Source organism: Peromyscus leucopus, chromosome 8b (assembly GCF_004664715.2).
Source record: "Peromyscus leucopus breed LL Stock chromosome 8b, UCI_PerLeu_2.1, whole genome shotgun sequence".
Lineage (NCBI taxonomy): Eukaryota > Metazoa > Chordata > Mammalia > Rodentia > Cricetidae > Peromyscus > Peromyscus leucopus.
The window spans coordinates 40998756-41070844 of NC_051086.1; the positions used below are offsets into that span (position 1 = coordinate 40998756).

General features: G+C 44.5%; 4 protein-coding genes across 4 annotated transcripts; all 4 read right to left on the minus strand.

Annotated features, from left to right (window-relative positions):
* Nucleotides 1–15369: 15369 nt before the first annotated feature.
* LOC114686472 (olfactory receptor 2T27-like) lies at nt 15370–16425 on the minus strand. The gene has a single exon (XM_028861148.1). It carries the CDS (start codon nt 16396–16398, stop codon nt 15451–15453), a length of 948 nt encoding a protein of 315 aa, XP_028716981.1. The 5' UTR covers nt 16399–16425; the 3' UTR covers nt 15370–15450.
* A 14557-nt stretch (nt 16426–30982) lies between these two features.
* LOC114686452 (olfactory receptor 2T2-like) lies at nt 30983–31921 on the minus strand. The gene has a single exon (XM_028861128.1). The coding sequence runs from the start codon at nt 31916–31918 to the stop codon at nt 30983–30985; it is 936 nt and encodes a 311-aa protein (XP_028716961.1). The 5' UTR covers nt 31919–31921.
* An 8936-nt stretch (nt 31922–40857) lies between these two features.
* Nucleotides 40858–41811, minus strand: LOC114686453 (olfactory receptor 2T27-like). The gene has a single exon (XM_028861129.1). It carries the CDS (start codon nt 41809–41811, stop codon nt 40858–40860), a length of 954 nt encoding a protein of 317 aa, XP_028716962.1.
* A 21274-nt stretch (nt 41812–63085) lies between these two features.
* Nucleotides 63086–64048, minus strand: LOC114686471 (olfactory receptor 2T29-like). Its single transcript, XM_028861147.1, has one exon. It carries the CDS (start codon nt 64046–64048, stop codon nt 63086–63088), a length of 963 nt encoding a protein of 320 aa, XP_028716980.1.
* Nucleotides 64049–72089: the final 8041 nt, after the last annotated feature.

Sequence of the window (72089 nt, forward strand, 5' to 3'; positions counted from 1 at the left end):
TGTCCGTTTACTTTAGTCCTCTGGCATAACATCCTATCTACACAGCTTCAGTTCTGTTCTCGTGCCTAGCTCCTCTTTTGCCTGATTTCTCTCTACATTTATCTACTGTTCCCTCTAAGTTCTATCTTAATTCTGCCTCATCTAGGTCCTTTTCATCTCGTTCTTACCCAGCTAGTACTTCCCCATCTGGCTCTTCCTCATCTTCCCTCTCATTCACACGTTCTCTCTGATCAAAATCCTCCTTCTCCCTCTTAGTTCTCTGTCCTCAAGTTCTCCTCTCCTCTCTTCCTCTCTGTCTCCTTATACCTCTAAGTTCTATCCTCCTTCTCTGAAAATACAACTACCTTTTTTATCCCTTTGACCCTTATCTGTCCAAGCTATCTGTCGTTTTTCTGCAGGGTGGGGGAAAGTGTGCTCAGTCACTAGGCAACCTGTGTACAGCTAGATGTCTCTGGTGATAGTTAAAGGGAGATCTGGAATTAGAGGTAAGATTTGGGAAAGAAGAAAGTTAAGCTTAATTGGCACATCTGCCAGGCCTTCTCAAACAGGTAGTCTGGATGCCTAAGTCTGTTCTTAGAGAGTACAGAGGTATCTCTGATAAGGTACTTGCCTCCATCTGGGGAATGAACCTTGCCGGATGCTGCCAAAGATGATAATTACAGGGAGGCTTGAACTGGGGTTCTGGCTGTGCATAGCTGTTAGCGCAGAAGGTTATCTGAATATTCCTAGAAGTGGTTAGGTAAGGAGTTAGGGGTCTATAAAGTTAGTAAGGCTGTAAGAAAAGGAGGGTCCGAGCTAAATTGTGTGAAGTTATCACTTAAGGTCCACCTGACCTAGGCAGTGTCTCCCTGTGGAGTTAAGCTTAATCTCAGGAGACTTAATATGCGGTTGTTTGGACTATTATTCCTGCCAGCCCTTGAATGTGGCTAAGGGAGATATCTGATTCCAGAGATAAAAGAAGAAGAAACAGATGGGCCTGAGGGAAAGAAGTCTTTCCTGGTTGTTCTCCAAATACCTCGAATGTATATGTACAAATACTGATCTGTCTACACTGTTAGCAATTCTTAGGAAAAAAATCAATAGGGAAAGCTGTGAAGGCAAACATGATTTTCATAACAGAAGACAGCATTTTCCTTCTTTCCTTTGAGGACCCTTGTAGCTGACCCATGTAATACAGGGAATGTTCCCATCTCAGGAGCCTTATTTACATCTGCAAAATCTCTTCCACCGTATAAGAACGACACAAACATTGTTGGGGGGTGGTGGTTAGGATGTGTGCTTATTTATAGGATACTCTTCAGCAGATTAGGAAAAAACTCAACACTTTGTAAGGTTTTCATAAATGAGAATAATTGGAGCTCAGCACTGGGCTAGAAGGAACCCTGGAAGGCTTTTGTTGCACCAGTAAGGTCTGTGACTGTCACTGAGGCAGAACTCAACTCCCAGAGGGTGTTGTGTTACCACGAGAAGCAACTCTGAGTTATTGCAGGGGTCAGACATGACACATGGTATCCTATAAGAAATGTGGCAAGGATGTGTACTTCTTTTGCTCCTTGAAAAAAAAAAAACAAAACAGAACCCAAACCCCCCAAACCCAAAAATAACAGGGCATGACATGAAGCTGCTGTGACAGTGTGCTTTGGGGGCTGAGTCAGTCAGAGAAGGGGGTTCTCTCTCTGTCTGCCTCAGTTTCTGTGACTTCCACATCGCTAGCTCAGTCTGCTGTGCGTTTCCCCCCTACTATCATCTCAGGGGAAAAGGTGCAATGAGCTGCCTTGTCCCTTCAATCTACAGAAGCCGGGCAAAGAAAGCCCTGACCCCATGGAGCACCTTTCCAAGATGTCAACACCCCTCTTTTCTCCTCTCCCCACAAAGCACAACATGTTTCTTTATTAAGAACTTGCTCACTGGCCTCTGTCAAATCCAGGTGTACTCATGACTTTTCTCATTGCTGCGGCCAAATACCCGACCAGAAGCAACTGATGGCAGAAGGCTTTATTCTGGCTTACAGTTCAAGGGGATCATTCCGTCATGGCAGGGCTTCAAGCTGGCTGGTTACGTGGCATTCATGGTGGCAGGGACTCAAGGAGGCTGGTCATGTGGCATCCACAGGAGGGAAGTAGAGACAGATGGACTGATGCTTGGCTTGGCTTCTCCCTTTTATTCAGTCCTGGACCCCAGCTCATGAAGGGATGTTGCTTACATCTAGTCATCCCACCTCAATGGACACGCTGTAGAAAATCTTTCACAGATAAACCCAGAGATTTTTGTCTCCAGGGTGATTCATGTTGACAATCAGTGTAAACCATCATCACAAGAAATAGCCCAGGGAATATAACAGGGAAGAACATGCCAGAATTCCAGAGAGGCCACTGGCAGGGTTAAGTTAAAATGTTACCTTGCATTCTATTTGTCACTTGGCCTTCTGTGGCGGCTTGGATGAGAATGGCCACTATAGGCTCATATGTTTGAATACCCGGTCTCCAGTTGGAGAACTGTTTGGGAGGGACTAGGAAGTGTAATATTGTTGGAGGAGGTGGGGGCCTTTCAGGTTTCAAAGCCCATGCCATTCCTTGTTAGCTGTCTTTCTCTCTGCCTCATGCTTGTTGTTTCAAGATGTGAGCTCTCAGCTTCTGCTCCAGCACCACGTCTGCCTACTGGCTGCCATGCTCCCTGGCATAATAATCATGGACTCACCTCTGAAACTGTAAGCCTCAAATAAACTCTTTCTTTTAGAAGTCTCCTTGGTCATGGTGTCTTCACAGCAATAGAAAAGTGACTCAGACATCATCCATGGAAATGTAGTAGAGTCAAAATCTCCCCCCCCCTTTTTTTTTTTAACAAGAATAGCAAGGATCAGAAACTTCCAAAATGCTCTCATTTTAATTTAATCATTTCTGTAAAGATCTTTTCTTGTCAACTTGACACAAACCAGAGTCACATGGGAAGAGAGAACTCACCTGAGAAAAATGTCTCTATCAGATTGTCTTGTAAACAAATTTGTGGAGCACTTTCTTGATCAATGATTGATGTGGAGCTGTAGGCAGTACCATCCTTGGACAAGTGATCCTGGAGGGTGTAAGAAAGGAAGAGAAATGCATGCCTGAGGAGTGAGCCAGTAGGCAGTGCTGCTGTATGGTACGGCTTTAGTTCTTGTCTCCACATTCCTGCCTTGAGTTCCTGCCCCGGCTTCCCTTCACCATGTAACCTATAAGATGAAATACAAACTTTCCTTCCCAAGTTGCTTTGGGTCATGGTGTTTATCACAGCAGTAGAAAGCAAACTACTACAACTCTTACTACAGCATTCTCAGATAATAATCATTCTCGAATTTGGGGGATTTCACTGAGCCCACAATAAATGATTGTAGTGAACACATATTTACAGAAGGTAAGTTCCAGCTGTTGCTCCAGCATGGAACATTTGGCACAACCCAGATGATCAAAATACACTTGACGGTATAAGTTATTTTCCTTTTCTTTTCCCCCCTCTTGATCCACAGTCTTCTCTCTCTCTGTCTCTGTCTCTGTCTCTCTCTCATTTCTTTTTATCCCCCACTGTAGTCTTCCGGTCTCACTGATCTTCCTCTGTATCTTGTTCTCCTCTGTGATAAGCAACATCAGGTTCTTTGAAGTGGACAGATGACAGACACCTCAGGAGTCAGAGAGAAAGCATCACAGCAGGATGGGTCAAGGCAGCCACTCCCACACCGTGAAAGCAGGAGTGATATGTGTGTGTGTTTGTGTTTGTGTGTGTGTGTGTGTGTGTGTGTGTGTGCGCGCGCGCATGCATGCGCACTAATAAAGGACTGAGCGTATTTGATGGCAACTGGTTTCTAATGGTTCTGGAGAAGGAAGAGGACTGGTTTCCCCTCCTTTCCTTCCTCCCTTCCTTCCTTATTTTTTTTGGATGAATTTGAAGGTCTACTCCCCCCACCCAGGCCTCTGGGGTTACAGGCATGGATGGCCATACCCAGTTTTTTGTTTTTGTCCCCCCCCCCCCGTATGTGCTGGGGATTTGAACTCAGCTCCTCAGGCTTGCACAGCAAGTGCTCTTACCCACTGAGCCATCTTCATGGGCTTGACTGTCACACAGCATCAAGCCAGCCAAAATCCCAGCCATGAAGTCCCACCCCTGCCTGAGGAGCTACTGGCAGTTGAAAGGCTGCTGGGGAGGGAGAGTGAGTTTCCTTCAGGGATATGGCCTCTGAGAGGCTACCCATGCTCTCGCAGACAGCCCTACATCCATGCATATATGGCATTACTAAGACTCAGAGGGTTTCACAAACTAGAGCACATGAGGAGGGAAAAGTGGCGGGAATAGGAGAGGAACTGGTGGGGACGGAATGGGGGGAGGCGCGGATTTGATCAAAACCTGTTATATGCATGCATGAAATCCTCTATAAAATGTGTTCAAATTCACAAGAAATGACACAAAACACAAAAAGGAAGAAACACACACACACACACACACACACACACACACACACACACACACACACACGACCAGAGGAAAACCACCTTAGAGAGAGAGACACAACGTCTGGGGAGAGGTATATCAAGACAAAGGAGAGGGGGTCATGGTGGCCCACAGAGCAGAGACAGGCAGATCACTATGAGTTCGAGGCCAGCCTGGTCTACATAGGGAGACCTTATATCAACAAAACAAAACCAAAGACCAAGGGAGAAAATGGGTACAAAATTTTATTGAGGAACACCTCCATCTAGTGGCCATTTATGGCATAACTGCTAATTTAGCTAATTTTGGTTTCCATTTTTCCTCTCTATTCGCTCTAAACATGCCACCTTTGGGCTCCCTGGTTCCCTTCACTCTGTCACTTGAGGACGGTATGGATGATACCTAGAGGACCCTTGAGGCTCTGTGTGGATGTCCACAGTGGCGACAGGCCTTCTGAACTCTTCAGGGGTGATAGCTAATAAGATCCTCCCAACTCCCTATCCTCTAACAGGAAGTTATGGCTGCAGGTGGGCCTCAGAGGCCAGGCTGACTCTGAAACCCGAAACACAGGTTTGTGGGGACGGACGACAGCAATAGGGTCTGCAGATAGTGCTGGGTTTCAGGAGCTCCTGAGGTGTGGGGCTTGAGCAGCAGCAGAGAGCCAAGCATGGGGCATAGACCTGCACGGTCTGGGGTCACTGGGAAAGAACCTGGGGGTGCAGCCTAGCCCCCCTGCAGCGACTCAGCTCCCATCTGAGTGCTGCAGCTCGGATCTGGCACCACTTACCCCTGCGCCAGAGACTTCAGTACAAAGTGGCCTGCTGTGGGCATAGATGCAGTGTCTGGGAGGGTCCTGGGAAAAGTGCAGCCTCAGCACTTACCTCTAGGCTGCTGCCACATTGTAGGGTGGTGACAGCTCCCTTTGTGACATGGTTTAGCAGCAACTGCTTCTTGGGGTGTGTGGCCTGGGGACCCATGGAGTGTTTAGCCACATGGGCTCTGTGGGTTCTGACAGGAATGGCTGCTGGCTGGCTATCCAGTGGCAGAAGATGATGTGTCTTCTGGTGGAGGTCACCTGAGGACCTTAGTGGTTCCCTCCAGGTGGTCTACACTGACAGTGGCAGCATGCTGCATCCTGCTGGCTGTCAGGAGTGGAGGCATGGGGGTGATAGAGGTGGAGGCATGGGGGTGATAGGGGTGGAGGCAGGGGGATGATAAGGGTGGAGGCATGGGGGGTTGAGGGAGACTCATGTAATCTGATCTAGTCAGGGAATCGTCCGTTTTCTCCACGGAATTACTGCAGATCCGTTACTGGGTCTTGGGGTGTCTGAGAGCTATTCTGATTGTGGATCACTATGCTTGTGCTGTTGTGGGTAGACAAAGCTCGTGTCTCCTCTGCTACCGTGGCGATGCCGCTTTGCTGATGTGACTGAATCGGAAGTGTATCAGTTTCAAAGCTGATTGATCCAGTTAACTCCACCGACTCCTGTGTTCACCGGGTACCTCTCATAAGCAGCAGTGTTAGGTAAAGTACGGTACTGGAGAGGCGGCTTCGCCATGGAAAGCACTTGCTGCTCTTGCTGAGGACACAAATTTGGCTCATTATCACCCGTAACTCCAGCTGTGCGGATTCAACACCCTCTTGTGGCCCCTTAGGGCATGACACTCACACAATTTTTAGAAAAGTGTGTGAAATCATTATCATTGATTTGTCTTATGGAAAGCTTCATCTGCAATAAAAATTCTCATTATTTAACAAGATTATATGAGATGAAAATAATTATCCACTTTTCTTCCAAGACAGGTCTCTTTACATAGACATAGCTGTCCTGGAACTGACTATGTGGACTAGGCTGGCTTTGAACTCATAGAGTCACCCACCTTTGCCTCCTGAGTGCTGCGACTAAATGAATGTCCCACTATGCCTGGTCTTTTAAGGCTGGAATTTAGCTTATGTTTGCAGTGGGAGTTCTGGGAGAAACAAATTATTACACGAGACAGAACCAATCACACTTAGCCAGCTGCTTTTTTCTTTGACGGAGCGAACAGATTGAATAGGATTTAGCCTGTGAGTTGGATTGTTCAGGGTCATGAATTGACATTATTCACAAACCGTGGAAGTCCCGAGAGAAAGCACTATCACCTGTGCAGTGTGCCTGATTCATCTGAGGCTGAAGACCAAGTCCCAGTTTACATTTCTGTTGCTGATAGAACACTGACCAAAAGAATCCTGGGGTCTGTTTGAGCTCACAGCTTACTGTCCTACCGAGGACAGTCAGGGCAGAAACTCAAGGCAGGATCCTGGGGGCAGGAGCTGAAGCAGACCCATGGAGGAGTGCTGCTTCCTGGCTTGCCCCCCAATGGCTGACTCAGCCTGTTTTTTGTTTTGTTTTGTTTTGTTTTTTATGCCATCCAGGACCACCAGCCTAGGGGTGCAATCACCTACACCGGGCCAGGTCATCTCATTATTAACCATGAATCAAGAAAATGCCCCACAGGCTTGCCCACGGGCCAGTGTCACAGAGGCAAGTCCTCAGCTGAGGTTTCCTCTTCCCAGGTGACTCTAGTTTGTGTTGACAAAATCTAGGCAGCACAGCCAGAGCCTGGAAGTTTCCAAGTCGGTGCCATTAGAAACTCCCCACACACTTCAGCTACTTTTTAACACAACTGACAATCACCTCGGTTGGGGTCGGTGTGGCTGAAACCACAAGCAGGAACCAAAACCAGAGGTGGGGGTGGTGGCAGAGTCAGGCTCAGCTCAGAGCAATCCATCCTGGGTTTCTGGCAGTTGACAAGGGATGAGCCGTCCAGCCTCAGGTTCCCTGGCTAGCCTAAGGGTCAGGGGAGGGGACCCGGAGAGACACCATTATCCAGAGGCTTCTCTGTCGGGCTCGTCCTCCAGTGAACCTGAGAGAGAGCAGCTAACTGCACTCCAGCACACGTCAGCACTGTGCCCAGCTCACTGAGTCCACTGTGCCCACTGCTGGGCGGCACCTCCAGGTGCATTAAACACCAAACACGTGTTTCTTTGGAATCTCAGACACTGTGTTGTAGTCTCTCCCTCTGTGGGTCCAGCCATTCCCACATGACATAGCACAGACCTCACACTTCAGCCACACACTTAACCTTTCCCGTGTCACAACACAGTCTTCTTCTGCCTCATGTCTAAGCTAGACCCAGGGCCGGTGGGCAGAGCCCCGTTCATTCACACTTTTTACACCGATTTATAATCATGCCGTGGTGCTCAGAAACCTTAAAGACATTGACCTAGCTTTGGCCCTGCTGTGGTTATTTTCTCTAAAGCAGTGGCTCTCAACCTGCGGGCTGCAAACCACCAGAAAACACCTATTTCTGATGGTCTTAGGAACCCACAACCGAAGGTTTATTTTGTTGCTATTTCATAACTGTAGTTTTGCTACTGAGCAGTGTCTCAGTTCCTAAGACCACAGGAAACATGTGTGTTCTGATGGTCTCGACCCCAGGCTGAGCACCACTGCTCTAAAGCATTCCCCCAGGAAGGGCGGGAGGACGGTCATTAGGATTAGGAAAACTCAGAAAGTTACAAGGTCCACAAGGCTCCTCAAGGTTCTACACTGCTGGGGAGGAGTAGTCTGGTGACTGTAAGCGGGTTGTGCAGGGAGCTCTTGGGATGCAGCGTTCCCGAGCTGTCACCCATCCTGGAGGTGGGCTGTTGGTGATGCCGCCCGCTAACATCGCTGGTGACCCACCCGCCATGCTCCTGTAAATAACACCCCCAAACTCACTGATCCACTAAACTAGTCTTGGGTGGAATCATTCCACTGGTTTGTCATTGGTGCCCTATTTAGGGTGAATGAATAGATGTTTGCTCATCCCTCCCCAGGAGGTCACCTAACAGGCTCTGGTCCATTCCCTGTGTGGCTGGGTATACACTAAACTTTGCCGAACCCGCAGGTGGATAATTGTGTATATACTTGTGGTGAGACAGACGATCAATACGACCAATAAACAAAAACTACAACTTTAATTCTTCAGTGGTGGTGGCTGGGCCTCTGCAGCTGCTCAGTGAAACAGTTTCTTCAGGAAGAGAACGAAGAAGAAGATGGGGGCCGGGGGTCCGGCTCTGGCTCTGGCTCCGTTTCTGACGGCTGATTTACAACTTACACTTTTGTTAGTGACCGGGAAGCCCATGTAGGAAGTCACCGTGTCTCTGCATAGGTCTATGGTTATGCATTTCTTCAGTTCGATGGCTATGTCGCTGACACCTGTGGGAAAACACACGTGAGACTTCCCTGCCTGGCTTTAAATCCCACTTGGACCCACACAGACTGGTCTACAGAAGGAGGTTGACCAGCTGCATTTTCACGGGACTCACACACACACTGCTCTCTCCATCTAGCATGGGCAGTGGGCTGGGATGCTTTTCTTCAAGCACAGGGTCTTCCAATCCCTAAATTACCCCCAACCCAGGCCAATCAAGTATTGGTGCATCTTCTCAACATCAGTGAACTGAACCCTTTCTAACCCACAGTAACCCGCTAGGGCTGCGGTGTTAGCAGAGTTTTGATTGACAGCATGTCGATGGTGGTATGACATGTGTGCTGTGCTGGGCGCATTCAGTGTGGGGCTGCTTGCTTGGAGCTGTGTGGACCTGTGCTGCCGTCAGGCACGTGGTTTAGCATCATGAGGACATGAACCACTCTTTCTTGGCTTGAGTTGTCTATTGTAAGAACAGCAACAGTCACCAATGTTATCATTTGTGACTATGCTCTAGACCTTTCAAAGTGCTTTGGGTCTGTTCTCTCAGGTGTGGGGCACTACATGCTTTAAAAGGTCTCATCTGGCCATGTCTGGATACTAACAGCAACCTTTTACTGCTGTTTGAAAGCCAAGAATCTGAGTGTGGTACAAACTGCAGAATGCAGAGGTGTACGAGTCCAGGAAACCAACCCACGTGGCTCATGTGATGACCTCAGGAGGTGCTGAGCTCCCTAGAGCCATCAGGAGAAAAGTGAGAAGGTAGAGAGTGGCTATGCAAATGACCCAGCCCTCGTGGAACCCAGCTGGCTGCGCTTCAGGTTAAAATATACTATGATTACTAATTCATGTCTAACCCATCTTTTAATTAATTTAGGGTTTTGCATTGCATTTTTCTCTCTTTGGTATAAGGTCTTGCTACAGAGCCCAGGCTGGCCCAGAGCCTGGAATCTTCTTGCCTACACCTCCTGAGTTCTGGGAGTGCAGGTGTGTAATCTGCAACCACACCTGGATCCACTGGATTTTATTAAAGCATATTAAATTAACACTCATTACGTTTTATAATTCCTTTGAAGAAGGGTTAAATTTAGTCATTGCCTTTCTCCAGACTTTGAAAGTGTGTGTGTGTGTGTGTGTGTGTGTGTGTGTGTGTGTGTGTCTTGTCACAAAATCACCCTGTGCTTCGAAAAAAAAACTAATCAGATTTTTTAGGGGGTAAGGTTTCATCTGCTATGTGGAACAACATCTGAGCAGCCAGGGAGACTGGCAATAAACGCACGTACAAATTCACGAGTGTACAGGAGACGGTGAATTGGACTTATCCACTTATTCTGGAGATCCAGAACACTGCTGTGTGCTCCTCAGGACAGGAGCGGCTTTCTCAGCTCTCACAGTGAGGCACACACCCCTCACGCTTCTGAGAGAGCACTTTTCATCCGGCTCCACAGTGTCTCAGCCAAGGAAAGCACCTGTATTGATGATGCCGGAGAACTCCACGCACTTTATCTTGTCCGTCGGGCACCACTTGAGCTCTGGGCTACACTTCCTCCCCTTCACTGCGAAGCATGTGGGACACTTGAGGCCGCTGGAGCTGAATTCATTCACGTTCTTCTCCTCTAGGTCACTCATTGTAATTTCCCAGGAGACTGGGGGGTGGGTGGGGGTAGGGCAAGACAAGACAGAAAATTGGGAGGCTATTGGTCACAGGCAAGAGAAATACAGATGTCCAAAGAGCTGGTCCCCTTGGCCTGGTCCTTCCCAGTTAGCCATCCCGACCCCCCATCCTCAGCTCCGCTCTTGCAATCCTCAAGTGACACTTCCTAATTCCTCCAGGTCACACTAGAGCTAGCACAGCACTCCCAGCCTTCGAGGAGCATGCTCTCCGATGGGGAGGACACACCATCTGCAAGGAATGCTTCAGAGCGAAGGGACTGTGTCATGGAGTTCAGGGTGGGGTTGCCGTGCACGGGGGGGCGGAGGGGGTGTGGAGAAACCCTCGATGAAAAGGTGTTATTTTGAGTGGAGGCCCAGGGGAGGTTTAGTTCCAAACACTTGCAGAGGAGGATTTGGCCTTGGAATCACAGGGTGCCCTCAGAATGGCCCAAATCAACGAAGTGGAGCCTGTTTTCCCTGCATCCTCTGCCTCCGGGGATCCATAACATCCTCTCAGATGTAAGGCAACAGATCCGTGTCTCTATCTGTGTGTCCCCATGGCTGTCACTGGTTAGAGTGACGGGAGCTATGAATGGAGAGGCTAGAGGCTGCGCTAGGAAGGAGGAAGAGGAAGGAGGAAGAGGAAGGAGGAAGAGAGAGCCCGTGCTCTCCGCAGAACTGCTCCAGGCCATCTCCCTCTAACTCTCCTTGACCCTGTCACCCCAAGGGCTGAGGCACGAGGACCATGAGGAGGTGCCCACTGGAGCCCCGCATCCTCTCCTGACCTTTCTTAGGTTACCAACAGTCCTGCATCAAAACGTTTGCTTTTTGCTGTTTTGTTCCTCTAATTGGAGCTCTGGGGCAGGTGGCTGAGCCCACTGGGGCAGCTGGAGATGTAGGCTTTGCCCTGAATCTCTGCGAACAAAACTATGCTTGTCTTTTGTTTACAGGAGCGTCCTAAATTGGCTCCTTGCAAGCCCTTCCGGTGACTGTTTTTACTGTGTGGATGGATCTGTTAGTGTGAGTGCAAAGGGGTGGGTGCCTTGTGCATGGCCAGTCAGTCATCCCTTTCCCTGCCAAAGAGATGAGAACTTACAGACTCGGGGGGGGGGGATGAAAATTATGAGGTGCACATGAGCAGGCCCTGACTGTTGAATTGGTGGGCTGAGTGTTTGTGCGGTTGGCGTGGGAGGATCTGTCATTAAGGGGGAAATGAATAATCACATGATTAGGGGGGTAGAGTTAGGGTGTCTGTCTCACATGACTTGATGCCTTGACCTGACTAGAGGCAAAGGAATGAGGAGAGGACAGACACACAGACACACACACAGAAAAGCTGGGGTCAGGTGGGCTGTGTGCACTCTGATGGAGCCACAGCAACCCAGAAGCTCAACATGTTTATTATTTACAGCATGGAAGGGAGCAGCTAGCTAACCTCTGTGGGGAGAGGATGCTAACATCTGGAAGGAGGAAGCTGCGGTTGCTAGTTTTTTTTTTTTTTTTTTAACATACTGCCAATATGTTGCACTTTGCACTGGGACCAGTAGAAGGCTTTGCCATCCTTCTGAGCCTGACCTGGGTAGTAGGGGGTGGGGAAGGCTTTGCCAATTTCCCATGGGTTGGATGCATTGGTCCTTGACATGGCCATACCCATGTCAACTTCATCTGCTCTTTACACATCCACTCAAGGCTTCCTCTGCTCCTTACAAGGAGGTGGGGTGGCTCAGTGGTAGAGTGATTAGTGTATTAGTGATACATGAGGCCCTAGGTTCCACACATACATGTGCATGTAGATATAAAACTAGCTTTAAAAATAAATATGGCTCGTATCTGTGATTGCAACATGTGGGAGGAGGCAAGGGGATTTCTCTGGGATTGAGACCAGCCTGGATTACGGGAGACCCTGTCTCAACAATAACAACAACAAAACAGCACATAAATGACCATACTGCACTAACCACATGACCAGGTCTCAAAGCCGAATCCAGAACCCCTTGTTCTCCCCCGGTAGTGGGTGCCTACACAGTGCACCCAGTTCTCAGGGAAAACAGGAAAGAAGCAGGGATATTTAAACAGAAGCCTTACACCACAGCACACTTTACCTTCTCTCAACAAGACGTCACTTCTAGGAAACCAGTGAAAAGCTCTGAGAACTTAGTGAGGCGCTGGCATTGTGTTAGTCTGAGCTCACATGCCAAGGGGCTGAAATCACATTCCTAACTCTCTAGAAGGGACAAAGGATGCAGGTAGGCTCAGCTGTTCCCCCAAGCCAGGTAGTCAGGAAGGGACACTCAGGATTCTGTCCAGAGCACTGCCCAGTAGATCACACCCGATCTGCGGGCAGAAACCATGAGTCCTAGTTCATGGCAGGTGCCAGGCAGGGCACAGTGCAGGAGAAGGTGGCGCCGAAGGGGCAAGGCATTGGGATTGTGAGGACACGGCTGTTGGGAATGGCGTAGGAGTTGGAGATGGGGGATATAAGTTGGAGTGGGATAGGGAACGCAAAAGAGAACTCAGCGGGAGGGATGTGGAAAATACAGAAATGCAAGCTGGGGTGGGCTGGGGGTACAGGATGGCTCCGTCTCACCCTCACCTGTAGAGAAGGGCATGAAGGCGAGGCTACAGGCCAAGAGAAGCCTGCTCGGGGCAGCTAGGTGCATGGCCCAGGCTGTTAGGCTCCGTCTCTGTGGAGAGAGCAGGGTCAGGTGGAGTACATGTAAAGCAACCTGGCCCGGCCACCCCGGTTCACCCCTTCCTCCATGTGGGCAGCACTGGTTCCCAGTCCAAAGTCGCTTACAACTGGAAACAGGGCTTTACGCGTCCTAAACTGAGCCCATGGGCTCAGCAGCTGGGTGGGCCGTGCTGACAGCTGGGCCCTGGGGCACCTGGACTCAGAGACATGACTTAGACTTGTACTGCCTGAAGGGAACTCTGGCCCATTCTCCTCCTTTTCCCATGGCTAAACTGTAGTGGGAGGGTGGGGGTAGCTCAAGAGGTGCCCATGTCCTCTGGATGAACTAGGAAGGTTGGGTGGCTAGTGTAAAGCCAAGAACCAGTACCGGGTGTTGGGATGCCCAAGCGCAGCTCTTCCTTAAGACGGCCAAACTGCATTGCGCATGCGTGCGGAGGGCCTCCAGCTTGTCTGCCTGCTCTCATTGGTCTGTATCTTAAACTCTTCCCGCCTTCTTGGAGCCTTGGCCAATGAGATTCCAGGGCCTCAAGTTCCCAAGTGACCCAAGAAATCTTGGCAGGGGATTTCAGCAGTTCTGAGAAATAGTGAAAGCCATGGATAATTGGGGCTTCTGTTCCCTCCACCTCACTCTATCCATTAAAGATGTCTTCTTGTGGCTGGCTGCCTTCCCTACTGTCTGGAAGACCCTCTGATGAGAAGTACCTATGCACTTTTAACTGACACCATTCCTCACCCCCTCCAGTGGGCGATTCGTGGAGAGCAAGCAATTCCTCATTTCAGGGTATTTTCTAACATCAGCCTGTCTGACATTAAACATTTTGTGGGAGGTGTTTTGTGCAGGTACGTGATCGCCAGACCCTAACACTGTACCTTGGCTATGAGCATGCTGTTAGTGTGTGTTAACTGGATGACAGATGTTAGAGGTACCGGAACTCTTGCTCACCCACCGACCCCATCCTTGAAGCATTGATTTCCCATCAGTTGCAGAAAATCCAAGTAGTTTCTTGAAGCAACCATCCACAGATGAACAGATAAAGAAAAGGTGTCATATGTAGGCAATGAGACATTATTCAGCCAAAACAAAAGGGGAAGTCTTGTAGTCTGCTATGGCCTGGGGTGGCTAAAATAATGAAACTATCAGAAACTGCAGAATGTCCAGGAGTTAACCAATCACAGTGGAGAAGCAGCTTCCCTGATAGACTTCTGCTAACAGGAAGCAGTGGGGAGGAGAGTGGGGAGGGGGTGGGGAGAGCATGGGGTGTCAGATGAGGCCAAGCAGCTGGACTTCACAGGGCTTCACAGAAGGATGAGTTTGAAATGCTTCTGAAATATTCTGTGGGTGTGCAGAGGTAGGGGGTGTATGCTGAGGGGGGAGAGGAGAAAGTGAGGGGGGTCTGGCTGACTGTCAATATGTATGGCTAACTTTGGAGCCAGGTGATGACGGAAACCATGGCATTAGAGGCGGGTGGGGGTGTTGAGAAGAGAAGGGTCTAGCCCCAGGCTTTAAAGACCTTCATCATTTAATAGGAAAGACTAGCCCATAAGGAGAAGATTCAGGGACATGGAGTCATTGCCAAGGCAGGAACAAGTTCCAAAAAGCTGGAAACAGGACGAGCACTACTGAGGTCTGGTAAGGAAATGTTATTTTTTGCAGTTATTTATCAATCCAGTATTTATTATTGATCATATGTTCCAGGCTCCCTCCTAGAAGCTGACAGCGTGACATTAAAGAGCAAATCCCTGACTTCTGGGTTTGCAAAATCTAATGGGGAGGGGACCTTAAATCCACAAATGGGATGAGGAGAAGATGATGGGATGAGGCCAGAAAGCGGATGCTTTAAGCAGTTTTTAAGCAAGAGACAGAGAAGCTATCTGGAAATGTCAGGTGCTGTTCTGACCACGAAGGACTCTGCTGAGGGTCTGTGCTGAGGGTGAACAGCCAGGACAGCATGGCTTGAAGACAGGGTGCCTATGGAGAAGGTTAGGAAATAACCAGGGATGAGGGGATTTGTGGGTCTTTGACTTTTGCTGGGGCTGGAGGGGGAAGCTCTCAGATGCTCAGCGATACAGTGAGGATGGGTTACCACTGTGGTCCACAAAGAAGCCTGGGGTTTGCTGAGGCGGAGGGGATACAGTGTAGATGACTCTCTGCAGAAAGAAAACTGTAGTTACGGTGTGTGTGTGTGTGTGTGTGTGTGTGTGTGTGTGTGTGTGTGTGTGTGTGTGTAATGGCTTCTCCTTCACTCCTCTGCATATGAGTTTGGGAGTTGACTTCCTGGACCACGGAGGAGTCCCAGAATAGGATCCTGAAGTTACAGATATGAAGGCCCTTCTCAAGTAGATATGCCTTAGCAGTCAGTGCAGAGGATGATGATGAGCTGAGGTGCTTGCCTCCAGGCCTCTCTCAGGTCTCATGAGTCCCTACTGACTCCACACCTTCCCATCGCCTTCTTCATTGCCCCTGTTACTTCCTTGTTCCTGAGGCTGTAGATGACAGGGTTAAGCATGGGTGTGAGAACGGTGTAAAAGACAGATACAACATCATCTTGGCCCGGGGAGTGATAGGAAGCAGGTAGCATGTAGGTATAGACAAGGGGCCCATAGAAGAGATTGACGACTGTCAGGTGGGAAGAGCATGTGGCGAGGGCCTTCTGACGCCCCTCCACAGAACGCATCCGGAGCACAGCAGCCAGGATGAGGGCATAGGAGGTGGTGATGAAGGTAATGGGTACCAGGAGGACCACCACGCCTGTCACGAAGAGTACCTGTTCATAGGCTTCTGTGTCTGCACAGGCTAGCATCAGCAGCGAGGGCACCTCACAGAAGAAGTGGGAGATCTTCCGAGAGCCACAGTAGGGGAACTGAAGGGTCAGAGAGGTCTGAATGGAGGCGTTGAGGGATCCTCCCAGCCAGGAGGCCACAACCATGAGCAGGCACACCCGGCGGCTCATGAGAACGGGGTAGCGCAAAGGGTTGCAGATGGCCACATAGCGGTCATAAGCCATGAGGGCCAGCAGGAGGCACTCTGCAGCCCCCAGGAACATAAAGAAAAACATCTGTGCCCCACAGCCCCCGAAGGAGATGCTTGTCCAACCAAAGAGAAAGCCCACTATCATCTTGGGGACAGTGACTGACGTAAAGAAGACGTCCAGAAAAGACAGCTGGCTGAGGAGGAAGTACATGGGTGTGTGGAGTCGGGTATCCATCCAAATCAGAAGGACCATGGCCGTGTTGCCGGCCATGGCAAGGATGTAGACCAACACCACCATGCTGAACAGAAACAGGTGTAGCTGGCTGTTGTTAAAAAGGCTCGTGAGGACAAAGCCAGTGGTGGAGTAATTCCAGTGCTTGCTGCCCATCTCCTGCTGAGCTGCCCTGTGGGGAGAGAGAACCAGTTCTTCACCAGAGAGAGGGAGAAGGGTTGAGGTAAGAAGAGAACAGCCGGAGAGCCCAAGGGACCACCCAGGGAGCCGGAGGGGCAGCAGACATACTTTGTCGTTAATGCTCTTGCCAGGATTTGTAGGGTCATTATTTCATAGGGAAACCGTTATTGAAAGCATGGCCTGGAGTGAAAACAGTGTTCAGGGGGAAACACACCACTCCAGACATGTGCTGTGAAAGAAGAAAGACTACAGACTAACAGTTTAACTTCCCATCCCACAGAGAAAACAAGGATGCTTGGGGAAAAACCAGCACATCACAACATGCCCCCCTCCATTCATGAGATACGCATAGCTATTGATATTTTCAGTTCTAAGCAAACAGATATACACAGGAAACTATTTTACAGACTTATGGCCGACCCGAGGGCTAGGTCCACACATGTGTGAATTACATGGTTCGACACTCTTGTTGATATGAGGGTTCGTGTGACTCTTTTCTTACAAACGAGAGCTGTGGGTATTGCTGAAAAGGGGCATTTTGTCATCTGCCAAAGCTGCCCAGCCCCACACTTCCCTTGTGGTCCTAGCCACCAGGAAACTCACATTTGGGTTTTTGTGCTCTGATGCAGTGATTGCTTTCTATGGGTTTTAACACTAAATAGTGGTCATCTTCATACTGTTGTTTTCTGATCTTCAACAGTTTTATAAATAAGTCTTGTCTCAGTACTCAGAGCCCCTGTAACATTCTGATGCCCACTGGGCTCTGTAAATATAAACACATGGGCTCCCTTGCAAGGAATAGGAAAAGCAGCTGTAGTAATGTCTCTTGGGAGCACCAGAGACACCGGATCCTCCACCCTCAGACTGCATTCACTCAGGTGAGCTCCAGTCTCAAGGAACAGCTCAGGGAAGTTATGATGGGAAACAAGTCACCCAAAGGCAGTTTGTGGAGGCCAGGGAAGGGATATGATCATGTTAATTTCTGATGCTAGGATGAGGTTATTGGCCTGTTCCCCTTCAGGCAAATTCCTCTGTTCACCATGGCAGGCTGGAACACTGTTCCCAGCATCCTGTATCCCAAGGAATGCCTTGACTAGCTGCTGGAGTCTGGCAGCAAATGACTTGAGTGGGATGACTGAAGGAAAATAAAGAACCACCCAGAGTCCCCTGAAGGAGCTGTGGGTGCAGGAGACCACTGCTGTTGGCAGGTGGGTCTCTGGGACACAGCAGAGCCTAAGTTCAACACTCCTGTGAGGATCACTACCAGGGCAGAGCAAGCTGAGTGAATGTATCTTGTCCCTGAATCTAGTCTCCAAGACTGACTGTTTGCTGGTTTTTAAAATTTAATTAATTAATTAATCAATCAATCAATCGTTTTGAGACAAGCTGTCATGCAACCAGACTGGCCTCAAACTCACTATATAGCCAAGGATGACTTTGAACCTTTCTGATTCTTCTGCCTTCACATCCCGGGTGAAATTCTAGGCACGTGCCCTGATGTTTGCTTTTATGAGATGCAAGGGATGGAACCCAGGCTTCTTGCATACTAGGCAAGCACTCTACCCACTGAGATATAGCACCATCCTTGTCACAGACTGCTGTGATGGGTGATCTGGGTTGAGGGCCACTAACTAGACCCCAGCCCGATTGTACTGCTGATGGGGAAGCCAGGACTGTTCCACAGTAAGACAGCCAAGAGCAGGAAGCAGGAAGCAGCTCTGCATGGTGCTTTTCTTGGCTCTTAGAGCTCTGCAAAGGAGCCCTGTTTACAGCTTCAGCCGCAGCACCGTTCTTAGGCTAGCTCTGCTAGGCACAAAGATCTCAGATCCGAGTCAAACAAGTTCCGAGCTCGACTGCCCCAGGATCCCAGAGTCTACTCTAAAGCCTGTTTCAGAAGTAGAGCACAGAAGAGCACTGTTAGAACCAACCATTACAGACAGCACTAAGTCAAAATGAATGATGCCTCTCAGGGCTAATTCCTAACAATATGCCTGCCAGCATGCCTTTTATTTGCAAACCTTCCATTCTCGAGTCTACAGCCCATAGTTTTCTGGTATCAGGGGTCACAGTCTGGGACACCTATCATCTTAGCTTAGCTGATCCCAGGAAAAGATTCTGGGCAATTAGAAAAGATGCCTATACCCAGAGCCAGCCCAAATCATTTGAATCACACCCATACCACTGCTTACCTACCTTGCTCATTCATTCTTAGAGAAAACAAACCAACAACAATCAGACAAAACTGAGGAAGAGTCAACGGGGCTGTAGTGCAGTTGGTAGAGTGCTTGCCTAGCACGCACAAGTCCTGGGTTTGATCTTCAGCACTACACAAACCAGACATAGTGGCACATACCAGTAATACCAACAGTGGGGGTGGGGTGGGTAGAGACAGGGGGATCAAAAGTTCAAGGTTATCTTTGTCTAAACAGTGAATTTGAGGCCAGCCTGGGATACACAAGAATTTGCCTCAAACTAAAAATAACAACAAACCAGGAAGAGTTTGTCTATACTTATGCTCCCTCCTGCTGACTCCTGACCAACCATATAGTGCTTTCCTGTGTGGCCTTGGGTAGTAAGGTATGTTCCCTCCTCTTGGGAACTGTATCAAACTGTCTTGTCCATTTTTGTAAGCACAACTTGCCTTAATGTCTCAAACAGCTCAGCTTTTACATCTGCAAGGAATCTGGTCTACCATCTTCATCTTATTGCTGAGCGACATGAAACATGGCCCACAAACTTGACCTTTCAGCCACAGCTGGAATCTTCACAGCTGTTCTGCATGTGCTTTCTCAGCCCCACCATGGGCATCCACAGCTGGGTAATCCTTTGCAGTCAGTGATGCCCTGTGTACTGTAGAACACTTAGCGCCATCTGTACCCTCTAGATGCCAGTGGCAATCCTGCTACATCGTGACTGCCCAAAGACTCTCAAGACAGCACGGAATGCCTCCTGCAGCTGTAATCACCCCTGGGGAATCTCTGCAGGAAATCTTTTCCCTCCCCTCCTCTCCACTGAGGCAAATTAGCAAGCCTAGGAGCTCACACACTGTAATGTTTTTATTCTGATCTAGCCGAATGTCCTTTTCAGGTTTTACTCAGTTTAAAGCTTGTGGTTAAGATGTTAGCAAGTTGCTTGGGCTCCTGACCAAGGTCCACTGATTCTCAGCTATGTGACTTGGGCAGGTTACTCAGCCCCAGGTTCCTGTCTCAAAGAATGAGAGCATTAAGTGGTGCACACCTGGGAATGTCTGCAGGAGGACCCATCCCCCTGAGCACTGGCTGCTGCTGGCATCCATGTTGTTGCCACTGCGTAGCTCACACGGACTTCTTTGTAACATGGGTCCTAGCACTCGCTTCCCAGGGTTATTGTGAGCGTAGACTAGGGATATGAGGATGGCTGTCTTTTTTCCAGAGTAGATACAATGTGGACTCTTTTCACACAAGCAACTTCATTTTCGTCCTAACCACATACTTCTCTGTAAAGTGCTTGTAGTCTCTCCCATGTGTAGACTCCCTGTCTCCATGTTTTGACTCCTGAAACAGGGTGTAGTGTGATGGGGATAGCCCCATGCAGACTGCAGACTATCTGAGGTGAAGGACTATGCATTTCTTTCTCTTATGTTATCCCATAGAATTTGGATTGTGCTGTTTCAAGAGCAGTGCTGGAGGTGCATGGAAGATGTGTGGAGTAGATTGGAAAGCATGTTTGCTCACAGAGGCTCCACCACCTCTATTTCACTCCGTGCCATGGTCATGTGAAGTCAACACCCCCTTTAGGAGCTGGGCACTCCTGCCTGACTCAGCAATGCTTCCTTCTTTGTTCCAACATGGGTTTTCTTCCTTTGGTGGGTTCTTATAGTCATGTACACATGTGCCCTTCAATGTATGTGACAGGTGCCTGCCTGTGTGTACATGCTTATCTGTATGAGTGTGAGTGTGAGTGTGTGTGTGTGTGTGTGTGTGTGTGTGTGTGTGTGAGAGAGAACAATTACTCAAAGAAATTCTTTTTCCTTCACACTGTTCCAGAAGAGATGAGGCTTTCTGTTCTTATCTCTTCTCGCATGTGGAGATCAGAATTAGCAGACAATAGGCACTAAAGAGTGACTAGAAAGAATAAAGGGATTTATAGGTGTGACCCATATGTTTACTATTATAGGCTGTATTAGCCAAGGTTGGTTTGGTTGTTTTGACTCCTATGGTTTTTTCTGGGCTGATTTTATATCTTTATGTCTTATTTCATCTCATGGTTGGATTGACATTTACCCCCCTCCCTATACTCATAAGGTATAGCCCTAACTTTTATAATGTTAGGTATTTGATGTTCAAAAACCCTGCTGACTATCAGAGATACTGATGCTGAGACCTTGAGAGAGAAGAGAATTGTCTTCCCCTCCCCAACTCACCTCACACTGTCCCAGTCTGCACTGTCCATCAGGAGCCTTCCTCTCTCGTCAATTTCGCCTCTTCTTCCATGTCTCTCAGAGCTGCAGGCTGAAGTGCAGAGACCAAAGCAGCTCCCTTGGGAAGTCTGCATGGGGAGCCATGAAAGCTGAGTGTGAAATTTGTCCTTTTCACACAGGGCACTCATTAAGAGTTCTCATCCCTCAGATTCCCTTCTCTGCACAGTATATTCTACTGACCTTTACTGACAAGGACAGTAAGCTGGTGGCAATTGCCAGCACACCCGAACACTCCAGAATGCCACCACTGAGAAGCTTCCTTGATTTCCCACTCTCAGGACATCAATTATGCAGTCCTGAGCAGGGCTTGTCATTGTCCTGTGCAAGCTGGACTTACATGACAAGCGTTCTGAGAGGCTGTCAACTGCCTCGTCCCAAGTCTGTAAGTCAGAGATGAAGTGGGACTTCACATAGAAGTCTGTCAGTCTTCATGTTGAAAAGATCTCCACAGCTCCACAAGTCCTGAGGCCTGTGCTTCATTCTAAAACCAGCCATTTAACTGGTCTGGGGGCATAGCTTGGTCTTTGGAAGGTTTAAAAAAATTCTGAGCACAAACTAATCTACTGAGTTAGGGATTCTCTGGACAGGAGTGATGGGTTCACCCACTGCCAGCAGCCACAGGGGTAGACCAGGGCACAGAATCCAATAAGCACCATTCATCATGTGTTTACTGTAAAAATCCTCAGCCTCCAACTGGAATCTGTCAGGTGAGAAACTGGGTGGATCTCAAAAGTCTATGTCAACACCCTTCCAAATAAGAACCACTGCTCTAGCCAGAAGCTCACAACCAGGGTTGGCTTGCCCTATGGGGGGGAGGGGCTAGCCCATGTCTGAAGACCTGTTTCATGGTCATGATGAAGAGGTGAGGTACTGCTGACGAGTGGGGAGAAGCCAGGTATGATGTCCAACCGTCTCCATGCACAGTACGGGCTCTTAGCACAAACAATTATAGCACAGATAGTTTGCCGGCCCAACACACCCACAGCTCCACTCCTGCTCTGCCCTTGTCTGTGGTGAGCTTGAACTGTCCTAAACTTATGTGAGGGTGTTTCTATCCCCTTTCCTGGGTGGGAGCTGAATTAGGGTGTTAAGGGGTAGTGTGGACGGGTGTGATCACTACAAATTATCAGAGGGGGAAAGATGAAGAATGAGCTGGAAGAGTTGTGTGTGCAGGTTCGTGTGGGCAGATGTGCACGTGTGTGGTCATGAGTGTGGAGGTCAGAGGACGACCTTGGGTGTCGCTCCTCAGACACCGTCTAACTTGTTTTTTTTTGAGGCAGGGTCTCTCACTGCCCTGGAGATCATTGAGTAGGCTGGGCTGGCTACTATCAGGGGCCCTATCTCTTCTTCCCCAGTACTGGGATAAAAGCACATCACCACGCCCCACTTTTTATGTGGGTTCTGGGGATCACACTCAGGGTCTCAACCTTGCGAGACAAACATTTTTCTGACGAAGCTTATCTCCAGAGCTCAGGAGAAACTCTCAGTGATGTCAATTTCCACCATCATAGCATCCAAACAGCCTCAGCCCAGGCTTCTGGGGATACAAACACGGTCAGCAAGTGAAGAGCTTGGCACGAGCAGCTAACTGGGCAGATGAGAAAACAGGCAGAGTGTGTCTCCCTGCCGAGCCACAGGGTTGCTAGGCTCGTCTGAGTACAGGGTCAGCCTGTGCCTAAAGCAACAGCAGCTACGGGGTCCCCGACTGCTCCAAGGCCTGGCCTACAGACAGAACGTCCTCACTTAGTTCTGGCTTCACTGTTCTGCAGACTGTCAAGGCCGTGGTGGGAGTCACTAATTTCCGAGTCATTTTTTGTCACTGGCTGGAGCAGGTCTCTAGGAGGAGAGGTGGCTTCCTCTGTGCCCCGCAGTTTTCACTGTGACACTGGTCTCAGGTCCATGCTCTCTGGATGCAGATGATTGTACTATCTTTCCTTTCTGCCTCTGTGAAAGACGCAGAGTCTTCCACAGCTATAGAAAGCTGGGACTCTGAGATGGCAGAGTGGTGGATTCTAGCGCATTCTGACCCAAAGCCAGGTCTTGTTCTGACATTTGCTCTCCAAAACCTCACTTCTCCAAATATAGTGAATGATAGTCTATCTGAGAATTATTTAAGAAACACCAATTAAAGACTTAGCTTAATCCCATGACATATAATTTACAGGCACTGATCGAGCTAAACCTAAGTGGAAATTTCTAAAGAAATGTAATACATGTGAGGAGATACATACAGGATGATGAGCCCAGGCTCATAGTCCTCAGCTTGTGTGTGTCCAACTCAGTACCTGAACAGAGAACAGCTCAGAGCTAACGAATGGAGACAGTTGGGCTTCCCGGATGCCCCAGCAGAGAGGGATGTTTGTCTTTAAGTAGCAGATGATGGAAGAGCTGCGCTCTTTATCTGCCTCCTCCCCCCAGTCAGTGATGAAGGTGAGGCATTCCTCACCTGTGCACAGATCCGAGGCCTGTCGTCGGGCTGGAGGAGTTCTCTGAGTCTGAAATGCCAGAGATTGTCTTCCTATTGGATCCCAAGTGTTCCTTGGTGTTTTCTGAGCAGGAAACCTGGTGATTCTACAAGGGAAACACAAGCTAGATCTTGAAGAGTTGGAAATAAGAGCTCATGTCAAACTCTGCCAAAAGCTCTTTGTTTCTAGAGAAGTGCAAAACACACACACACACACACACACACACACACACACACACACACACTCAGCTGTAGTGAAGGACCTTCAGGGGCACCAGGGCCCTCAGGCTATTGTTCTAAATCACATATATATTCATAAAGTGCTTGGGCAATCCTGGGTGCATGTGAACAAATCAACAGAGCATCTCCTTGGTGTCTGGGGAAACTGCTCACCAGTGAGCAATTAGAGACATACAAGTCCTCCCTTGTCCCTCCCCCTCCCTCCTCCTCCTCCCTCTCTCATCCTTTTCTTGTATCAACTAAAGTTGGTTTTAGTTATAATATGTATGCATGTATTTTTTTTTTTTGAGACAGGGTTTCTTTGTGTAGCCCTGGATACCCTGGATCTTGCTTTGTAGACCAGGCTGGCCTTGAACTCACAGAGTCCACCTGCTTCTGCCTCTGAGTGCTGGGATTAAAGGCATGTGACACCACACCCAGCTTCAGTTATAATGTTTTTTTTTTAAAGTCTTATTGTTACAATGTGTTTTTATTTCTTAACTTGAAGGAAATTAGAATGAAGGAATTTTTTTTTAACCTCCTATTTTGTGTTAGACATGTTCTACCTTATCTCACTTACACAGTAACATGACAGAGGGGGAAATCAATCATTGTTTTTAAACATGAACACAGACAGTTAACTAGTTCAGTGCCCCAGTCAACCAACAGCAGATCTGGGATGTGGTCACAGGTCACCACAGACCCTTCCCGGTCTTCCACATGGCCAGTGTGTACCACACTAGCCCCATGTTTACCCCTGGGGTTTAGGTCATCACAGGTGCATGGATGCCCACAGTGTGATTGAAGTTGTTCTTTCTCGCTCTCTCTCCTCCCATCTCTGAACCTCATATAGTCTGGGCTGGTCTTGAAAATTTTTATATTGCCAAAGATGAATCCAGGTCCTCCTGCCTCTACCTCCCAAGTGCTAGGATTACAGGCATTCACACTAATGCCAATTTTATGTGGTGTTCAGAGTTGAAACCAGGGCCTTGTGCATTCTAGGCAAGGACTCTACGAATGTGATCTCACACTTTGTTTGCCTAGTAATACCTAAGAAGTGCTTGCAAGGTTGGGCTGCGGTAAGGAAGCATGATTACCCTAAAGCAGTGGTTCCTAACCTTCCTAATGCTGCGACTTTCTTACAGTTTCTCATGTGGTGGTGACCACCAACCGTAAAATTATTTCATTGCTGCTTCATAACTGTAATTTTGCTACTGTTAGGAATCATAATGCAAATGTTTGTGCTTTCCAATGGTCTTAGGAACCACTGTGAAAGGGTCATTTGATCTCCCAAAGTTGAGAACCAATGCCCTAAAGCCATTCTAGTCCATACACATCAGATGGAGTTTGCCATAAGGTCCTGTGACCCAGTTCTCTGTACATGCAGAGTCAAAGCTGCCACAGCGGAGTGCTCTCCGACACTCTCCAGGTTCACTGAGGTGGTGGGAACAATGGCTGGGAGCCCTACTTGGCTTGCTTTCACCTACTGTGTGTCCCCGGCTGGGTCCTTCATAGAACAGGGCAGGAGCAGTCAACTCCTGTCTCCTGTCATTGACCCTCACACATTTTAAATGTTGTCATTGCAAGTCTGTCTCCTACTGCCTTTGACCAGCTCACCTCCTCATTACACTTTAACTTCTTTGTGTTTTATGCGTGTGTGGTCATCTGGGTTCAAACACTTTTCTGACTGATAGAGACGGGATCACTTCCAGCCTCTTATTAAGTTCTTATTGTCTTTCTTTTCAATCATTGCATAATGTGGGTGTGTAGGTGAGGACAGCTGGAGGTCCCTAGTTATTTGCACCACTGCTTGAAACTGGACTCATCCCACTTTGGCTTTACCTGGTCTCTAGACCTGTGTCTGCTACCCTGCACTAACCCCACTGCAATGGTTTTCTACAGTTAAGCAACTAAATATTGTCACAGGAAATGTGGTCATTGTGACATTTTCCCTACATATTGAAATATTTTTGTCAATATAATATTTTAGAGCTGGGGAGGTGGCTCCCCAGGTAAAATGCTTATCTTGTAAGCTTGAGAACTGAGCTTGGTCCCTGGAACTTATATTAAAAAGCTAAGCTTGTTGGTGTGTGCTTAATCCTTGTATTGGAGTGGTGGGGACAGGGGTCTCCCCGGGGCTCCCTGACCAGCCACCCTAGTCTAATCCATGGGTTTTAGACCAATGAGAGACTGTCTCAAAAAACAAGGTGGACAGAATATGGTGAATGATATCTGAAGTTGATTTTTGGCTTTCACAGGCATGTGCAAACATGTGTATGCAAGCATACATAAGGACACACACACACACATGCATGCATATACATGTTTACATACTCACACAAAATTAGTGTTTAAACCTCTGGACGTATTGACTATTAACATTAAGCATAATGATGTGAGTAGCTGCCACTCACCATACACTTGTCATGTCAGTCATGGGTGTAGGGCTTTTCATCCTCATCTCAGTACCATGAAATACGAATCATCACATCTGTGGGCTTCAAGGCAGCAGGGACAATCCCATGACTTTTCGGGGACAAGGGGCTGAGCAATGTTTTAAACCAAGGACTATCATGCCCCATACCTCGCTTTAGGGATTGGCTTTAAACGTCAAATTCTAGGGCTTTGTGAATGCAGCATCCCATCAGTGAACGTATTTATTTATTTATTCATTTTAATTTTGGGTGGCACACATCTTTAATTCCAGCACTCAGAGCACTCAGGAGGCAGAGGCGGACAGATCTCTGAGTTTAAGTTCAGCCTGTTCTACGTAGAGAGTTCCAGGACAGCCAGGACTACACAGAGAAACCATATCTGAGAGAGAGAGAGAGAGAGAGAGAGAGAGAGAGAGAGAGAGAGAGAGAGAGGAGAGAGAGAGAGAGAGAGGGAGGGAGGGAGGGAGGGAGGGAGGAGGGAGGGAGGGAGGAAGAAAGAAAGAAAAGTCCTTTTCCTGGAATCTGCGATAGGCAAAGGTGTTTTAAAGAAACAGTATCTTGAGTATTCATTGTACACAGTACTGTGTTGTGTAAGAACACTTTCACACAACACATTGTACAGCTAACACATTCCTTCTCTTCCCCTCCCCTTCCCTTCCCACTACACTACTCCCCTGGACAGTTTGATCTCTTCCTTTGTGTCATATATATGTACATGATTGTATATATCTGTATGAAATTTAGGAACCACACATGACATAAAACATATGATGTTTATCTTTCATCCATGAAAGTATTTTACTCTCACCACCGAGGGGGTTTGGAGTTCCCCTGAGCAGCTGCTGTGCCCCTGACTTGAGCTACCTAGTTTAGTGCTGCTCTGGGCAGATCCATCAGACCCCCATCAAACCCATCCCAGTAGATTATGGAGAGCTGAATGTGCCGAGACCGGATCATTCAAATATGTTTACAGAAGAGTTACTTCAAGTGTTTGGTTTTCACGGATTCTGAAATCGCAAATCGTACATACTCAAGTTTTATGTGCACATTCAAATTTTGTAGCAATGAAGATTAGCGAAGCATTTAGAAAACACATTGACCCCATAGCTTCATTTCTGTGAACTTATGGTGGAGCAGTTATGAATGAGGGGAACCAAGTCACGTGCTCACAGCTTCTCTGTAGCTTGGACTATAATAGTACAAGAGTGAACGAGCCACCACTGCCAAGCTATAGAGAAGTAGGTGTGTGCATGTTCTCGGTTTACCCCAGGGAGCGCTGTTAACCTTTAAAAATGACCAGTTTTAAAATATGTAGTGAAACGGAAGGATGATGAGAATGATGAAAGTGTAATGTATAATGTGAAACCTCATTATAGTTACAGTGGTGGAAACTGTGCTTTCTACATGTGGAAAATGGGGGAAATTTGAACTCTGAGATGGTCAACAATTAGTATTTTTACCGTTCCCCTCAATGTAATTGCCATAATATATGTAGTAATATAAGTACCATAATACACGGAGTAATATTAAATTGACTATTTTCACTCAGTCAGTTGTTAGTGAATCAGAGTGTCAGGGTGCTTAGTCAGACGTAACTATGGCTGTAATTTGCCAGAAAGTGTGTTTGCTTTATGGCATCCCTAAGGGACTGAGAAATTGTAACTAGCTTTGGTACTCCCTTATGTTGACTGGCAACACTGGAGATAATTATTTTTGTTTATTGGCATGAAGTCATTCTCTAGATTTGAATTAAGGTGTGGGGGCAAATCCCAGCAGGGTGAAGAGCCACCATGGCAGTTCAGGAGTCTCCTCCAGAGGACCCATCACTCTCCTGACACTTCCTGATTGTGGTGCAGTGGTGCCTGGTGAGCAGCTCTGACAAGCAGTGGCATATTCTAGATCACCAGAATCGGTTCCTAAACACTCTGTTGAGGAGCTCTTAGGGACCCACAACCATCCGGAGCCTGGGGGACACCCTGGGAAAATTCCCAGGCCTCCTGAGGACTTTTCACAATCAGACAACTTCCAGTGTGTTAACTCTTCCATGTGAATAGATAATCAAGTGATCTTTCACAGACAGCAAGCCTTCCCACCTCAGTGTCACACCTCAGGCCTCCCATTTCAGCCTTCCTACCCTGGACCTCACATCTCAGATTTCCCACCACAGCCTCCCACCCTAGCCTCATACCTCACACCTCAGCTTTTCTTCCTCAGCCCTCACATCTCAGCTTTTCTACCCACCACAGCATTCCATTCTGCCTTGCCACCTCAGCCTTCACACCTCAGCCTCCCACCTTAGCCCTCACACCTCAGCCTTCACCTCTCACTCCTCACACAGCCCCATCTGTAGCTTGGATGGTTTCATTTCTGGCCATCACCTCCTCAGTGACACTCATATCTCTTTTCTTTCTATGGGTACTCCTTGACAACTTAAAAGAACTAATGCATTTGGCATGTATAAAATCTTTTATTTAAAAATTTTAGTTAAAAAAATTGATAAAATACAGTTTCTATGTGTATGTGGTTAAAAATTATGCCATCATTTTGGAATGTAACAATATAAAATAATTTAATCAAGATAATTAGCATATCTGTCCATCCAAATACCACATTCAGTGATGAGAATATTTAAAATTTACTCTTAGTGAACTTGAAATCTGTAATAACCATTTGCTGTATTCACTAGGTTGTGTTATAATACATCCTAAGTGAAAAAATATTTCTCTTTAACTGTTGTGCTCTTTAATGGGTCTTTAAAACTATATATATATATATATATATATATATATATAGTGTGTGTGTGTGTGTGTGTGTGTGTGTGTGTGTGCGTGCATACATGGAGGTCAGGGGACACTTCGTGGGAGTCAGTTCTCTCCTTCTACCATGTGGGTCCCGGGACCAAACTCATACTGTTAACCCAGGCAGCCGGCTCCATCACTGGCCTGCAATTTTTCAAATATGGCGTCGATGATGGTAAACCTTCATCGTCAACTTGACTGGGTTAAGAACTGTAAAGGACGTTATTGAGGGACACCTTTGTGTGTCTGGGAATTTTCAGAGAAGATTAGAAGAGGACCTGCCCACATTGGGCATCATCCCATGGGCTGGGATCCTGGACTGAACAACAACAACAACAACAACAACAACAACAGCAACAACAACAAATGAAAAGAGAGAAAGCTGTGTAAGCACTGAATTCTCCTTTCTCTCCTTTCCCACCAACCCAGATGTGATCAAGCAGCCTCCCTCAGGCACCATACTTCCCCTGCCATGATGGACTGCACCCTCAGACTGTAAGCAAACCCTTTTTAAGTTGCATCTTGTCAGGTACTTGGTCACAGCAAGAGAAAAGTCACTGACACAGCATCTAATGCTTGGGACGTCTCAGATCCTGGTCCCAAACAGCGTGCCTTGCAGCCCTTCTGAGGTCCTTGACCACTGGCTTTGGTTGTTCTACCCTGGACATGGTGTGGTCCTCAAGACTTTAGCCTTCTGCACATGTCAAGGTGCCCTGTGAATCAGTCCACTGGGGAAGTCTAATGCCTCTTGTCCCTGGTCTCTTCCTCCTCTTTGAGAGACCATGTTCAGGGTTTCAGCAGGGGCAGTCCCTGCCCTGGAAGGGCAGCGAATGGTTCCTTTACCTTGGTTCTCCTGCTATGGTGAGTGAGGCTTTACTCACAAGTGAGATGAGATCTCAGCAGGTTGGTGGCTTCGGGCTTGTGCACCTCTATCTTGTGGCCCTGCGGTGTCTCCATAGGTTTGGGTGGAATCTGTGCCTCTGTGGTTGTGGCCATCTGAGCAATGTGGTTGTTCCTCACTGGTAGTGCATATTTATTAAATTCAGAGTGGCTGCCGCTTCTCCTGAGTCCTTTTCTCCTTGGTCTCTTCAGGATATTGTCAGTGCCACTGGTGTTTGGTTGAAACTGGAAAGATGTTGATATTGCAAAGGAGAACATGTCTCTCCTTCATTAGGGTAACATCTCACACTTAGACATGAGGTTAGCCCAGAGCCAGGCTCCCACTTCAGCTTCCTTTGAGAAATGAGGCCATTTGTCATCTAATGTATTCTTTTGTGGAGAACACTGGTGGGAGAGACAAACATGAGGAGGAAGAGGAGGAATTTTCCTCGTGGGGACCCTACAATAATAGAACATATTAGCCTTTGTTAAACTCTGAGGACCAGAGATTAATGTTGTAATGTCCAGGTCATCATATGAAAACAGAGCTGGTCCATTGAATGCTTCTTTGTTTGGGGTTATATGGTATGGAGCTAGGAGCTCAACACTTTTGCACACTTATTTAAATCAATGAGCCTGACCAGCAGTCACAGTTTCTCTTACTTACCATCCACTCTGACGACTTCAGAAGGATCCAGTCCTCCTGGAAGAGCAACATAGTATTGCACCCAAATGCTGTCTGCTCCCAGCTTCCATCTGCATCATTCATTTCCCATAATGCACCATTTTTCATCCCCAGAAGCATTCCCACATTACTTTTCCATTACATAAAAATAAGAGGTTGTTCCTATGATCTCCCTGAGAATGTGGCAATATCGGTTACAGAGCATATTCTCATTAAACATTTATTAATGAATTGACCATTGATAGTGTTGTAGAGAATATGAATGAGGTGAGATCATTCTTAAAAACCCAGAGCAACATTCCCTAACCCTTAGGTGTGGGACCTGTGTTGTAGATGATAGTCGGGCGAGGCACCCTGCCACCAATTCTCTGCCTTTTGACCAGCTGTGGCTTTCTGTAATGGTCTCCATTTACCACAGAGAAGCTTCTTTGATGGGGGACGAGAGCTACACCTATCTGTGGGCATAAGGATAAGTATTGAGAATGCAGTTAGGAATTATATTATGTAGCCCTGGTTGGCTTGGGGCTCACCATGTAGACCAGAGTGCCCTGGAACTTGCAGAGACCCACCTGCCTTTGCTCCAAAGTGCTGGGATTAATGGGTGCACCACCATCCCTGGTTCTACTTTAAAATAAACCGTCGACTCATTACTTTTCTCAGAGCAGCAAGCACCTCCTTGTTCCTCAGGCTGTAGATGAGAGGGTTGAGCATGGGGGTGAAGATGGTATTAATCATGGAGAGTATTTCGTCTTGTTCCGAAGTGTGGAAAGAGTGGGGGGTCATGTAGATGATCATGGCTGGCCCGTAGTAGAGGCTCACTACCGCCAGGTGAGAGGAGCATGTGGCCAGTGCTTTCCTCCTGCCCTCTGGAGAATTCATTCGGAGAACAGTGAGGAAGATGAGCAGGTAGGAGGACATGATGAGTCCCAAGGGGAGAAGAACAAACACGATGCAGATGACCGACACCACTGTTTCATACAAGGAAGTGTCCTCACAAGAGAGCTTCAGGACGGCAGGCATCTCACAGAAGAAGTGATGAATTTCCCTGGAGCCACAGAATGGAAAGTGCATGGTGTAGATGGTGTTGATGAGCGAATTCAGGGCTCCTCCACCCCAGGACACTAGGGCCATCCACAGACAGACTCTAGAGTTCATGATAATTGAATATCTCAAGGGATTACAGACAGCCACATAGCGGTCATAAGCCATGAGGGTCAAAAGGAGACACTCACTACCCCCAAGGGCAAAGAAAAAGAAAATCTGGGTCCCACAGGCAACTTTGGAGATACTTTTCTTCCTGGAGAAAAAGTTGATGACCATCTTTGGGACAGTAGTGGAAATCAAGGCCAAGTCAATAAGAGAGAGGTGGCTGAGCAGTATGTACATTGGGGTGTGGAGACGGGAGTCCGCCCAGATCAAGAGGACCAGGACAGCATTCCCAGTGAACGCGATGAAATAGATCAGGAGAATGGAAGTGATGAGGATGCCCAGATAGCGCAGCTCTGGGAAAAGCCCCAGGAGAATGAAGTCTGCCGAGGTCCCATTCCCTCTGTTCATGTTCTGGACTCTCAACGATGAGCTGGGCAGTGCAGAGAAAACATTAGAAAGGATGTAATACCAGAATCGCATCCTTTGAATATCATTATCAAATCAAAGAAAAACAAAGTTGACCAGACCTTTTATTAGAATAAAACTCACTCTTGTGAAAATATATTTGGGGATGAAAGGTGAGGTCTTAAGACTGAGGACAGGGCTACTTAAATATGTTGTATGTGACATTAACGCTGATGCGAGATGGTGCAAGCATGGGCAGACCAGGAGGTGTCAAAAAGGATTGACTGCGAGCAGAAGAGATGGCCCAGAGGTTAAGAGTGCTTGCTGCTCTTCCAAAGGACCTCAGTTCAACATCTAGCTGCTAGCTCACAACTGCTTAGAACTCCAGATCCAGGGGATCTAATGTCCTGTCTGGCCTCTTGAGTCATCTGTAAGCATGTACACATAGCCATAGGCATAACACACACACACACACACACACACACACACACACACACACACACACACACTTAAAGAAATAGTTGGATTCTTTGGTGAAAAACGCCTGTTGAGGAATTCTAATACATTTAAACTGAGAGGATGATTGTAATTTCTGCTCATCTGCAATGTGTGAATTTTTTTGTTCTGCAACAGCCTTTGCATTTCTGAGATACTTTCTTTGTTTACTTCAATCACTAAGTAGTTCTTGCTCCACACTCACTTTTTCTGATATGCTTAGTCAAATGCAATCATAGAAAATGGAACAAATTTTCTAGTACCAGGTTCTGTTTGAATCTTGCACTCTGGTAGCTCAATGATCCACTTACATACCAATACGTTGACATGCTGGTCTGACCAGCACATCAAAATGTAATTGGACTGTTTACCAAGATGTCTCAGGAGCTGGAGTGTATTACAGCACTTGCCTTGCATGTTGAAGGCCCTGGGTTCAATCTCCAGTATCACATACAGAAATCCTGAACTCACCATCTGCCTCAGCCTCTGCGAATAATCTTATTAATTTGTTTCTGACTGAATCACTTTCTTTCTTAGTTTCAATGTGATCAATGGAGGCATGTTTTATAATATCCAGTTGGATACATAACACATGTGGCTGATGGCTCTGGGTAATGTCACCCACGTGATGCAGGTACCCACCTACTCACCTGGATACAGCACGATCTGGCTGGATGTGAGCTTGTTCTCTACACCCTGAGTTCAACTATGGGATGTCCTGGAACTAACCTGAAATGAAATTCAATGCTCAACTTTTGACTCCTGTCTAAAATTGGGGACAATGAGATGAGAGACTCAGGAGGCTAGGCTGGCCTTTGGGGGTCCTTCTGTACTCTGTTCAGTGTCCCAGGCCATCTCCCTGACTGCATCAGCTGTAGTGTGCCCCCAGCCCCCTTGGTAATGCTTTCCCAGCAGACCCTTACTCTGGCTCTGCTGGATGAGACAATCTTCTCTCTCTAGAGATCAGATGAGGCAATACTTTTGTCTTCAAAGCATATTAGATGCAAATGGGGAAGGGGATTTGGAGATTTTCACATACCCTGAAATGCTCTCTCACACACAGTCCCCTTCCCCCAGCCAGAGAGAAGCATTTGTTACAACTGAACTACATACATATCATTGTCCCCCTCAAAGACCAGAATTTACTCGACATGGGATGTTTTTAAGGCCATGAAGAATTAGTTTTGATCTGAAAGAGGGACTTGCATGTAATGACAGGCTTTGAGGTGACAAGGCAGCCTCGTGACTGAATGAGGCTTGACCTCTTCATCAACAAGGACTTTGTTTGGCATGCCCCTACCCAGGTAACAGGCATTTCTGGTTGTTGATGTGTCTGTCTGCTTGGGAGAAGCCTGGCTTGATTGGTCTGGATCTCAGTGCCATCACATAATGCCTGGTACATAAAACCATCCAGTGCCAAGAAAGGAAAAGATAGGAGGAAGGAAAGTGTACAGGGGGAGGGGAATGAACCTGTTGAGACCAGTCTGGGAGTCCCACAGATGTTATTTTAAGCATTTACCCAAGTAAACATCTATTGTGATACTACTGGTTAAAAGTGGCGGTCACCCAAGGAAACATTATTCTACCTTTTCAGATCATCACCACTTGTGGTCTCAACACTGGGGTGATCAGGTCCTAAGTCAGTGCCAACACACAGTCAGGGTCTGTTGTCTTCTCTTGATGGCTGGCTTAACACGCTTGGATGCTGCAGGATGAGTTCTGTCTAGCTTTGTTCTTTAGTCTGGTTAGACTTGAAGAGCAACTAGATAAAAATTAAGGTTATAGGAAGATAATACAAATAATTATGAAATTCAAACACATTTCTGGAAGGGAAGAAATGTCATATAGAAAGACGATCATGGCTTGCCACTCTGAGCAGGAGGGAGTCCTGTGGTAAGTGCTTCACCGATCATTCTCATAGCATGCCGAGGTTGTTTGGTTGTAGCTCATAAACCTGAACCATCATGCTCATCCAAGACTAGTACAAGTACAGTGCCTGGATTTGATCCAGGCAGCCTGGTCACACGCAGCCCCCAGTACACTGAAGCTAGTCACCCTCATTAATTACTACAGGGCACAAATGACTACAGCTTGAGAGGGTGCTTATGTCTCCACTACACAAGCACTTCTGGGAGCCCACATTGCCTTTGTCCTCTGGGAATCTTGTCTCCAGATATCAATTAGTTCTGTTCTCTGATAGCTGCCTGAATTTCTTCAGGATTGCAGAATAACTGGTCTACTGGGAGGGACTTTAGAGAGTGATGCTTAGGTCTTAGTGGGGCATCCGAGGTAAGAGAGGTCAGGAATGCACCCTGGAAGTGTCCACTGGAGGGATATCCTCTCAGTTAAACATAGGTACAATCAAATACAGAAGTTAACTAATGGTTACTTCTGAATGTCTCACATTTGAATTCTATGACTCTTTGAAATTTGTTCTTTCACAGTCTCATATATTTTGTAAAATACACTTTGATTATATTCTCCCCTATTATCCTCTCTTGCCATCTCTTGCTTCCACCAAACTCCTTGTTCTTCCCACAAGCCTCCCTGCTCCTTGCCAAGTCTGCCTCAGGCAAGAGCTAAGTTCCCTTCATGCTTTCACCAGGGCCTCTGAGAAAGCCTTGGATTGGCCTGGCTCTCAACATTTACCAGCAGCCTTCGAGTTCTGGGCTGGGGGACACTAGTTTCTACCACTCCTACATTCTATACCCCAAGCCTGCCAATCAGCAGCCCAAAGAAATCTACCAGTTCTACTGAGATGTGCTAGGGATTGTGAAGATCTCTCACACAGACTCTCGCACCTGTGAGCTGGTGGTCTCCGAGAAGGGCAGTTGCATTTATGATAACCACCATGGTACTATCATGGTTTCTTATATTCTCATCTTCTTCAAGGAAGGGGCACTGTCTTGGCTACCGATTCTTCCCATCTTTTGGTAAGTTCGCTTAAGACTGTTTTATTTATTTATACACAGCACTAGTTCTCCCCCTCTCCTGAGAGGGTGCAGGCTGCATCTATTTTGTAAGATCCTCACTCTGCTGGCCAAAGGGGTTGAACACTGATTTATGTATGCACTGGCCATTTGTCCTTTCTCTCCTGAAATGCCTACCACTGCATTCATCTCTCTCTGCTTCCTGATTGTGGATGTGATACGACCCATTGCTCCAAATGCCTGCTGCCTTCACTGCTCTGCCACGATAGACTGGACCCTTAAATAACCCCCTGTTTACTTTAAAAAAGTATCCCCTAAGCTTGTTTGTACATTAGATCATTTGTTCTTTTATATTTCATTTTTGAGTTATTTGTATATTCTGGGTATATACAATGATGAATGCTCGTGGATATTCTCTTCCATTTTGCAATCTGGGCTGTCTTTGTACTCTGTTGTTTCTTTGTGTCTGCAGCAGCTTTTTATTTTGGTACAATCTCATCCGTCAACTGTAGCTATTGTTTTCTTGGCTATTGGAGGAGGTCATTGTCCACATCACATCTTGTGGTGTTTCGCTGTTTTTCTGTAGTGTTTTAAGGGTTCCTGGTCTCACACTCAGGTCTTCTATACACTTAGAGCTGAGTTTTGTTCATGGTGAGAGATAGGGATCTAGTGTCATTCTTCTGGGTCTGAATATCCAGTTTTCCAAGAGCCTTTGTTGAGGTTGTCTTTGCATCAGTGTGTGTTTTTGGTACCTTTGTAAAGAACCAGATGTTGGAGTTGGATGGGTTTATTTTATTTAAGTGGTCTAAGTGTCTGCATTTGTGTTACTGTCAAGCTGTTGTTGTTACCATGGCTCTGTGACGATACAACCTTAAATAGACTATTGTAATGCTTCTAGCATTGCTCTTTCTGTTCAGAATTTCTTTGGCTATACCGGACCTTTTTTTGTGTTTCCATATACATTTTAGGATTTTTTTCTGTGATAGTGTCTTTGGATTTTTATTGGGATTGCATTGACCCTATGGGATGCTTTTTGAAAACATGACCATTTTCACAGTGTTAATCCCACCAATTCCATCAATGAGCATAGATGGTCTTTCCATCTTTTAACATTCTCTATGGTTTCTTTCTTCAGTGTTCTTTTTTGGCTCCCTGTAGTGAGGTCCTCTACTTTGTTGGATGAGTTTATGATTCAGTAATGTTCTTGAGAATAGAATTGTTTTCCTCATCTCTTTCTCAAGTAATCCATGCTGGTTTTATATTCCGCTTCTTTGATGATTTATATTTTTATTTCTAAGTGATCTTTGATAGAGTACTTAGTGTCTTCTAGGTCTAGGACTTTAGCATTCATTTGAATCCTTTGCTATTTCACCTACTTAAGCAATGCTGGAATCAGTTACTTTGGAATTATTAACTTTTGGAAGAAGCATGGGCAAAGTTTGCCCTTGATTCTATGTTGAGATTTGTGCCTGTGTTGGGAGAACAACACTTATGCTTTCATGTGAGGACCATTTCAGTGAACAGTCTTCTCTTGAAAATGTGTCCTGGTGTGCCATCTGTGGTGTAGAGTGAATCTAAGATTTATTTCACTGTATGTTTTCCCCATTGCATTCCTGGGTGTGTCAGTGAGACATGGACAGCACTCATGATTCAAGGTCTGAGTGGTGCATGGTCTCAGTAGACCTTGCAAATTAGGAAGAAATACATGCTAAGGTATAGAAATGTCTGTGTAAGTCAGGAGACCTCTCAAGACACCAGGGCTTTCTTTGAATATCTTCTTTGCGGATGGAGTTCAAAGACTCAAGGGAATTTTGCACAGTATCTTTGCAGGAGGTCAAAGATAAAGAGGATTGAGCTAACTGGAGAGTTAAGCTAATGGATTTAACTATATAAGACTCATAGATAGCTGGCAGAAGTTTAAGGAGAATTTTTATGGTGGAAGCATGCCCAGCTTGTATCACAGACAATACCAAATGAAGTGAGACCTCTGCAGAACAGCACAAGTGGGCAAGAGACAGACCGAGGAGGTCACTTATATGTAAAGGAAGTGTTTGGGAAAGGTTAGAAGAACTAGAGTGTGTGACCCCCAGAGTTTAGCGCACAGAGCATAGAGATATGGAGGATTATTTCCAGAGTGTCCCACACCTTATCTAACAATCTGGGGGAAATCTGCCCCTTAGACTGCAGTATTTTAGTACTTGTAACTCATGACTGTCTATATTCCTGTATGTTGGCATCTGCGCTCTGTTGACTCCTACCGTGAGGTAACAGGTGAAGGTTAGTAAACAGCTTCTCTGGTAATCTCATGTGTCATTTGCAACCCACCTGTCCAGCAATCATCCTCCCATTCACCATCTTTACTGGGCTGTCTCATGCAAGTGGCTGTCCAGCTGCCCTGTTCACCCTAGGCTCAGTCTGGCTGCCGTGCTTGTTCACACAGTGGAAATTAAAGGCAGCCACTGTATCCTTGAAGATGCTTGGATAATCCAATTCAAAACCCACCCCATCCTGCAGAAACCACGAATGTTTGCTGCTGGCATTCTCTGCCCATGGCTTCTATTTCTTGACAGTTCTTCCTCAGATGCCCTGACATGCTCCCTTCTTTTGCAATATTTGAATATAATGAAGCATCCTTCCAACGACAGTCTTCTAAATAAAACATATTTTAAAATGCTGTGCACAGTTTTACTACTGCTTACCATGCCTGTGGTCTTATTATTTTTGGGTCTTATTATTTTTGAGACAGAGGCTCATGTAGCCCCGGGGGACTTTGAACTTGCTGTATAGAGAAGAATGACCTGAGATTCCTGTTCTTCCTGCCTCCACCTCCCAAATTTTGGGATTACAGGTATGTGCCACCATGCCTGCTTCTCCTATTTTCACCCCTTTGAATAGTGGCATCTATTGTAATGAGCTGACCTCCAATTTCAGTATATGGGATGAATGTGTTTGTGTGTATGGGAGTGGCCATTTTTCTCTCATTCCACCGCATTCTTTTTCCCTTGTGATTACTTTGGCCAACGGTTTATTGCCTGACTGACCTTGCAAAGCCTTGTTTTCCCTCCTTTGGCTTTTCAGATATTGCTTTCTTAGACAGAGCAGGTCTGCAAACTTTCTTTGTTGAGAAAGAAGACAAAATTGCTACAAAATGTTGAAACCATTGTAAGATGTGACCAACACTGAGGAGGTAAGTGGATACCTCCCACCAGAGACCAGAGTGTGTGAGAAATGTGTGCAAGTCAGCTGTTTATTTCTGTGTCCGTGTGGAACTCTGAACAATCTCTGAACACCTGCACTGTTGTGGGAATTATTTGGGAAAGATTTGCAGACCTTCTAGAAAGTGGCTAACACAACACCTGTGTTTATCATCGTCAAGAGGCCCTTTGCCCCCTGTGTGGGCAAACACTCTCTTCTCCCACTACCCTCACAAGCTCTCAGAAATGACTGATCTTCTGTACCCAGAAGTTCTTTTCCTAGAAGTCCTGTTCATGGGGCCATACAACACTCAGCCTTTTGAGGCTTGATTCTTTCACTCAACAAAAGACATTAAAGACTTTCTTGCTGCTAATTAATTTTCTTCCATTTATTTACCACAGATTAGTTTGTCTCAATGTACAATGGTTAAAAAGCATGTTGGATTTTTTTCTGTTTTTTTTTTAGTGACTATAAATAAATTTACAATAATTACTTACACACTGGTTGGATGGTATATACCAATGCCTGTAACAGCTGCTGGCTGGTAGATTATCATCTAGACTTGTGTGATAGTTTGCCATTCGAAGAGTATATTCATTAATAAAGGATGAATCTCTCTTGAAAGCAAATGAAGCTGTTTGGATGCACTATCAGTCTCTATGTGTAACACCCAGTATTCGGTAACAGATTACTACACGTGGACATCAAGTGGGATTAGGAGGAAAGGAAAAATAGATTGTGTAATGCTAGTAAGATATACTAGACTAGGAGGCTAATAGTCACACACAAAACTTTTCAAGAGAGTATATTTTTAAGTATTTGAACCACCAAAGGCATTGGGGGAGATGATGGCTGGATGTTACACATGTCGTTGCTGGAATCATCACACAAAGCACATTTATCTCAACACTACATTTTACATGTTAAATACATGCCATTATTTTTCCAGGAATACCCTGGTGGAGCTGGGAAAAAATCTGAGAAGAACTTAAAGGTATCAAGGATTAATTTATCTGAGGAAATGGAAAATATATAGAAAACAGAGAATTTCATCAAAGTGTGGTTCTATGAAAGAAAATCATGTGTTTTCACAGAGCCTATAGTATCTGAAATGATGAGTTATTTAGCTGCTTTTAAAAGTCCTTATAAATCCTATAACCAAGTGTGGAGATGAGAAGTTACTCTGATGTTTGGTAAGACTTGACTATAAAACAGTGTGAGTACCTGGGCTTCTAAAGTGAAAATTTCCTAATTTGTAGTTTTAACTTCATAACTTTAAAGTCCTTTATCTCAAAAGCATTGAAATTAAAATTCCCACATGGTAAGTTCCGTGTCATCTCGTGATCATTCTCTAGAAGGCGAAGGCTTGTCAACATATAATTTTGTGACAACCTCAACCACGACACACGTCCAGGAATGGTCTAAGTGGAAAGGAAGAGTGAGGGGATGCTTAAGGAGGGTCACTGATCACATTTAAATTTTGCTATAATTTTTCAAGCCCAACAAATTGTTACAGTTTCCCAAATTGATTTTCTCTATTTTTGTATTTGTGGTTATATGCTGTCTACCTTTTATTTTGCCACATTTGTTTTTAAGAGTGTGTGATTGTGCATTGACAGTAAGGAAGATGGAGGCCTGTAATGCTCAGCCTCTGTTCCATAATATTGGACTTTATTATTGCTTGTTTCACTTAGAGACAACATGATTGCATGAAAATTCCACCATCTACCTTCTTCAGAAAGCACACTGAATATCATCAGTAATTGGAAATGAGCTCACTCATTATTTTGATATCTATATATACATAAATATATATAAATATATAAATGGAGCTATCCTAATAACTCATGAAAAGGGTTAAAATGTAGGAAGAAAAGATGGTTCACACCTGTTCCTGCTAAATGTAATCAGTAATGCATTCAGTTAGAACAAAGAAGAATTTAATTGCACAAATCATCTCAAGGGATTAAGTGAGAGTTAAAAAATGAAAAGGAAACATTGACAGGATGATATTTAAATTAGCAATGTAATTCAAAATGGGAATGCTAGAATAACAAATAGGTTCTTGACTTGTAACTCAACGAATTAAGGAACGCTTTATCTTTGCACAGATGTTATTGTCAAAATCCATGTAATTTTACAAATAAGTAATACTTTTTAAGGTTTTGCTCAACTGAAGCCACCACTATGGAACTAAGAACAACAACATTCCAATAAATTCCAATTTCTATGAGTCTTATACGTTCCTTTCTCACAACATTCTATTTCCAATTGGGATTTAAGTTGACTTAAATTGACTTTTCAGATGAAGGATAGGACATTTCACCAGAGGGACCTGGCATTGTCATAGTTACAGCATCTGCTGGTGCACTTCTGTAGGGCTCCTATCACTTCTTTGTTTCTCAGGCTGTAGATAAGAGGATTGAGCATGGGGGTCACGATGGTGCCCAGCACAGCTCCTACCTGGTCTTGGTCAGGTGTGTGGGAAGAAGTGGGCGTCATGTAGATGAAGATGGCCTGACCAAAATAGAGACTCACGACAGTCAGGTGGGAGGAGCAGGTGGCCAGGGCCTTATTCTTCCCCTTGGGAGAGTTCATCCTGAGGACGGTGAGGAATATGAGGGTATAGGAGGTCAGGATCAGAGTGAATGGGGCCAGGAGAAAGATAATGGTTGACACAAACTTCACCATCTCATAGACTGACGTGTCCACACAAGACATTCTCAGAATGGCGGGCATCTCACAGAAGTAATGATTGATCTTCCTGGAGCCACAGATAGGAAAATTCATGGGGTAGATAGTATGAACGAGGGCTGCAGCAACTGCTCCGATCCAGGTGGAGGCGGCCATCTTCAGACAAACCTTGGGACTCATGAGAATGGTGTATCGCAGAGGGTTACAGACAGCCACATAGCGGTCATAGGCCATTAGTGTCAATAAGATGCACTCAGCAAGACCAAGGGTGAGGAAGGAAAACATCTGAGCAGCACAGGCAAAGAAGGAGATGCTCTGCCTCCCGGTGAAGTAGTTGGTAGCCGCCTTGGGCACTGTGCTAGAGATGTAAGCCAGGTCAATGATAGACAGCTGACTGAGCAAGAAGTACATGGGGGTGTGAAGGCGGGGGTCCAGCCAGATGAGTAATATCAGGATGGAATTCCCAGCAGAGGCCAGGGTGTAGATGAAGAGGATGAGGACGATGAGGAGGTTCGGGTACCTGCAGTTGGGGAAGAGCCCCAGCAGGATGAAATCAGCTGTAGTTTTATTCTTCGGGTCCATATTTTTCATTCAGAATTTCTTTTATCAACTGAAAATCTACAGTGGTAAAATAAAAAGTATCACAGAGAAAGCACTTGGCTGAAATAATTTTAGTCTCTTGGTTAATGCCTCAGCTCTACCACCTGGGGCTGGGACTCTGAAAGGGAGAGTTCCTCAGGAGAGGTGTTGGGGTGAGACAGAGGAATATGGAACAGGGAAGGAGATGGGCATCAGAAGCGATAATGGAAAATCCCAACTTTCAGGTCACTATGGCCAGTTAAAAATAAGCCACGAACAGAACAGCCTGTAATTATCGGAGAGGTTCAAGATTAACAGTAGGCAGCTGTTAGCTGAACCAAAACTAAACATCAGGCAATAGATACAGTCAGCTATTTCCTATCCCAAACCTACATCTTGAGTTTCCGGCCACACACAACAGTCTTTTATGGACTACACAGTTAAAAACAGAAATAGAATGTGGCTCAGTACTTCTTCTGTGTTTGGTCTGAGCCGTGGGAACATGCCACTCAAATGATGCCCGTTACCCTGTGCAGATCAGTTTTCAGGTCCAATTCAATGAAAGCGGTAGCCACCCCCACAACACAAGGACACCAGCTCTTTATTCCTTTCCCGCCTGTCCCTTTCAGGGTGTGCTGTCCTTTCTCTGCCCTCTCCTCAGACGCTTGCTTCACTTCTCTTCTGCTTCCGGTCTTGGCTTTGTCTGAGGCTGTATCTCCAAGAAACCACTCCAGTGACCAAGATATTTCTCCTTTTGTCTAGGAACAGAGACATATTAAAACTTCACCCCATTGAAGTATTTTACCTAGGCCTTAGCAAGATCATAGCCTACAGTTATTCTGACTAAAACAAATTAATAATTAGTCTCTTTGATGATAACCTCTAACACAATTATCCCTTCCTCTCATCTTTTATGATTGATTGTTATTATTATTATTATTATTATTATTATTATTATTGATTTTTGGGGGACAGGGTTTCTCTGTGTAGCCCTGACTGTCCCTCTTTGATGTTTTTTTTATGAATACCAGTCTCTTGGAATTCTTGAGTCTTACACATTTCTTTCTCTTTAAAATTACTTTATGTATATGGGTGTTTTGCCTGAATGTGAGTCTGTTGCAGTACCAAGGAGGCCAGAAGAGGGCGTCAGATTCCCCTGGCACTGGAGCTACAGATGGTTGTGAGCTTCCATGTGAATGACCAGTCCTCTGTAAGAGCAGCCAGTGTTCTAAACTGCCGAGCTACCTCTCCAGCCCCCATGTTCTTTTCTTAAGTGCTCTTTCCCACCGGCCTTCACTCCAGAGCATCTCTTGAGTGAGCTTCCCTGGAAACCCTTTGGCAGCTCAGGAAATTCTAGTCGTCTGTCCGAATAGGTTAGCTGTTTGTCCTGTTTTACTTACTAGGATCCATAAATTAAAAATGATTCATTTCTACATTAACAACCCAAGAGGCAGTGGTTATAGGACTTCGTACATTTTCCTAATATTGTTCGTCATCTATAGATGTCACAAAAAATTCTTAAAATAGATTACGGGTCTGGGATAAACTCATTTAAATTGTTCGTAAGGTCAGATATTTGCAGGAGCGTGGCACTGTGAGCACATGTGACATTTGCTTTCCTCCCCAATTCTTATCTACACAACACATATCTCATATTCTGTCCCCCACCGAGCTGATTTCCCATGTCTGTCATGAAAATGCTCAGTCCGTGTAACAAACACAATAAGGTTGGCTTCCATGATCAATACTACGCTTTATTTCTTCTCATCCAACCCAGGTTGTCATGACTTCTTTCATCTGAGAATAAAAGAAAAACAGCACAGTATGTCTTAGTGGACCTCTAAGGCTGCTTTAACTTTAAAAAGAAAGTGTAATAAAGCAGTAACTGTTGATGGAAGTGTTATATACTTACCTCAGCACGCCAAAATGATAATTCGGTAAGGAACTATGTAATTAGGGAAGGGACTGTGGCTAAATGATGCACAGAGAACATATTAACAAAACCATCACTCAAGTTCTCCCATCAGCACCCATGGTTTAGTCTTCCAGAGTTTTACACTGATGACCTTGGTTCCCCTAGAAATTAAGGAGAAGGAAGTGTGAGCCCTGGATCCTTCTGGGGTAAAAGGCCATGGCCTTTTGCTTCTTTCTTAAAAGTCACATTTCTTGTCAACCACACAACATATTCAGCTTTCACTGTAGCATGAGTTCTGTCTGAACAATTGGTAATCAAAGAAACCCTGCACTGTGCTTTTGTGAAAATGACAAAAGACAGTAAGTGTGTGGACCGACTGCACTTTAAAAACTCTCTTCCTACTCCTCACACTGCCCATAAACTCTGCTTTTAGAATATCCAAGTGCCGTCAGGAAATTAGGGGACTTTGGGCACCCACCTGGATTTCCAGGCTCTGTGTCTTGGAACATGGTATTGGACAGGGACACATGGACAGTAGTAGCAAAGGAGACATTTAGTTTGTTTAGAAACAGTATACTTCTAAGGGAGGAAGTGAGCCAGAGAGGGGAGTAAGGTTGGAAGTATGTGCCCTGATAGGAGGGGGTGCATCTTTCTCTGCTTTGGGCTGCAGGAAAATATTATAAGAACTCAACTGGTTATGGCAAAGCCACTACCTGAAGGGATCAAGGAATTCCTTCAGAGGAAGCCAAATTCCAAGGAGCTTTTGGTATTATTTGGCTTGCTACATATCAGCTGTCTTCTGTTATGAAAATCATGTGTGCCTTCATAGTTTTCCCAATTGATTTTTTCCTAAGAAGTGCTACCAGTGTGGACTGATCAATTTCTGGACATACACATTCAAGGTATTTGGAGAACAGTCTCAGGAAAGGCTTCCTTACCCCCACCCCATCCGTTTCTCCCCTTTCAGCACTGGAATCAGATATCTCCCTTAGCCACTTTCAAGGACTAACAGAAATAACATTCCAGACCACCACATGTTGTCTCCTGATTTAAGGTAAATTCCACAAGGAGACACTGCCTAGGTTCGGTGGACCTTAAGTAATAGCTGTACACAAGTTAGCTTGGACTCTGCTTTCTTACAGCCTTACTAACTTTATAGACCCCTAACTTCTTACCTAACCACTTCTCGGAATGTAGACTGACATAGACCCCCTTTTTCATATACTAACCAATCATTAGCACTCAGTTGACCTCCCCTTTTACCACTCCCATTTTGGATTGTAAAAGAAAGCCTGGTGGTCACTGCCTGAGGAAAATTCTTACCTGCCTTTATGACCCCCTAGAATTTAAGCCTGGTGATCTTGCTCGACCAGGGAATTGCTATTGCTTGGGTTTATAACTGGACTCCTGAGAGACTTGGGGAGAACTTAGAGATGGATAATGGAGAGGGATAAGGAGGATTTTGACACAGAGAGAGAACATGTGGACAAGATGGAAGGTGAGGAAGAGACAGATGGGAAAGTACTAGCTGGGTAATAATGAGATGAAAAGGACCTAGATGAGGCAGAATATAGAAATTAGAGGGAGCAGTAGATAAAGGTAGAGATAAATCAGGCAAGAAAGGAGCTAGGCACGAGAACAGAACTGAAGCTGTGTATATAGGATGTTATCCCGGAGGAATTAAAGCAAGTGGACTATAGAGCTCGATGTGCTGAGATTCTATTTCCCGGAAATAGTCCTCGCCGTTCGTAGTTCTCTCTCCTGAACCTCTGGGAAGTATTAATATTAAGGCTGGTCCCTTGAATATTATACAAGATTTCTCTCTATAAATTACGTTTACATGCTTGCTATCTTGCAGCCCTGTGCACTTCACTCTGCACTCCACTCCTCTGCCTCACAAGGGGAAGAGCAATATCCAAGCAGTGCTTCTCCCAGCCCGAAGTGCAACAATCCCCTAAAGAGGACCACTAGAGGGCGATGTTGTCTTCCCCCATTGACAATAGTCACAGTCAACTGTAACAACAGCAATGAATACTTACAGGCCGGCAGGGTCCTTGGTGAGGGCTATTCCACTAACTTTCTCCCAGCCTTTGTAAAATCTGGAGTCACTGAGCAAAGCAGGAAGGCAGCACTACCATTCGTTAGCTATTTGCTGATGTCACAGGAAGACCCAGATCCTCCTCACTGGGTCAGGACAGGCTTTGACCTCTATAGTCAATCACTCATTCATCTATAGCACAGGTGCCTTACTTTTATTTTTTACTTCCTACCTCTTCCACTTGTTGAGGAAGTGCATTTCATATGATCCCGACTTCAAGGTAAAGGACATCCTGTCTTTTCTCAGATCCAAACGTAACCTGTTCTTCCTTTGCAAAGTTTCTGCCCTGGATCTCTGGTTCAAGCACAAGTCACCACCCAGAGGGAACTTCCTTCATGGAGAGCTTTGTCAGTTCTCCCTCCTAGACTTTACCCTCCTGTTCTGTGCTGCAGAGTGAGCCTCAGGTGCCCTGCATCATCACTCTTCTCGCTGTTCCTCCAACACTTGGCATTCAGTCAATCAGTTCTTGTCTTGAGAAGTCTGACCTCTGACCTTGTAGCCCATGAAAACAGACTCACAAGTTTCTGATCTACACCAGGCTCAGGTCTGAGAACAGTGTGGTGGCTCAGTGCTATTTTCTGGCCAGATCAAGAGCTGCCAACGCTCCTGTGTGCCAGGGAACTGGGGAACCCTTCAGGGAGTCTCGTGGGAGTCTGTCCCCAGACTTCAATTAATCGTAGACCTAGAAGCCTCTGATGAAACCCTCACTGTCCAGTATTCTGTGCTGTTTGGTAAAATAAAGTTCCATTTCACTGTCTCGGTGGAGATGGGAAGGAAGCAGAGTGGGAGGGGTGTCAGAAAGAGACTATGACCAGTTAGAGATCCTTCAGGGTCTCCTATGACAGTGAGCCTGTCTGACCAAGGATGGACTGGGCTTCTGAAAGGACTGAGGAAAAATAATAAAGTTGTAAAAAGGGAAAAGAACCTAAAACATAGTCCTGATAGTCTGAGATTTTCACAGGGTGGTTTGAACTCTGAAGGAAAAAATGCAAACCTGCCTTTTGACCATTCCATCTGAGCTGCAATGCTTATGACATCTGCCCAGCACCTCCTTCACTCTCTCAGTGCCTCTACCCTACCCCCAAGCCTCCTCTTCATGGTGTTCCACCCCAAACTTGGGCAGATACTCCTAGCTTGACCAGAGGCCACACCAGCCATAAGACCAGAGAGGAAACAGAAACTAAGAAACAGAACATCCATCCAATGGAGACAAACTCAGAAATCAGCACCTAGACAGATAATCACCCCAATCCCAGATGCCTAGACACCAGTGTAAGAATACAATCAACAACAGCCAAGGCAATATGTCACCACCAGAGCCCAACTATCCTACTACAGCAAGCCCTGAATATTCCAACACAGATGAAGCATAAGAAAAAGAACTTAAAAACAACTTTATAAAGATGATAGAGGTCCTTATAGAGGAAGTGAATAAATCCCTTAAAGAAATCAAGAAGGCAAAACAAAAAAAATTGGAGGGAAAAATGAAAGAAAGCCAAGAAAGTCAAGGGAAAAACAAACAAACAAACTGTTGAAGGAAATGAATAAAACTGTTCAAGATCTGAAAATGGAAACACAATAAAGAAAAAAAGAAAACACAAGTGAAGGGAATTATGGAAATGAAAAATCTAGGCAAGTGAATAGGAACTACAGATGCAAGCATTACCAACAGAATACAAGAGATGGCAGAGAAAATCTCGGGCGTTGAAGATACAATAGAAGACATAGATACAATCGGTCAAAGAAAATGTTAAAACATCTAAATTCCTGATGTAATCTTGAATATTATTATTGTCCAACCTTAATAATCTTCTTCCCAGGGGCCCAGAAGAGAAGCTATAAATGGCACGAATTATTTTCAGGAGAAAGAATCTATGTACGTCGCGCTCTTTTGTCCATCTATTTTATTCCTCTATGATAAAATTCTATCTACACAGCTTCAATTCTGTTCTCATGCCTAGCTCCTTTCTTGCCTGATTTCTCTCTACATTTATCTGCTGTCCCCTCTAAGTTCTATCTTAATTCTCTCATCTTAGCTCTGCCCCATCTTGGTCTTTCTCATCTCATTCTTCCCCATCTGGCTCTTCCTCATCTTCCATTCTCATTCTTCTAGTTTTCCATCTAGTTCTCAAGTCAAAATTCTCTGCAGTCAAAATCCTCTCTAAGTCTCTGAGTTTTACAGTTATATACCCATGTAATAGCAGTGCTCTAGCTAAAGCAAGGTCACCAGGCTTGAATTCTTACAGGTCATAAAGGCAGATACGTGTTTTCCTCAGGCTTTCTTTTACAACCCAAAAGGGGAGTGGTAAAGGGGGAGGTCAACTAAGAGCTAAAATATATCAGAAAAAGGGAATTTATGTGCTTAAACTACATTCCTAGAGGTGGGTTAGGTAAATGTTAGGAATCTATAATGTTAGTATAAATACCACTAAGGTTGTATAAGAAAGGAGGGTCTGAGCTTAATATACCTTAATTCAGGATCTTGTTTGGCTTTGGATGCTTGATAGGTATTTCAGATAAAATACACTGTTAGGAGTTCTTAGAGGCATACATAGCATACAAGGAAATCATTGCAAGAATTGGCTAATATATATATATACAAAAGCTAAATTATCACCAAGACTTCTTAAGCCATGGCTTGACCTTTGGAAAAGTCCTTGACCTTTCCAAGTAGTAGCTTTTGTGATAGTAGCTGAATTCCATTACATTTTCTTGTGTTATGACTTCATCACAGGTCCCCCAACAAGATCACCAAGGAGCCAACTTCCAATGCAATGACAAAAGGTTTCTTTATTCAAGCCCGAGCAAGGACCTTGTCCGACACTCAGTTACTGTGAGTGAAGGAGGAAGTCCCGAGCACTTATTACAAGGGGTTTATATAGGTAAAAAGTTTACAAACAGTGGGTTACATATCTTAGTGTCCTGGATTAGATGAAGAAGCCAGAGGTGAGGTAGTTCTTTGAAGTTATTGGCTGAACTATAAGCATGAAATTACTAATGGCTGACAGGATGTTTGCAGAAAGCCCCAGGATGCTGACAGGATGCAGAGCATCTATAGAGACATAAACTTTTTACTCATTATATCCTGTTTTTCTGGGTCCAGGATATACATTTAGATTTATTGTTCCAGCCTTATTTCCACAAGTCCAGTCTCTAGTCAGCTCTGAGTTCAGTCATCAGTCAACTGATACCTTGAGATGGGGGCCAATGCTCAAGGAGGCTACTGATTCCCCCACTTCATTCCCTCCTCTTCTAGTGACTTGAGGACACAAAATCATAAGTTGTCAATGCCTGATTTGGTAGACTGAGTGCCTATCCCAAGCTAGATGACCCTCTTCTATATCTTGGTTGAGGATCTCATATTGAGTTTGAGTCTTTTGCACAATTAATTGAATGTTCCCCAATCTTTCTCTCTCTGATGAATTGCATCAGCTTGTTTAAGAGATGTAATGCCCAAGTTTCGAGACCCCCTGAACAAGACCACCACAGAGCCGATATCTGATGCAAGCCCAAAGGGGTTTATTAATAGCAAAGCAAGCCTGGGCTTGGTCTGTGTCCAACACTGACTAGCAGGTGGATGAGGATGACCCTGAGCTCTTAGAGTGAGGGGTTTTTAAAGAGAAAAACCACAAGCTGGGAAGTACGAGCTTTGGTGTGACAAGGTTAGGTTACTGGTTGGGGTCCAGGGGAATTTTCATCAACAACAACTATGGAAGGACGTTTAGAGTTCTCAGACATGTCCAAGGACATTTGAGCCCAACAAATGTTGTTTATTATAACTACTTCTTGGCCATAGCCTTCCCACCCTGGTGGGGTACTAGCTGGTTGTTTACATTTCTCTAAGAGCTATTTTGAAGGCTATTCTAAGTTTTACTGAAACTTATTTCAGCTTGTATCCTAGTGCTATTAGAAATGAAGTTTTTCTTTAAAATGAAGTTTGTCTTGCTCTCTCAGAGCAGGGCCCAAAGGTTAGTATGAGGACTAGTAGTGGTAGGGGTCCCAAGAGGGTGGAGATTAGAGTTGTCAGCCAGGGAGAACTGTTATACCAAGATTTCTGGATCATATGGAGTGTATCGCCTGAAGGCCTCCTGCAGACATTCTAAAAAGGCTGCTGGACTCTCCTCAGCTCCCCTGTCTTATGTCATATACCTTACTCATATTGGCAGGCCATCTAGCTGCTGCCTTCAGACCTGCCAACAGAGTCTGGCAATAGATCTTGAGCCTCTCCTTACCTTCTGCAGTGTTATGATCCCAATTGGGCCATATAGTTGGGAAGCCCATGTCTATTATGGCAGGACCAACTGTTGGCTCTCCATTAGGTCCCGGCACCAATTTGTGGGCCTCCAGGATAATCCTGCCCCACTCTTTAGTGGTGAAGATGACCTGTAATAATTGCTGACAATCATCCCACATAGGCATATGGGTGAACAAGATAGTTTCGAATAAGTTAGTGAGATCACGAGGATTCTCAGAGAAAGGGGAGTTCTGTGAACGCCAGTTTATAGGTCACTGGTAGTGAATGACCAGTAGTGAAACTGCTGGCTTCCATTCTCACCTGGTGGCCCTGCTGGTCTCAGGGGTAGGACCACAGAACCCTGGAGTGGGGGTGTGCCTCCCCTTTGGCTCTGTGTGACTCAAGCCGGACCCACCTCTCCAACCCTGGGCAGGATAACTTCTCTAGCACTCTCCCCTCTGGTATTCTCCCCTCTCTACCTCATTGGACCAGGTGGTAGTGGGGCTGTGAGCACTGGGCTCCATGGTGGAAGTACCACAGGCTTTGATGCTGGGTCTGGAATGGCAGGGGCCACTGGAGTGGCAGGGGCTACTGGCATGGTGGGTGCTGCCAGCTGTGATGCTGGGCCTGGAGCAGCGGGGCGCGGCAGGGGGCCCAGCTGAGGCACAGCATCGGGTGATGCTGGCATGGCGGGGCCACCAGCTGTGACGCTGGGCCTGGAGCATCTGGTGTTGCTGGCATGGCAGGGGCCTCCAGCTGTGATGCTGGGCCTGGAGCAGTGGGCAGCACATGGTGGGGGGACATGTCTTCCTTTGGGGTGGCGCCCTGTAAAATTGGGGAGAATGTGGGTCCCACCTCTTTTTTGCTACCAGCACCTTTACCTGTTGCAGCAAGAAGGGTTTGACCCAAGAGGGGTGATTTTCAGTTAGCTCCCTCCAGGTGACTATGTATAGTATCTGGTCAGGGCAGCCATTCCATGGTCAAAAAACAATCTCCTCCACTGCGTTGATGAGGAGGGCATTGAAAGTACCCTCTGGAGGCCATCCCACATTATATGATGGCCATTCTGAATTACAGAAAATGTTAAATTTGTCCTTATGCATTTTTTTTTTTTTTTGGTTTTTTGAGACAGGGTTTCTCTGCGTAGCTTTGCGCCTTTCCTGATCTTGATCTATAGACCAGGCTGGCCTTGAACTCACAAAGATATACCTGCCTCTGCCTCCCAATTGCTGGGATTAAAGGCATACGCCACCACCACCCAGCACCCTTACGAATCTGAACATTATTCTTTTGAGCGATGCCTGTCATATCACTCCAGTGCACCAAACATAAACCTAGAAGGGAGGAAGATGTCTGTCCCATATTAGCAGTTAGTGTCAAGTCAATTGTCAGCATCACACACAGAGACAGGACAATTAGAACAATAACAAGGGCCCAGCAGGATGAATAGACTCTCTCACACATATTAGTCACACATATTAGTATGTCAAAGTCTTGCCTCTGCCTCTGACCTGGGTCCAGGGGATTTAAGACTCCAAAAACCATAAAGACTGGATGTCCTCAGACCTCCAAAATGGATTCAGAATCTCTATTAGTGGGATCTGGAATGTCTTCCAGACCCTGCAATTTGAGCCCCCCAGTGTATCCACTTAGGCTCCACCAATTGTCTCCAAAAAGAATCTTTGGAGGAGTCCACGTCTCCGACTTACAAAAACTGAGGTTAACAGGGAAGACAGGCAACACAACAGGAAACAGATAAAAATCCACTGATTGGTCCAAAACCTTTGGAGTCAGGGTCCAGGGGTAGTGGGGGGATCCCAGACGAGCCCCCAAATGTTATGCCCATGTCATGAGTCCCCCGGTAAGACCACCAAGGAGCCGACTTCTGATGCAAAGACAAAAGGTTTTTTTTTATTCAAGCATGAGCAAGGACCTCATCTGATACTCAGTTACAGCAATGAAGGAGGAAGTCCTGAGCACTTATTACAAAGGGTTTATATAGGAAAAAGTTTACAAGCAGTGGGTTTCATATCTTAGTGTCCTAGGATTGGATGAGGGAGCTAGGAGTGAGATAGTTCTTTGAAGTTATTGGCTGAGCTTTAAGCATGAAATTACTAATGGCTGACAGGATATTTGCAGAAAGTCCCAGGATGCTGACAAAATGCAGGGCATCTATAGAGACATAATATTTTTACTACCTATAATCTGTTTTTCTGGGTCCAGGATATACATTTAGATTTATTGTTCCAGCCTTATTTTCACATGAGTTCAGTCACCAGTCAACAGATACCTTGAGATGGGGGATGATGCTTAAGGGGACTACTGATTTTTTTCCCCTTCAGCAGCAATACAAAACATCCAGGAAATCTGGGACACTATAAAATGACCAAACCTAGGAATAATAGGAATAAAAGAAAGAGAAGAATCCTAGCTTAATGACCCAGAAAATATTTTTAATAAAATCATAGAAGAAAAATTTCCTAACTTAAAGGAGGAGATTTCTATAATGATACAAGAAGATTACAGAACACCTAATAGATTGAATCAGAAAAGAAAATCCCCTTGCCACATAATAATCAAAACAAAGAAAGAAGCTCCCAGGAGAAAACACAAAGTAACAAATAAAGGCAGACCTCTTAGAATTATACCTGACTTCTCAATACAGAGTCTAAAAGCCAGAAAGGCCTGAAAATATGTCCCACAGAAAACCTTATCTAAACTAACTAAAAGATGGAGAGAGAATAGCCATCTCAACAAAATCATAAATGAAAAGGGGGACCAAATAACAGACACTGAGAAAATCCAAAGAATCATTATGTCATATTTTAAAAATCTGTACTCCACAAAATTGGAATATCTAATAAAGGATATTTTTTCAGTAGATACCACTTAACAAAATTAAATCAAGATCAGATAAACAATATAAATACACCTATAACCCCTAAGGAAACAGAAGCAGTTATTAAAAGTCTCCCAACCCCCCCCCCCCAAAAAAAAAACAGTGCAGAGACAGGTGGTTTAGTATAGAATTCTATCAAACTTTCAAAGAAGAGGCTAACACCAATACTCCTCAAGTTATTCTACAAATGGAAATAAAAAGACATTGCTAAATTCATTTTATGAGGCCACAATCACCCTGATACCCAAAACACACAAAGATTCAACAAAGAAAGAGAATTACAGAACAATTTCCCTTATGAACATACTCAATACTCAATAAAATATCCAAAAATAGAATCAAAGAACAAAGATTATCTACCATGACCAAGTAGGCTTCATCTCAGAGATGCAAAGATGATTCAACATGTGAAAATCAATCAATGTAATTTGCCATTTAAACAAACTGAAGGGGGAAACACACACAATCATCTCATTAGATGCAGAAAAGGCCTTTGACAAAATCCAACACCCCTTCTTGATAAAAATCTCGGAGAGAATAGGGATGCAAGAGATATTTCTCAACATACTAAAGGCAATTTACAGCAAGCCCATAACCAACATAAAATTAAATGGAGAGAAACTGAAACATTTTCACTAAAATCAGGAACAAGACAAGGCTATCCACTCTCTCCATATCTATTCAATATAGTACTTGAAATTTTAGCTGGAGCAATAGTATAACTAAAGGAGATCAAGGGGATACAAATTGGAAAGAAGTCAAAGTATCACTATTTGTAAATGATATGATAGTATACATAAGTGACCCCAAAAACTCTATCAGAGAACTCCTACATTTGATAAACACCTTCAGCAAAGTGGCTGGATACAAAATTACCTCAAAAGTATCAGTACCTCCTACATACAAAAAACAAACAGGCTGAGAAAGAAATCAGGGAAATAATACCCTTCACAATAGTCACAAATAATATAAAATATCTTGGGGTAACTCTAACTAAGCAAGTGAAAGACTTGTATGAGAAAAACTTCAAGCCTTTGAAGAAAGAAATTGAAGAAGGCACCAGAAGATGGAAAGATCTTCAATGCTCATGGACCAGTAGGATCAACATAGTAAAAAACGGCCATCTTACCAAAAGCAATCTACAGATTCAACTCAATCCCCATGAAAACCCCAACACAATTTTTTACAGACCTTGAAAGAATAATACTCAACTTTACATTGAAAAACAAAAAACCTGGGATAGCTAAAACAACCCTGAACAATAAAAGAACTTCTGGAGGTATCACTAGCCCCAATTTCAAGCTGTACTATGGAGCTATAGTAATAAAAAATCACATGGTATTGGCATAAAACCAGACATGTTGACAAATGGTTTGGAATAAAAAACTCAAATATAAATCCACATACCTATGGAACCTGATTTTTGATTAAAAAAAAAAGTCAAAAAGACACAATAGAAAAAAAAGCATCTTCAACAGATGGTGCGGGTCCAACTGGATGTTGACATGTAGAAGAATCAAATAGATCCATACCTATCACCCTGCACAAAACTCAAGTCCAAGAGAGTCAAGGACCTCAACATAAAACCAGATACACTAAAGCTGATAGCAGAGAAAGTGGGGAATAGCCTTGAACACATTGGCACAGGAGACAACTTCCTGAAAAGAACACCAGTTGTGCAGGCACTATGATCAACAATTACTAAATGGGACCTCATGAAATGGAAAGGCTTCTGTAAGGCAAAGGACAGCATCAATAGGACAAAAGGGTAGCCTACAGAATGGGAAAAGATTTTCGCCAACTCCACATCCAATAGAGGGCTAGTAACCATAATATATAAATAACTCAAGAAACTAGACACCAACAAATCAAATAATTCAATTAAAAAAATGGAACACAGATTTAAACAAAGAATTATCAACAGAGGAATCTCAAATGACTGAGAAACAAATGTTCAACATCCTTATCCATCAGGGAAATATAAATCAAAATGACTTTGAGATTCCATCTTACACCTGTTAGACTGGCTAAGATCAATAACACACATGACAGCTCATGTTGGAGTGAGAAGAACACTTGGGAGTGCAAACTTGTACGGCCACTATGTAAATCAATATGACAATTCCTCAGAAAATTCAGATTCAATCTACCTCAAGACCCAGATGTACCACTCTTGGGCATATATCCAAAGGATGCTCCATCCTACCACAAAGACACTTGCTCAACTATGTTCATAGAAGCTTTATTCATAATAGTGAGAAACTGAAAACAAGTTAGATGTCCCTCAACTGAAGAATGGATAAAGAAAATGTGGTACATTTTACAGAATGGATTATCATTCAGATGTTTAAAAAAATGACATCATGAAATTTGCAGGCAAATGGATGGGACTAGAAAAAATTATCCTGAGTGAGTTAATCCAGACCCAGAAAGACAGACATAACATGTACTCACTTATAAGTGGATAAATTATAATCATGCTAAAATCTACAGACCCAAAAGGTTAACTAACAAGGAGGGCTCTAAGGCTCATACATGGATCTCCCTGGGAAGAGGAAATAAAATACATTTTGCTGGTGGACTCATGGTGGGTGGGATGGGAACATGAGGGATCAGTGTGTATGTTGGGGGGTTGGAGGGAGAGAGTACTTGGAGAGATAACTCGAATTGGAGAGCATTTGAGGGGTGGTGTGGAAACCTAGTACAGTAGAAACTCCATGGAATCTATGAGGGTGACCCTAGGGAAGACTCTTAGTAATGGAGCATATGGATCCTGGCCATCTTCTGTAACCAGGCAACTTCCAATGGAGGAACTAGGACATGAACTGAGCCACAAAACGTTTGCTATATAATCTATCCTGCCTTCAAGATGTGGTGGGGCAATGTACTTAGAACTGGTGATAGTAGCCAACAGATAACAGGTCTAATTTGAAGTCCTCATCATGAAGGGGAGCCCAGGCTGGACACTGCCTGTATGGCCAGGAACCAGAGGCAGGATAACCCAGAGACCTAGGATAGGAAAAAAAATCAATAAAATGATTTCTAAGGGTGTTCTATGACACTCATAGATTGGTGCCTAGCCCAGCCGTCACCAGAGAGGCTTTGCCCAGCAGCTGATGAGAGCGGATGCAAAGACCCCACAGCCAAACAACAGACAGAGGGACCCCAAATTGGAGATCTAAGTCAGGTCCCTCCATTTGGAGCTTGGGGACCCTGCAGAAGAGGGAGAGGAAGAATTGTAGGGAGACAGAAGGATTGAGGACACCACAGATTATGGCCCACAGAATTAACTAAGCAGGCCTCACTGTGGCTCACAGAAACCAATAGGCAATAGGGAGCCTGCATGGGTCCTCTGCGTGTATATTATGGCTGCTAGCTTCCTGTTTTTGTGGGACTCCTAATAGTGTGAGTGGTGGATGTCTGACTTTTTTTGCATGCTCTTAGGACACTTTTCCTCTTGGGGTGTTTTGTCCAGCCCTGATGTGAGGGTTTGTACCTAGTCTTGTTGTAACTTGTTATGCCATGTTTGGTTGATATCCCTGGGAGGTCTGTTATTTTCTGAAGGGAAACCAGAAGAGGAGTGGATCTGAGGGAGAAGGGAGGTGGGGAAAGGGATTGGGAGGACTGGAGGGAGAGGAAACTGTGGTTGTGATGTATTGTATGAAAGAAGAATAAAAAATAAGAATGGAATATGAATGATAAAATGAATAATCCCACAATAAAAGATAATATTCAAGGAGGGAAAAATCTTTTATAATTTATTGCCTTTTATGGTATCTAGTTTTATTTATACATTAGTTTCTGTAGTGATCAGTCTTCCCTCCTCTTGTTTTGCTTTCATTCTCCTTAGAAGAGCTCAGTAATATGAGAAAGTAACCAGGGAAATTGAGATTTTGAACACAAAAAGAAAAACAAAAACCCACTAATAGAATATTCAAAATGAAAAAACCCACAAACAAACAAACAAACAAACAAAACCCAAACCTCCGTTAACAAAATAGTGGGAATCATCAATAATCAGCTAGACAAGCAGAAGAAAGACTATCAGGGATGGAGGACAAGGTTGAAGAAATACTCTAAGAACACAGGACTCAAATAATTATTTCCCTGTTCCAATGCCATTCCTCACAGAAATAGATCAAAACAAAACAAAACCACAAAAATTAACAGTGAAGCACAAAGGAGCCCAGATAGCCACAGAGACCTGAGCAAAAGGACAAAGCTAAAGATGTCAACGTTCCTGACTTCAGATTAAGAACCACAAAACAAGAGCACCATGGTGTGGGCACAAACACAGACACACAGGTTGGCATGGAATAGCAGACTCAAACATAAACCCACACAGTCATGGCCACCTGATTTATGAAAGCCGCAAAAACACACCATGGAGAAAAGATGACCTCATCCATGGCTGGTGCTGAGAACCCTGCAGAGCCTCATGCAGAGGCAGGAGATTGGACCCCATCTCTTGCTCTACACAAAAATCCACTTCCAATGGCTCGAAAGTCTGCTGAGAACTGAGGCTCTGAAACAATTAGAGGAGGACGTAGAGAAGACACACTAATCATAGGCACAAGCTAGGACCTGTGACTAGGATTCCAGGTGGCCAGGAAATGGTGCCCACAGCCATCAGGTGAGATCCCGAGAAACTGTAGGAGGTTCTTCATGGCAAAGGAAACAGTGGACTGAAGAAAATTCGGGAAGTCTTTGGTAGGTGTTCATCAACCCGAAGATCAATGTGTTGACCACACCAAGAGTTAAACATAAATTGGAAATCAAACAACCCAATTAATAAACGTCTTAATTAAATGGACACAGAGTTCTCAAAAGATAAATTCGAAGGGCTAATAAACATGAAAAAAACGTTCAACCTCACTATCAGATAAATGTAAATGAATGCAACAATGAGATTCCATTGAGGTGATTCATCAGAAAAGACTGCTAGGACATGGGTTTAAGCCAATAGACAGTCTTTATTACACACACACACACACACACACACACACACACACACACACACACACACACACAAAGGAATACAACTAAAACTTGATCCACCAGATGACCAGCTATGCCATTTTTCAGTATTACCTGAAGGACTCCTAGTCACAGAGTGGTGTGCACATTAATGTCTATTGTAGTGCTGTTCACAAAGATGATGTAGTTATGAGGCCAACCTAGGTACCCAACAGAGGGATGAGTAAAGAAAATGTGGTGGGTACATGATGGGATTTTTATTTCAGCCATAAATAGGAACAAACTTATGTTACTTGCAGAACAAATGGACTCAACTGGAGATAACCATATTAAGTGAATTAATCCAGTCTCCAAAACACAAATATCACATGTTTTTAGTCATTTGTGGTCCCTGAATTGTATGCAAACACATCAATCATGTGTGTACAGATGACACATAGGTAGAAGTGAAATGGTCCAGGGAACAGAGGGGACTAACAGGAGGGGAGTGGGTGTGGTCAGCAGACAGTATGCACTTGTACAAACATGGTTAATTTAAAAAGAAAGAAAATTGCTCAAATTTAATATTCTCTGTCTTGTTTTGTTTTGTTTTGAAATTGAACCTTTCCGTGTAGCCCTGGAAGTCCCTAAGTAGACCAGGCTGGCCTTAACCTCACAGAGATTCACTTGCCTCAGCCTCCTGTGTGCTGGATTAAAGATAGGCATCACCACTTTCAAATACAATATTCCAATCATCAATGCTAATGATTTTGTGTAATTTCATACAACTGAGAGAATAACTCAAGAATACCCTTGCCATAACATCAGAGTGTGCTGCACCACCGCCCGTTTAGTTAGCATTCCTACGGTTGTGTCTTTAGGCTTTTGATCCGTGTGTAATGATTTTCCTTCTTAGGTTCTTTCCTGTGTCTTCATACTGTTTTTAATTTTTGCATTTGTTCATTATAAACTACATATACACATAAACTCTTAGCTATTACATGTATGGAAATATATTTTTCGTGATTTCTATTTGCCATTTTATTTTTAAAAGGTGGCTTAAATGTGTGTTATTTTTATTTTGCAGTGACACATCTAGATTTCTTTTTTTCTTTCATTTTTTGGTTTGGTCTTGTAAGGAAAACTTGAGTTTAAAGATATATAACCCACTTCATTTTGGGAATTTATCTTGCAACCAAAGCCACATGTTAGTGGGATTTAGTAGCAGCTATGGAAACGAATGCAAACTCACTGCTTACTAAAGGTTTTAGCACATAACCCGGATGTTAACTTAACTTTCACCTTGAAATTCTAGTTGGAAAAAAAACCCTCTAAATCTTATGCATGCAAATAGAATGGACAGAAATATATTCATAAATAGCATATACATGGTTATTTCAAAGATACAGTAATTTAGATGACAAGTTATACATGCAACATTTCAAACAGCACATGTCTTTGCTCTTATTTATGGATTAAAAATTCCATTGTATATGTAGAAACCATTTTCTATACTATCCATTGCCCTGATGCTGCACACCTAGGCTCCTATTACTCAACCACTGTGAGCAGCACTGTGATAAACACTGATAGACACAAATGTGTGTGGTGTGCTGACATAGAGGCTTGCAGATAAATAGTGAGAAGTGGACACATGGAAGATCTGTTTTAATTTTGTTATTGTTTGTGGCATGCAACATGTATATTATATGTGTGTTTGCATATGTATGTGTACACATATATGTGTGGTTGTATGTGTACATGTGTTCCTGTGCATGTGCCTGCGCGAAGTTAACAGCAAGTATCTTTCTCAGTTAGCATTTGAGAAATTCCACAGATGATACGAAATTGGAGCAATGACAGATCTGGATTCTTTGCTGAATGGGGGCTCCGGTCTATTTTAAACAGCCCCAAAGTGCATGGTAAGCAGGATTAGCATCACAAGACCTAGGCAGAGACCAGGAGAAGCCAGAACAGATGATGTTTCTAGATATCCAATTGAAGTCCACTAGAATTTCTTGATGGACTCACTAACCTCCATCTACTGGAATCCTTTGTCCTCCACTGCTAGACATGGGAGTGATGAACCCAGGATGGTATGGCTGGAAAACTGATGATATTTTTAGGAGAAATTGTTAGATATAGATTTAGGAGAAATTGTTAGAAAGGAGAGGCTGTGGCTGCTTCAGGAAAGGAACTGACATGTATTTACCCTTCAGATGTGAGGTTTCCTATGAGAAAAGACCTTGAGACAATGACTGGTTCTGGAGGTGGAAGTATTACAAAGGAATAGTACATCACTTTAAACACAGCATTTCCTTTTCTGATTGTGACATAAATGATTGAGTTATGTCTACAATAATCTTGGAATTCCAGCTTCTCATGAATTTGGCTTCTTTCTATGCTTATCCACAATAATATATGGTACATGGGAAAAAGAAAGTTAGGAAAGAAGTCAAAATGATACCATGTAGTTGTCTGATTTTTGCTACAAAGTGAATTTATATTTACCTCCCAAATCTGCACTCTGATGTGATATTAATGTAAAAAAATCAAAATATGACCTATAAATAAGAGTTACAAAAGTTTAGAAACTGAAGAACAATCCTTGTTAAAATTAGAACTAGCCACTCCCTATGAAATTACAGCTATGAAGCCAGACAAGCCAAAAGAAAGCAGACTTAAGAGAAATTAAATTATTTCAAATATTCTAATCATTGTATAAAATAATTCACAGAGTACAAATAACTAAAGGGCAGAGTGAAAACATACAGGTAACCTGGTTGAAAGATTATCCTAGCTCTTGTCAATTAAGACAGTCGTGGATATGGTAGCAGCAGGTATACTCAGTGCATGAGTTGGCTCATTGAAACCTGGGGCTTGTGCAGGGACCTTTGGCTCAGCCTGGGAGGAGGGAACTGGACCTGCTTGGACTGAATCTACCAGGTTGAACTCAATCCTCATGGGAGTCTTTGCCCTGGAGGAGATGGGAATGGGAGTGGGCTGGGGGAAGGCGGGGGAGGGAGGGGATGGAAGGGGGGAGAACAAGGAATCCGTGGCTGATATGTAAAATTAAATTAAATTATAAAATACAAAAAAAAAATACTAAACTGAAAAAAAATACAGTGCAAAATGGCTATAGTTCTAAGCAGTGGAGGAGAGAGAACAAAAGAAGACAGAGGGGGAGAGGGAGGAAAGGAGAGAAAAGGAAGGAGAGGGAGAGAGAGAGAGAGAGAGAGAGAGAGAGAGAGAGAGAGAGAGAGAGAGAGAGAGAGAGAGAGAGAGAGAGGCGCCAGTCGGAAGAGCTGCAGGTTTCTTGGAGACAGTCATCCTAAATGCTCTAGAGGAACTGTAGAAATCTGCCACAGAAGGAACAGTGAGCCATAGTCAGAAAAGTCACTGCAGCTTAAAGAGGAAACCTTCTTCTCAGGACGGTCACAGGCACAGTTTGCAAAAAGTGCAGCTATGATTGATGAAATGTGATGTTGGTTAGATGTACACCTGTTGTAGCTTTGTCTTTGTCCTTTTCTTTTCATTATATCAGGTATATTGCCCTGTAAATTGAGGTCGTGGTACCAGGAATAAAAAAATTAAGGAATATTTAACTTTTCAAAAAGAAAGAAACAAACCTGTTTCTCTCATTTGCTACTTTTACTTTCTGAGGCCACACTGTGTTCTTGAAAATTTACCTTCAGGTGTAACATTCCTGTAACATGTCACATGGAAATGATAATTTACCTTCAGGTATAACATTCCTGTAACATGACTCATGGAAATGCTAATTTAACTTCAGGTATAACATTCCTGTAATGTGCCACATGGAAATGCTAATTTAACTTCAGGTATAACATTTCTGTAACAGGTCACATGGAAATGCTATGTCAGATATAGAGAATGGGAATAAAACAGTCCCAGATCAGAATGGCTGCATCAGCTACCTCTCTCTCCTAAACACTGCTGCCCTGATTGTCTGGACTCTTGGGAATGAGCTCCTCACCATGGGGCATAAAACAGCACTTGGACTCTTCACGTACCAATGTGATGCTTGGTCAACAGGGGCCACCACACTGAAGTTCCCAGAGGATAAAGCCATACATATGTTAAAGACTCTGTAACACCTGATTAGAACACCTAATCAGTGATTATGAAGCCTTAGAACATTACAGATACAAAGCAATTATCACAGCCCATCTTAGTGCCCTTAGGATATGTTCATTGCAGTTTTGGGTTCTGAACCAGCATCCCTGTGCCTATTAGGTGAAACCTTTTAGAATATATTGGCTTATCAGAATGCTAGCTTTTCCTAAACCAAAAGCTTCCCATGTCACCAGAAACCATCTGAGAACCATAGCACAGTTTCCCACTTTACTACACCCTGATCCCCTGATGTCTCCTAAAGTGTAGTTGAAAAATGCCTTGAGTTATGACTTCTGACTTGTGTGTGCTTTGTAACTTTCCATGAAACTTTGGACCATGTCATTGGGGGCAACCCAAGTCCATGCTCCTGGGCCATGGTCACTCCCAATAGGCTCAGGAATAAGCCATACCCCATTCCCTTGAGTGAGAGCTACGTTTGGTTTTGAGAAATACATGAGTACATCTATATGCAAATACAGCTACACTGACCATTTGAGACCCTCTGGGTCACTTGTAAAATCCAGATTTAAATTTTTAACCATTATTTTTATTATATCATAAAAAGGGTGCTGAAGGAATGAAACTGGTTCTTGCTCTTTATTTTTTAATCTAATTTCAAATATACATAAATTATCAAGAAAATACACAGAATTAGCCCAATATGTCTTTTATCTCCATTCACAACTTGTTAACATTGTTAACCACTTTGTTTCCAATGCACTTTAATTTTTATCAGTTGAACACTGATAAAATGATGGCTATTTATTCCTCAGTACAACATAATTTTGAATAATAAGACTATTGTCCCACAAAATTAAACAGCCACTATCAACTTCAGAAAATATAACATTGACAAGATAGAAATAAAGAGTTTGAATGTATAAGAAGTGTGCCAATGAAATTTTTAGAATAGAGAAAGAATTCTTCAAAAGGGAAGACTATGCAATCAGACATGATGGATGAGGAATAATGTCAGCATGAGACCTAAATCAACAGATGTGCAGAGATAAGGAAAAGGAACTGTTCATTTCAAATTACTTACTTTACTGTTTCTTGAAAAAGGTGTTTTGCACCCAGCAGTTTCTTCGTGGCATCTGTGACATTCCTATTCCTAAGACTGTAGATTAGTGGGTTCAATAGAGGGGTGAGTATTGTGTAAAACACAGACACCATCATGTCCTTCTCAGGGGTGTGGAAGGAGGCAGGGAGCATGTAGGTGTAGAAAGAAGCACCATAGAAGAGGATGACCACAGTCATGTGCGAGGAACAGGTGGCCAGGGCCTTCTTCCTGCCTTCAGCTGATTTCATCCTGATAACTGTGAGGAGGATGAATGAATAGGAGCTTGAAATGACTGTCACAGGGATGAGAAGCATGAGCACACAGCACAGGTACATGAAGGTCTCATACAGCCAGGTGTCTGAACAGGAGAGCTTTGTCACAGCGGGGACCTCACAGAAGAAGTGATGGATCTCATGGGATCCACAGAATGGGAAGGTCATGGTGACAGGAGTGAGCATGAAGCCATCCAGGGATCCCAGGAACCAACAGACAGACATCAGGAGGAGACACACTCTACGGTTCATGAGGACAGGATAACGGAGTGGATGGCAGATGGCCACATAGCGGTCATAAGACATGGCAGCCAAAAGGAAATATTCTGAACCTCCTAGTGTCAGGTACAGGAACATCTGTATCCCACAGGCAGCAGCTGAGATCTTGTGACTCCCAAGGACCTGGTCCATGAGCATCTTGGGCACAGTGACAGAAATGTACATCATGTCCATGAGTGACAACTGGCTGATGAAAAAGTACATGGGTGTGTGGAGGCGGGTGTCAGAGTGTATCAGAAGAATCAGGAGGACATTCTCAGACAAGGCCATCAGGAAAACCATAAATATGACCACAGCAAGCAGGGCAGGTTGTTTGGATTGACTCAAGAATCCAACCAGGGTGAAATCTGACTGTGCAGTGTAGTTGCTCATCCAGTTGTTGATGTTCATGGGTGTCTCCTAGGCAACCAAGAATGCTTTGGGGTTAGTTTTTGCAAACTGTTATGTGCACAAGCCTAGTGTGCTGAGACAGTTCCCTGGGCCTTTAGCTCTGAGAATGATTATCTAACTATAATTTAATGTTTTAAAAATGTAAGAATTAATATCTTTGGTTAGATCCATCACAAGTCAGGGTAGAGCTATTGTAGTTCATGATTGTGATCTTACCTGATGACTAATAGCAACCTCCATGAATAAATTCTTCAAATCTGCACAATAATTTTTTGCTACTAGCAAAAAGAGTGAATGGTAGACCAAAAGAAACAAACAAAAACCAAGGAAAGACAAATGCAAATAAGGAGACATATTATTAAGGAAGTTAATGAATAAAGTTATTCTTAACAATTATTGTAGAGTTGCTTATAATATTAACACATTATGAGATGCACTCTCCATTTTAGTAAGTCAATGAAGAATATAGTTTTTAAAAATATTGTAAAAGATCTTAATGGAAAGATGCACACACAGCCTGGAGAGACGACTCAGAGGTTAAGAGCACTGGCTGCTCTTCCAGAGGTCCTGATTTCAATTCCCAGCAACCACATGGTGACTCACAACCATCTGCAATGATATTTGGCTTCCTGTTCTTGTCTGTAGGCCTACTTGAGGGTAGAACTTTGTATGCATAATAAATAAATAAATATTAAAAAAGAAAATGCACAGTCTACTTAAAATTGAGCTTGAATATACATATACATTCATATAAACATAATCATATGAAATGATAGATAAAACAATAAATAGAACATGCTTGCTCATATAACACTGGTTGGACTGAGATAATGGGAAGTCTCACCGTTTCCTGGTCTCTGCTTCTCCCAGTTCATCTCCTCACAGGGTCCACCATTGACTCTAAAATTCAGCAGGTGGCAGAGGATTCAGCAGTCGGGTTGCCAGGCTGGATTGTGGCAGCAGCATCTCTGTGGACTGTCAGCCACTTCCTCATGGAATCTGAGAAGTAGAGAGAACACAGCCATGAGATGTCCCTGACAATGATTCAGCACTCTATGTGTGTGTGTGTGTGTGTGTGTGTGTGTGTGTGTGTGTGTGTGTGTGTGTGTATACAAGGACACATTAACTTTGATTGCATTAAACAAGGTAAGTGTCCAAATGTGCTGGGAAAATAGTACATATCTGAATTAAATTTGAAGGTTTAAACAGGTACAACAGAGTGAGAAACAGCAACAGACAGAATGTAGCCAGCCTTTCTGACTAGGCTTGTGAATGCTGCTTCCACAGGTACTTCTCAAAGAGAGGAGATTTTTAAAGTTCTTTTTATTTCTTACTATTAGATATTGCAGTTTGATAACTCTTAGCAATGGAAAGGAAATGAAATCTCCTCTTCTTGAGATGTTAGGAATAGTTAAAGGGAGGGACTGCTGAGACAGCAATCACAAGTCTCAGGATCATTTTAATCTCTGTCAAGATTCTAAAACCAAAAACACAAAGCACACCTGAAACTGAAGTCCTTAAAGGACCATGTTCTGCCAAGCTACTGATGGAGTAGAGAACACGGCCAGGTCCTTGATGCTTTCATATAAATGTCAGGAAAACCTGAGACCTATGGGAGGAGATGGACAGAGATGCAGACAGACAATAGACTAAGGATAGGAAGGTACATGATGGATTTCCATTTTAAGAAGGCTTATTCATGAAAGGAAACTTACATAAGTTCTAAAACTTAAACTTTCCTTAAGATTACCTGCTGACTTAATTCATATTTGTGGACACAGAGAGCAAGGACCAGGGAGGCTGCCACAGTCTATGAGAATCCCTGCCCAGTGTTTGCTGGGTGAGTGGAGGTCAGGGGCAGGTGAGGGGCAGGAGGTGTACTGGGAAGGTGGCACACTCTGCTAAATGGGGAACACTGGCATCAAGGCACCCAGAGAGCAGGGAGATCAGGAAGGTTGTGTCTGCACAATGCACAGGACCAGCAGCTGGCTTGCCTTTATACATTCTGTGAGTTTGATTTCATGTGAAGAGCTTGGTGCATGTTAACACTGGGTATTACTCACGGTGAAGGCAGAGAAATCACAAAGCATCTTCCCCAGCCAGCAGCATCCCTGAACCACCCTGTGCTTCCATAGGAGTCACCATGTTTTCTCCTTAAAGTGGAGAAGTTCAGGGTCTCAGGGCATCTGCCTCACATCACCCAATAACGCACAGCATGAATGCTTAACCTATGAGTAGGCACAGAGTGGGTACCTGCCTGGGTTCTATGGGAAACACCATTTCTCCAGGAAAATGTATACTTTGTGTTTAGATCAACCACAGTCTGTTTCAAATGATAAGACACGAATAAGATTAAAACAACTATGTTTGCATTACTGTAACACTTAAATATTGCCCACACTTGAAATGAAATCAACCACATAAGAGACAGTTTTGGAAAACTAATGGATTGTAATATGAACATTAAAAAACACACAAGGAAGGGTGGGGTGTTGGCAGATGCCTACCACAATCTTAGCACTTGTGAGACTGTGGTAGGGGACCTGCAATGAAATCAGGGCAAGTCTGGTGTGTGTGTGTGTGTGTGTGTGTGTGTGTGTGTGTGTGTGTGTGTGCGCGTGCGCGCGCGTGTGTGTGTGTGTGTGTGTGTGTGGCGCGTGCGGTGTGTGTGTGTGTGTGTGTGTGTGTGTGTTGTGTGTCACAGATTGCTTCATTCATTCATATCTTAGAAAAATTCTCAGTAAGAAAGCACTAAAGTGAAGCTTTAGGAAGATGCTGGGTGTGGTAGTGCACTTTTTTAATCCAGCACTAGGGAGGCAGAGGCTGGTAGATCTTTGACTTCAAGTCCAGCCTGGTCTACAAAGCAAGTTCTGGACAGCCAGGGCTGCACAGAGAAACCCTGTCTCAAAACACCAAAAATGAGAGAGAAGTAGGCAGATTTTTTTCCCTCCACATAAAAATAGACAATAAATGATAAAACAAACCTCTTGAAGAACAAACAGACTGTCTAGGGTCCACCCTGTACTGGGCATTCTCTCCTGTCAGGTCCACTCACCATCAGATGCAGCTGCAGCCTGGGTCATAGAAGCCAAGGGACAGTAGCTGGTTAAGTGCAGAAGGAACAGGAGGCAAGGGACATCATCCTTGGCTGGACCCTGCTCATTCCTGGATAAAGATGGTGTTAATAACTCCCCTGTGGCACTTCAAGGAAGAATGTAACTAAGTGAGCCAGGGATTGTGACAGAAACCTCTGCCACAGGCTCATTCAGTTTTGTTAAAGTGGAAAGTCATAGCCAGTATTGACCATAGCCTGGACTATCACCATCATAAATGGGAATCTGGTCCAACATGAGTCAGTTATTGTATGTTCAGTCCCTTGTTCACTATGCAGAATTCTATTCCCTCCTATTCTCTCTTTGTCTCTGTCTCTGTCTCTCTGTCTCTCTCTGTTCATATAAACTGTCAGTAGTTTTTGTGACCTGTTATCTTTGTAAGTGTGGAGTCCAAAGCTTGGGTTCAGTTCTCCTTACTAGTAAGTCACAGACCGACCCTGAGGCCCCATCCCTCACGTGCTTTCTCCTCATCACGTCATGGCTGTGTTCTGCTCTAGTCAGAAGCCATGTTCATTGTAACTGAGTTCTGTTCAAATGTGTTCTGTTCAATTTGTTTCACTTTAAATAGTGACCTAAAAATTATAGAATGATCTACAGATACAAATGGCTTAGATGAAAATGAGAATATTTATATTTCCATCTGTGGGACAAAAGTCACACTTTAGAAAGTGACACCTTGCCTTAAACTGCACACATCTGTGAAGTGTAAACTGTGTAGTTGACGATGCACAACAGGGAAGAAGATCGATCCACCTCAGCACTGCACTCTTGATCCTGCAGTCAAATGGCTTTGTACTTTTTTTGATTGCTGAAGGTTTCCGATCGTGTTCCCATGTCATGGTGGTGTTCCCATTCCATCCTCTGGTCTCACAGTGTCCTCTGCTCATCAGGCACACTCCTGAGCTCAGCCCTCCAATGTTTCTGGGGCTTTAACCTGCAGATGGAACAGGGTCTTGACTCCTTCCACACTTGGTTTGAGTGCAGGCCCTGAGTGGATTTGGCAGGGGAGCGAGAAGAAAAGGGGTCTTTCCCTGTTGCTGCTGGTCTGGTCCATCTGCATCAACTGTAGGCGACAGAGGCTCTGTGGGACTCCAGGCTGTGTCCAGCCCCCAAGGCAGCTGACTCAGCACTGTTAGGACACAGATGTGTTAGGTGTGCATCGTGTCAGGGCATGGCCACCAGTAGATCAGAGAATCCAGCATCTAACCCACATTAAGGGGCACATGCAGCTATCAAAGTGACAATATTCCCCCCCAATGTCACCTGCCTGTCCTACAGATCATCACTGCTGTATTGCCCTACAGATCATCACTGCTGTATGACCAAGGTCCTGTGTGAATTTCTCCAGCTTGAAATATGAAAGCTTTGTAGAGTCCTAGAAACTGATTCATGAGGTCCTTTGTCGGAGAAAGGAAATAAAAATACCAGTGTCGTCAAACAACCAAATCCTATGTAATTAAAAGTTATGAACCCGTGCCACACAGTGGATGTGTTATAAAATGCAACAAAAACAGTTCATGGAATTAAGGGAAGCTTATGCACAGTATGATCTGAGCACAAATACACAGAACTGACTGTTGTTCCTTGTGATGCCCTGGCAATGGGAAAAGTGCTGTACCTGTCTGTGCACCTCACCTGCCTCCTTCTGAAGAGAGTTTGCCAGGAAGTCTTTCTTCCTTCATGTTCAAAGTGTTGTAAGGGTCTCAGGGCTTTAGTGAGGCTCACCACTGTCACACAGCTGTTTATAGCTTTAGTCAGTGAGACCAGAGAATGCTGCTTCTAATTCTGATTTTCTTCATGTGTTCCACCCTATCCCTAATGTCCGCAGTAACTGGCTCCCTCCAAATAGGCATTCAACTTGTATTTGTGCATTTTTCTCTAGAGATGTGAATGTTACAAGGATATTTTTAGTAAGAAGTGCATTTCTATATGGTAAGGCTTACCTCTAAATTAAGATGGCTAAATGTTTCCACAATCAAACAATAAATACAAAGCTGAAAATCCTCAACAGGTCACAGAAGGTCTGAGTAACCTATATAAAGTATGCAAAGAGGAGCCATAAAGATCATTAAGTGATGTTCATCAAAATTTTAAGGTCAAAGTTCTATCAAACATTTATTTAAGTCATTAGAGTAATCTAAAATTATTGATCTGCTCTTGGAAACATCTACAAGGGCTGACTAAGTGGACAAAAAAATGTTTCCCCTCCCCAAATGTTATACAAAATTTAAAAATACCAGACCAGACTCATGCAAGTGACCTTCTGGGTGTTGATTGGTCCTACTTAGAGGCCTATTCCCATGTGGACAGAGGGATTAAGAGGCAGTATTTTTTACCCTGATCCTTCAAGGTCATCTAGGTCCCATGGGGCTGTAGGATGTTTATTGAAAAGGCCATATTGAAAAGGCTTGCTATTCTTCTTTATGTATTCATATGACTGTACATGTTCTTCACTGCGGATACTACTCCCAGAAGCCATGGACTGCCCAACAACCCAGTACCAGGGTGGGATATCTTTTATGGACTTGTTTTGTGTGTTCCGGAGACTTTCAAAATGACACAGCCTATTGTTACCTCCTAGATCTCGATGGTCAGACCTTTTATTGGAAGACACCACATACAGTGTCCACAAGACATGGAAAAATCAAGTTAGTAGTGACCAGGCATTTTTCTCCCTGCTGGCTAGCTTTCACAGTCCCAGGAGCTGCCTTGTAGATTGCTGCTGACTTTTCTGCCCACAAAGCCTACATGGCACCTCATGGTACAAGGAAAGCCACTTAGCAAGGGGGAAGGCTCCTAGTGAGTACAGCTTTGTTTCTCTGTATCCTATGACCAGAATGTGTGGTGTCCTAAGACTATGGATTTTGCGTAGAACCTACATCCGGTGACTGCAAGAAGCAAATGCAGAGACCCACAGCCAAGCCCTTGGCCAGGATCCTGGAGTTCAGTTGAAGAGAGGGAAGAAGGATTATAAGAGCAAAGGGGGGTCGGAATCATGATGGGAAAAAACATGGAAATAGCTGACCCAAGCTAGTGGGAGCTCATGGACTCTGGACTGACAGCTGGGGAGCCTGCCTGGGACTGAACTAGGCCCCCTGAATGTGGGTGGAAGTTGTGTGGCTTGATGTGTTTGTGAGTCTCCTGGCGATGGGACCAGAACTTATCCTGGGTATAGGAACTGGCACTTTAGAGGCCATTTCCCATGGCATGATGCCTTATTCAGCATTGATGCAGGGGGAAGGGGCTGGGTCCGACCCCAAATTGTTTCGCCAGCCTGTGTTGACTGCTTAAGGGAGGCAGGGGGAATGGGAGAAGTGGGGAGAGGGCAAACAGGGACTATGGATTTTGTCCAGGTGACAGCAATGTAAATATTTACTAATTATTTGTACTTGTAGATTGTTCTGCAAATTGCATGTCACTGTTTACAAAGAAACAAACATCTAAACTGAATGCAGCTCTAAAGAATGTGGCTTGTGACTGACACTACAGCACAGGAATGATGTGATATGGAGAGGACAAGATGGCAGGTGAGGGATGGGGCTCTGGGTCTGTCTGTTGGGCACTAATGAGGGGCAGTGTCTATAATTGAGCAGCTGAACACCAGGCTTTGGAGTCCACACCTGTGAAAACTACTGGAAGTTTATTATCAACAAACACACCTACACAGGAATACACACATGAGAGAGAGAGAGAGAGAGACAGAGAGAGACAGAGACAGAGACAGAGACAGAGAGACAGAGATAGAGACAGAAACAAACCAACTTTAATAGGTGCTCAAGGCTATGGCCGTGCATTATCTGAGTTATGTATCTCATCTGTGAGATTTATCTTCAATGTTCAAATTTCAGATCATTGTTAATTCTAATTACAATTATACTTTTTCTAATCTGGGAGATTTAAAAGGCACAAGGAGAAAACCACAGCCGTGTGATGGAGATGCCTCTCAGCTTTTGTTTGTAGCTTTATTAATTACATTTCCAAATTCTCTAAGGAACATTATTCACAAAACCCGCCACACCACACTTTAATGAGCAGAATCCAGCCAGGGATGACGTCACTCCCCTCCTACTCTGTGTGCACTTAACCAGCCACTGTCCCTTGGCCCATGTGGCCAAGGCTGCCAGCAGCATCTGGGGTGAGTTGGAGCTGAGGGGAGACTGCACAGCACTCACTGCTTCCGACTTAACATCTGCTTTCTGAATCTTCTAGTTGTTCTTGACAATATTACTTTGATTTTCCCTCTCTCTCTCTCTCTCTCTCTCTCTCTAATTTTCTGCAGAAAAGAGCATGCCATAGAGACACAGAAGGGAGGATGGGAATGCAGGGCGCGATGCCTTCGAGATTCACTAAGTGAGGGTCAGTACGGCTGATCTTGAGAGGTGGTTGAGAATCATAATAATTTTGAGGTGGGCCCATAAAACCAGTGATAAACTCCTTGAACACATTTGCACATGAGACCTCTTCCTGAACAGAACACCGATAGCACAGACACCAGGGTCAACCTTTAATAAATGTGACCTCATTCAACCAAAATTTTCTGTAAGTCAAAGGACACTATCAATAGGACAAAAGGGCAGCCTACTGATTGGGAGAATATTTTCATCATCTCCACATCAAAAAGAGGGCTAATTTCCATAAGTATATGAAGAACTCAAGAAACTAGATACCAACAAACCAAATAATCCAATTAAAAAATGGGGTAGAGACCTAGAGAGAATTCTCAACAGAGGAATCTCCAATTGTCGAGAAATACTTAAAAGAAAATTTCAGCATCCTTGGTCATCAGGGAAATGCAAATCAAAAAGGCTTTGAGATTCCATCTTATATGTGTCAGAATGGCTAAGATCATTAGCACAAGTGACAGCTAATGGTGGTGAAGATGTGGAGCAGGGGAACATTTCTCCATTGATGGTGGGAGTGCAAACTTA

Bases quoted from the DNA above. Each gene is read 5' to 3' on its own strand.
- LOC114686472 (XM_028861148.1), bottom strand. From the start codon at position 16,398: ATGGGCAGCAAGCACTGGAATTACTCCACCACTGGCTTTGTCCTCACG.
- LOC114686452 (XM_028861128.1), bottom strand. From the start codon at position 31,918: ATGAACAGAGGGAATGGGACCTCGGCAGACTTCATTCTCCTGGGGCTT.
- LOC114686453 (XM_028861129.1), bottom strand. From the start codon at position 41,811: ATGGACCCGAAGAATAAAACTACAGCTGATTTCATCCTGCTGGGGCTC.
- LOC114686471 (XM_028861147.1), bottom strand. From the start codon at position 64,048: ATGAACATCAACAACTGGATGAGCAACTACACTGCACAGTCAGATTTC.